General features: G+C 44.6%; 3 protein-coding genes across 5 annotated transcripts; all 3 read right to left on the minus strand.

Annotated features, from left to right (window-relative positions):
* Positions 1-230: 230 nt before the first annotated feature.
* Positions 231-20,247, minus strand: LOC142472178 (ficolin-2-like). Its single transcript, XM_075579038.1, has 7 exons — positions 20,127-20,247; positions 19,080-19,170; positions 18,124-18,159; positions 8,213-8,251; positions 6,727-6,854; positions 1,539-1,626; positions 231-1,141 (listed from the first exon to the last, which is right to left on the minus strand). Exons 5-7 carry the CDS (start codon positions 6,751-6,753, stop codon positions 894-896), a joined length of 363 nt encoding a protein of 120 aa, XP_075435153.1. The 5' UTR covers positions 6,754-6,854; positions 8,213-8,251; positions 18,124-18,159; positions 19,080-19,170; positions 20,127-20,247; the 3' UTR covers positions 231-893.
* A 9,851-nt stretch (positions 20,248-30,098) lies between these two features.
* Positions 30,099-38,794, minus strand: LOC142472179 (ficolin-2-like). Of its 2 annotated transcripts, XM_075579040.1 has the most exons (9): positions 38,664-38,794; positions 38,047-38,160; positions 37,506-37,559; positions 36,508-36,543; positions 34,638-34,682; positions 33,838-33,965; positions 32,468-32,597; positions 31,229-31,363; positions 30,099-30,659 (listed from the first exon to the last, which is right to left on the minus strand). In XM_075579040.1, exons 1-9 carry the CDS (start codon positions 38,743-38,745, stop codon positions 30,412-30,414), a joined length of 972 nt encoding a protein of 323 aa, XP_075435155.1. In that variant the 5' UTR covers positions 38,746-38,794; the 3' UTR covers positions 30,099-30,411. The 2 variants fall into 2 exon arrangements, with proteins under 2 accessions (XP_075435155.1, XP_075435156.1); XM_075579041.1 differs by lacking the exon at positions 36,508-36,543.
* Positions 38,795-43,118: 4,324 nt separating this feature from the next.
* LOC142472180 (ficolin-2-like) lies at positions 43,119-58,080 on the minus strand. 2 transcript variants are annotated; one of them, XM_075579042.1, is made up of 9 exons: positions 57,933-58,079; positions 51,723-51,836; positions 51,182-51,235; positions 50,543-50,578; positions 49,365-49,409; positions 48,245-48,372; positions 47,478-47,607; positions 46,840-46,974; positions 43,119-45,440 (listed from the first exon to the last, which is right to left on the minus strand). In XM_075579042.1, the coding sequence occupies exons 1-9, from the start codon at positions 58,012-58,014 to the stop codon at positions 45,193-45,195; spliced, it is 972 nt and encodes a 323-aa protein (XP_075435157.1). In that variant the 5' UTR covers positions 58,015-58,079; the 3' UTR covers positions 43,119-45,192. The 2 variants fall into 2 exon arrangements, with proteins under 2 accessions (XP_075435157.1, XP_075435158.1); XM_075579043.1 differs by lacking the exon at positions 50,543-50,578 and having other exon boundaries at positions 57,933-58,080.
* Positions 58,081-68,217: the final 10,137 nt, after the last annotated feature.

Here is a 68,217-nt window from a genome sequence, read left to right on the forward strand (position 1 = left end):
GATAGCACCAAAAAAGGTTATAAGTAATTGAATATTTCATGCCCAGGACATATTTGAAAACAAGAGGTAATTCTCAATGTATTATTTCCTGACGAAACACATTATAATAAATAAATAAACATAATAGATTTAAGAATCGTATTAGACCACAATATTACTTGAATAAAGATATTTATTATGCATTACAAAGTTAATGACCAATAAAAGAGTCAAACCATGAACGTGCTCTGAATTATCCACCATTTATTTCTGGATTTGTAAGTACATCATTATAACATACAGTAATTAAAGCACCATTCCTACATTCTCAACAAAGTTTTGTGGCTTAGCGATAAAGATGTGCAAAACCTTCATACACACTGGCAAATCTGCAGAAACGTCACAAAAATAGCAACATTTACTAAAGATCTCGAAGCGTCGCCATCTTTTTCAGCGATCTAACATTCCCATGAAGATGCCATTTGGAAATCGTTTGCATTTTCCTAATTGTGAAAACATTTATGTATTTTTGGTGTAAAAATATGTTTTTACAATTCTGCGAGGATTTAGGAAGGCAAATCTCAATTACCCCGGGCCCCATATTTATCAGGCATCACTAAAAATGACCACCTGTATATGTTACTTTGATTCATTTATGCTTAGAAAGTCTCCAGGGAGTGAAACACTTACATTCAGCCTTTGCGGGAGACTGCGGTTAGTGCACAGCTTGAGTAGGCAGACATTTATCCTATGCCGACAATTTACCTAGGAACTTTCCATTTTGAAGCAAAGCAGCTTTTAATTATAAATGTAATGCCTGTACTATATTGTGATATATTTGGCTTATATTTTGCTTATGGGCATGCAGGTCTCTTTTATTTGTCTGAAACCCGCCCAGATGTTTCCCTGCTGAGTTACACAGGCCTAATCTTCATTTCCGAAAATTTGTAGGAATAATTGTGTCCTTTTCCAGTATACCAGACAATGCCTTCACCAAGGGGGCTTTTATCTCCCAGCAGATACAGTCCATTCAGGTTTGCTTCGTGACATTTATAGTACCACCAGCCTCCCTTGAACAGTACAGCACAGTTCTCTGGATTCCCATCGTTGTCCTGGTCCTTGGTGGTAAACGCCCTGTTGTTGTGATAAGCCAGAGAATCGCCTGAGCCGTAAAAAAAACAAACAAAAAAAACAATAACCGCCAGCAATGTAACCCCTAATCCGAAGGGAGGTGACAACAGTTGGGGCAGATTCAAATATACAGTATAAATGAACCTGTGCGACACTGATGCAAAAAAACACAAACTTCATTCATTAACAAAAAATATGCCAATGAAAGCAATCACATTTTTTTTTATATCGTCAAAAAGTTTAAGTATTTTTTTTTATTGATGAATAATTGTGTTTTGCAGCCAGAAGATTTTGAGAAATGACCAAATTGATTTGGAACTAGAGCTTTACAGGCGGTAACAGCAATAATACTAACTGTTCTCCCCTTACATGCTACAATATATCCCCCATATTACCTGCCTGATTCACACTGTTGTGTCATCTCTCACCTGCATCACCCTCAGTAAAGGCACCGACTAGTAACTTGTACTTCTCCGATTCTCCCAAAACTTTGAAGGATGCGTATTTGGCAAAATACTTTTTGTATTCAAAATCCATGAGATCAATGCGCAGCTCCCAGGTGCCCGTGAGAAAAGAAACATGGATCAGCACCGCCTTTACTAGCTCATAGCTTGTTCTTAAAGGTGCTTTAAAAAAAACCTTAACTTTGCGGTTCCCCCCCAATGTGAGCTCAGTGTGATGCCCTATAAAGCAGATTACCAGCCCTATGTTTACTTATTTTTTTGTTGCAGTTTGTTTTAGTTTTTATTTAAAAAGGCCCAAAGCCCGCAGCCGTGTTCCCGTGGCAACTTCTGCGGTTTATAATAACTTGCTCCATCCCACAGAGCTGGTTTCCACACAGATGTCAAAGGGCCTTATCAGTTAAGATCTCTTATATACGAGCTTCTCTTGACATCTAATAAATCTCTTGGGGGTGATTCGAAAAATCCCAATTGGTTTCAATGGGAATTTAGTTCAGAAAATGGCCGAACATCTGTATAAGGCTACTATAAATAGAATAAGGGTTTAGCAGGCATTTTGATGTGCTTTGTGGCCCACATTTTGGCAACATTTGACACCGCGATGTCACATTGCCATGGCAACGCGATGGGGTTAGGCACCCTGTTGCTGAGGCAACGCGACGCCATGTGACATCGCAGTGTCATTTGACGCTGAATAAGGAGGAGGGCGGCATGAAGGAGAAAGCAAGAACTGTACAGAGGCCGCACGCTCTCCCCGGGCAATCAGTGAGGGCCTCTGTATATGGGGAAAAAAGGGAAATATGCCGCTCTACGCCTGGGCCTATCGGTCCTAATGGGAAATCCGCCACGGATTGTGGGATAATTCTGGGGGGAAGAGATACATAGTTTAAAAATTGAGCAGGGAAAAAAGATTGGTGAAATCAGACATCCTATTCCGTTGTATGGTGAAGAAATCTTTAAAAAAAAGTAATAAATAGTCAGGGTGAACTGCACCCCCTGAAATAGCCCCTCAGCTCTTAAATGAGACATGACTGTCCACCTTCAATTTATATATAGGGTTTTATTGTAACATTTAGATGTACATCTTTTCTCAAGTACTGTATGTTCTGAGAGCCAGAGATGATTTTACACTGGCAAACCATTGCATCCTTATTTACTGTGAGACAGTGCAGTAAACCTGCATTTTGTAACCTTGAGGGAGACCGTGAGGGGGCTGATTTAGTCACTCCAGAAGAGTGTATGGAAAGGAAGAATGGTCTTCGGCTGGGTGATCTTACTATGTGCTGGCCTGGGTTGTACAGGAAAGAGTGGACTGCTGTAGTTACTGTGTAACTAATCCTAGAAGTTTAGACAAGAGAAGGCATCACTTCGGGGGAAATTATTCATCTGTGATAGTGATGAACGGTGCTCGAACATAATATATTGAATATATCCCTAAGGCCCAGATCCCTAAAAGAGTGCTAAAGTTTAGCACACCTTTAGTCCCATTCGGGAGTAAAGGTTTGCTATAACTTTACACCCTCTCGAGGATCTTGGCCTAAAGGCCATATTTATTATGCTGCTTCTAGTTCTTCCCACTGGGGGTTATTCATTATACTGCGATAGTGCCAATTGAGGGACAGAAACTCCTAGTGATTTGACTGGAAGTTTTTCTTGCGATAGTGCTCTGATTGTCACTATCATAGTGTAATACAGTGGTTCGTAAACTGGGGGGCAAGAGAATTTCTTGGGTGGGCGCAGTGGTTACAGAGGCCTCACACTCTTCCACACGGCATTTAAATTAAATTCCGGGGGAGGCGTGAGGCCTCTGTAACTCCCTTACCTGCTCTCAGCCGGGTCTTCGGCAATGCATCGCCATGGCAACGCGCATCAAATGACACTGCGGGGTCACATGACGTCACATGACCCGCGGCGTCATTTGACACTGAGTCCTTGGGGAGGGGGGGTGCAAACGCTGCAGCTGCCGGGAAAGGGGGTGCAGCTCAAGACGTTTGCGCACCCCTGGTGTAATAAATAACCCCACTGTGTGAAAGATGTTGACCTATATCTACTAAGCAATCTTCTGTCATAAGATACCTTCTGGCGCTGGAAGACACCATACAGCCCACTAACTTGAATGGGCGATATAATGTCTTCAAGCCTCAGGAGGTGCACTGTTGAAAGGGTGGACTGTTGAAGGGTGGACTTTTACTATTGGCAAGGATTTATCTTTATTTATGGTCTCATTTGAAATAAATTATCAAAAAATAGATTTCTTGGGTTCAACAAAAACCTTAAACTTTAGAAAGGTAGATTTTAATAAACTGTGGTCTAATCTAGTATTAATACAATGGGATGAGATTTTTGCAGGGAAAAATGTACAAGATACCGTAAATGGGCAGTCTTTAAAACATTGTTAGAAAAGCACACTTATCAGTGTATACCCTTGGGTAATAAGTATAAAAGAAATAAGTCAAAACCAATGTGGCTAAATAAACAGGTAGGGGAGGAAATGGACAAGAAGAGGAAGGCGTTTAGATTCTTTAAGTCAGAAGGGACGGAGACATCGTATCAGAATTATAAGGAATGTAACAAAAATGGCAAAAGGGCAATCAAATTAGCAAAAATGGATAATGAAAAAAGGATTGCAATAGAAAGTAAGGTCAACCCTAAAAAGTTCTTTAAGTACCTTAATAACAAAAAAATGAAAAAAGAAAATATAGGACCCTTTCAGTGTGAGATGGGTAGGCAGATTATTGGAGATAAGGAAAAAGCTGAGGTATTAAACAAATTCTTTGCCTCTGTGTTTACCAGGGAAGAATCAAGTTCAATAGTAGTGCCGCAGGAGGAAGCCACAACCTCCATATTAATGAACAATTGGTTAACTGAGGAAGATGTTCATAAGCGACTTGAAAAAATTAAAGTAAATAAGGCACCTGGCCCTGATTGCATACATCCAAGAGTTCTCAAGGAGTTAAGCTCAGTAATAGCCAAACCATTATATTTAATATTCAAGGACTCCATTTCTACAGGCTCAGTACCACAAGATAGGCGTAAAGCAGATGTGGTGCCTATATTTAAAAAGGGAGCTACAGTAGATCACAACCGGGAAATTATAGACCTGTAAGCCTGACTTCAATAGTAGGGAAACTACTTGAAGGTTTAATACGGGATAATATTCAGGAATACCTAATGGAACACAAAATTATTAGTAATAGTCAGCATGGATTTATGAAGGATAGATCTTGCCAAACGAACCTTATTTGTTTCTTTGAGGAGGTAAGTAGGAATTTAGACCAGGGTAATGCAGTTGATGTGGTCTACTTAGATTTTGCAAAGGCTTTTGATACGGTTTCACACAAGAGGTTGGTGTACAAAATAAAGAAAGTTGGACTCAGTAATAATATATGCACCTGGATTGAAAACTGGTTAAAGGACAGACAACAGGGGGTTGTCATAAATGGAACTTTTTCAGGTTGGGCTAAAGTCATGAGTGGAGTACCTCAGGGATTGGTACTGGGACCCCTGCTTTTTAACTTGTTTATTAATGACCTTGAGGTTGGGATCGAGAGCAAACTCTCCATCTTTGCATATGATACTAAATTTTGTAAGGTAATAGAATCAGAGCAGGATGTAATTTCTCTTCAGAAGGACTTGGAGAGACTGGAAACGTGGGCAGGTAAATGGCAGATGAGGTTTAATACAGATAAATGTAAGTTTTTTTGGGATGCAATAATAAAAAGGCGACTTACAAATTAAATGGAGATATATTGGGGGAATCCTTGATGGAGAAGGATTTAGGAGTGTTTGTAGACTGCAGGCTTAGCAATAGTGCCCAATGTCATACAGTAGCTGCAAAGGCAAACAAGATCTTATCTTGCATCAAACGGGCAATGGGTGGAAGGGAAGTAAACATAATTATGCCCCTTTACAAAGCACTAGTAAGACCACACCTTGAATATGGAGTTCAATTTTGGGCACCAATCCTAACAAAAGACATTATGGAACTAGAGAGAGTGCAGAGAAGAGCCACCAAATTCATAAAGGGGATGGACAACCTAACTTATGAGGAGAGGCTAGCTAAATTAGATTTATTTACATTAGAAAAGAGGCGTCTAAGAGGGGATATGATAACTATATACAAATATATTCGGGGACAATACAAGGAGCTTTCAAAAGAACTAATCATCCCACGGGCAGTACAAAGGACTCGGGGGCCATCCCTTAAGGTTGGAGGAAAGGAAATTTCACCAGTAACAAAGGAAAGGGTTCTTTACAGTAAGGGCAGTTCAAATGTGGAATTCATTACCCATGGAGACTGTGATGGCAGATACAATAGATTTGTTAAAAAAAAGGTTGGACATCTTTTTAGATGGGAAAGGTATACAGGGATATACCAAATAAGTATACATGGGAAGGATGTTGATCCAGGGATTAATCCGATTGCCAATTCTTGGAGTCAGGAAGGAATTAATTTTTCCCCTTAATGGAGTTTTTTGTTTGCCTTCCTCTGGATCAATAAGTAAGTATAGATATAGGATAAAGTATCTGTTGTCTAAATTTAGCATAGGTTGTCTTTTTTCAACCTCATCTACTATGTAACTATGTATGTAACTGTTATATACGCCTATAATACATATGATCTTTAACTGTGCATGCAATGTCTTGTATATAATGCATACCCTTGCTTACTTAATGTAACTATGTATTTGTAACCATGTATCTGTTATTATAACTCTGTGCCCAGGACATACATTGTGAGTATTACTTCCTGGTAAAACATTTTATAAATAAATAAATAATATAATATACCATCAGTAATCTGGGGGACCGGGAGGTGGGAAGAATGCGGCTTTAGTTACAGCATTTATTTTAATACAATGAGCCAGTTTAGGGAAGTATTTCCTACGTGCCATTATCTGGTGGATATAATGTACTATCTGTTATCTCATGAATCGGGAGGAGGGAAGAATGCTCCCTTACAGCATTTCTTTTAATACAATGAGCCAGTTTAGGGAAGTATTTCCTACGTGCCATTATCTGGTGGATTATATACTGTACTATCGGTTATCTTATGAATCGGGAGGTGGGAAGAATGCTCCCTTACAGCATTTCTTTTAATAAAACGTTTAGGTAACTATTGTTATCCAGACGTGCAGCCTTTCTGTTGACTTACGATCCATCCTCCTCCGTCTGTGTGCATGTCACACAGCACCTTGAGAGTTGTTTTGCCATCTGGATAGATCGTGTACCAGTCGCTTAGAAGCGACCCCTGATCCTGCAGCTCCTTACAGTTCCTTGCAGCTAAAGGATAAAGATAAGAAGCATGAAATTTGCGATTCCAGGAGAGCTTTTGTCAAACACATAAACAGAGCGCATCTTGTGCTTCAACTCAGTCTCTGTCTACACGGGCAAACAGGGCTCTGTGCCCCCATGTTCTTTTTACTCTCTTTTGGATGCCAACGTTTTTGTTTCCCTGGAACACATTACTCATGAGTATTTCTGAGAAAAACAGTGTTTATTGAATTAAAGCAGCAATCCCGCCCAAAATTGAACTGGATTTTAACAGGATTAGAACCGGGAGATTCTTCACAGCTATCCCACCCTGTTTTGGTCAGAGAGCCTATACAGGTAAGGGGAGGGGGGACTCTGACTGTACAAGCGCTTGCTGATCACACAGTGACATCCCATAAAAGGGGTCTGCCAGAGGAATTAAAACCCGCCCGTGTCTAACATAAACAAATACATCAAAGTACTTATAGGTGTCAGATTTGAGAAAAAATTTATATCTTACCCAGGTGAGACCCCTTAAACAGGTCACTGGAATTATTTCATTGTGGTCCTAGGAGGAATTGCCCCTTTAACTGAGATAGATATCCAACACACATTGATGGTGGTTTTTATTCTTAATGGTGCAAACCAACTACTGTAGAGCTGTTAGTGGCAAGTTCTTTATTAAACCGATGTGGAAATTCCTTATGTTTAAGTTTGGTTGTAACCAGTTGATATTCCTGTTCTCAGGTCATAACGGGTTAGGTTTTAGGTTTCAGGAATCAGATGTCATCTAGAGCAGGGGTTTACAACCTATTTTTTGGTTAAGGAACCCTACAGTATTTTAAATTCTGCAGAACCCCAACCCTCTCTTATAGTGCATCTGAGATCAGATGCATTGTAAGGAACCTCAAACCTCTCTAATAGTGCATCTGAGATCACATGCATTGTAAGAAACCCCAACCCTCTCTAATAGTGCATCTGAGATCAGATGAATTGTAAGGAACCTCAAACCTCTCTAATAGTGCATCTGAGATCACATGCATTGTAAGAAACCCCAACCCTCTCTAATAGTGCATCTGAGATCAGATGCATTGTAAGGAACCCCAACCCTCTCTAATAGCGTGACTGAGATCAGATGCATTGTAAGGAACCCCAACCCTCTCTAATAGTGCGCCTGAGATCAGATGCATTGTAAGGAACCCCAACCCCCTCTAATAGTGCCTCTGATATCAGATGCATTGTAAATTCTTCCGTATTTAGTACTATTTTCAAGTTACCTGAAAATTGCAGGGAACCTTTTAAGGGTGCCTGGGAAACCCAAGGGTTCCTATGAACCCTGGTGGAACAACACTGAGGATTGATATAGCATATGTAAGGCTTTCACTTACCATACAATATCTCTGGCGTGCCCGTGTCTCCTTTCTCTCCTAGTGGGAAAGCACATATGAGTTCTGCAGACTGTACATTAAGGGGCATATTTACTACGCCTTCTTCTGCCATAAGGTGTCTCCTGACGATGGAAGACAACTTGCAGCTCATTCAATTCAATGTGCTGGAAGATGTCTTATATCAGAAGACTTCTTAGTAAATATGTGACCATGTCTGTATAGCCCTGGTAGGTTTGGGCTATTATTCTGTCCTCCTCCTGTGCAGTAATACCTGGTAAGGGCCAGGTCTGCCAGGAGTAAATATGGGTTTTCCCCACACATTGTAGTTCAGTGGGTCAGAGAAGGTAGTACTCAGGCCTTGTGTCAATCAGAGGCACAGGGGTGGGTCTACTGGATCTGTATTAAACACCTTTGAGAGAGGATAGTCTATTCCAGCAAGCTGCCAGGGCTCTGGTACGCTTGAGGCCCTCCCTCTGGGAGAGGGGAAGAGATATTCCTCTTACTCTACAAGGGAGTAAGAGAAGAGCACGGACAGCTCCTAGGGCCCTGTCTAGGAGTGCTCTCCAGAGACATCCTGAAGGTGACAACCTCTGAGTGCTCTGTGCTGTGACAGAGACTGTGCTGAATCAAGAAGGACCAATAAAGACCATCTACTTTTATCTATACCTCCTGCCCGAGAGTGGAGTATATTGGGAGGAGGGGAATATAACTCTTTTGCAGATACATCACCCCATACTACTGGCGGCTGCACTAGATGGAGGTGCTGCATCAGTAAGAAGAATTCGGGCACAGCCCTAGAAGCCTGTCCTGTTATCCCCCATGTCATCGCGGGAGACCCAGGGCCCCCTGTTACCAGCAGGTATGCACCAACAAGAGCGATGTAAACAGAGGGATATTTCCCTTAGGAGACCCTACGTGAGATTGGGTACGGGAAAGAGGGTTACATCTGTATTGTATTGCACGTTCTGAAATGCTTCATAACTGGTAGCACAGTATCAGAGCTTATTCGCCCTATGTTTACTTTGTAGCTATTATAGCGCATTCACCCCATAAATCAGCAGATTTTGAGCTAGTAGGAGCAGTGCAATAAATCTATAATGGACATTGATAACCCTGTCTGTTACTTCCCTATATGACGCGCCTCTCTGGGGCTCTCTTCATTTTGTCCTTGTTTTCCAGCAGTGCCAAATTCAAATTTGTTTTAAATAAAGTATTTGGATCAACCTCACCAAACTTTTATGGGCCAATAATGCAACAACCCTGCTGGCAATAAGTACTTGAAATGTGCACCACCATGGCTTGGTTTTTCTTTCTTTCCTTCCTTAGGCCCGGCCATGGTGCCCGTCGCCCGCGTGGAGGCTGTGAGAAAGCGGGCGCTTTCCCTGGTCATGGTCGCTTTCCCTGGTCATGGTCGCCAGGCCATGGGGGGGGCGTGCTCTGGGGGCGTGCCTAGGGCGTCACGAAGCTGGTTCGCCCTCATCGGGCGAACTGCTCACGTGACCGGCCTGTCGCGCCAAGAAATCAGTTTGAACTGATTTCTTGCGCAACACGCGCCCCCTCCCGCGCGTTTCCGCACGCCGCATGGACGCCGCATGGACGCGAACACTGCCTTAAGGCAGTCTGTTCGCTCAGCCGCACGGTCTGCGGTACCATGACCCCAGCCTTACACTACATGCACAACTGTCAGCCAAATATATTTATTACCTGGAAGTTTTTTTTTTATTTGCACATAAAAGAAAGAATAATAACAGTGTGGGATAGTTACAGTAGTTTGTCCTCTTCCTTCCACACATCCATGTTTTTATGCACTTACTGTGTTCAGGACCAGTGCAAGGGTATTACTGTACGTGTCCTAGGCAAACCTACAGCTTGCCCCCCCCCCCTTGCATCCCCCCCACCCCCCACCCACCACAATTAACTTTAGAAAATTCTGCATTTATAATTACATCTTTATTTTACATTAAAAAGGAGAATATGATACTGATTGCATATTCTCATTGTACTGGGGAGGGAAGGGTAAAGTTATGTGCCTGGGGGGGAGAGGGGGGAGGTATGGGTCTGGGGGTAAAAGTATGGTCCTGGCCCAAAAGGGGCTAACCCGGCTTCAGGATCTGGAGGGCATCACGTATATACAATCTTTTGACCAAATTAAATCCTCTAAAAACATCCCAAATAGCGAATTCTTTAGGTATCTCCAGATCAGAGATTTCTACAATAAAACACCGATTAGGCCGGCACGTACAAATTTCGAACAGCTGTGTTCCAGAGACACGGACACAAGGGGACTCACATCTAGAATGTACAGGGAAGTGATCTGCCAGAAGACGACCACCGACAATAGACTGAGTTACATGGGACACTGGGAAGCAGACCTCGGGGAGACTCTAGAGGACGACGAGTGGGACAGCATTATACAGGCGGCTGCGAAAAGCTCAATCTGTACCACATTAAAGGAGAACGCATATAAAGTCCTGATGCGGTGGTATTACACCCCAACACGATTAGCTAAATTTGTGAGAGGCTACTCCCCTCTCTGTCCTAAACAGTGTGGGGAGGCAGCAGATCTGCGACACATGCTGTGGTCTTGCCCAAAAGTGGCCCCTATTTGGGAACAGATTAGAGACTGGATTCAGCGGATTCTCGGTTTGGAGATCCCCCTGGACCCGTGGCTGTTCATATTGGGCAGACGGATCTTGGGTATGTCGAATGCAGCGCATAAATTGATCGCGCATTTTGCTACAGCCACGAGATGCGAGATCGCAGCATTATGGAAGCAGCAAGATATACCAATTATCCCAAAGATCAGAAATAGGATTTGGCGTGTTTGCCGGATGGAACAATTAACAAGTTTGGTTAATGACTCCGGCGCAAATTATCTAAAAGTCTGGGCACCATGGTTGGCCCAGGTGGATATCCCGGGGGTTGATGCCACCACGATATTGCATTGATATATACAGGTGCGTTCTCCTTTGAAGGCCAGATAGGTGACAGGACATAGAGACGTACGGTCAGCGGACAACCCCCATGAGTATGCGAGGAAATGGGACAGAAGGGTAGGTTCGCCTAGAGTCAGCAAGGTATGGGTTGACATCTTGAGGCGGTCAAAGATGGTCAAAATAGACGGAATCACTCTCTCTCCCCCCCCCTCCCTCTTCCCTCCCCCCACCCCATTCCCCCCGTCTCGTTAGTCTTGTCGTATATGTGTCTTTGTATGTAGAAGTGCGTTCGTGCTGTTTATAACTGTATTTGCCAGAAAATTGGAAATGACATAATGGGCTGTGACACAATGTTTGCATATGTATCTTCCAATAAAAACTTAAGTTGGAAAAAAAAAAAAAAAAAAAGTATGGTCCTGGGGTGGTATGGAAAGCCAAAACAGAGGGACGGGAGGTTCAGACTGTGTCCTTACCTGCAGCTTTGGATGACAAGACCCACACTAAAGAGGGGCCTGTCAGCTTGCCTGTTAGAGGGGGCCTGCTAGAGGGGTCCCACAGAGGTGTATGTCAGAGGGTGTCCACAGAGGGCCTGTCTGTTCTACCGGCCTCCAGCAGGCCTCCTCTGAGAGGCACCTCTGACCTCTGACACATGTTAGGGTTGCCGGTAGTCCCAGTTGTCCCCCATCCCCGTCGGCAGCCCAACTGCTACATGGAATCGATAATCCAGGAATGGGGAGGGGGAGAAGGGAGGGGTAAGGGATGCTCCCGCATCAGCAGGTGTAGAGTGAATAAAAAATAGTAAGTCAAGCCAAATACCGGTGCAAAAGAGGAAAAGGTATAACTAAAGCAGAAGAGAGAAAATGTTCCTCCTTGAATGCACTCGGATAAGCCAGTGATTGATAGTAATGAGTGTATTTAAAAACCTTTTAATCACAAGAGAAGGTTAAAAAAGAATTGTATAGAGGGGCATGGTATATATAATCCAAGGCCAGCCCCTAGTAGGCAAACCAACAAAATCGTCCTCACTCGTGAGGAGATATAGGTATAACAACACCTTAATGTGGAACTGTGTCGCTCAGATAATCCCCTTTACTATAATACCAGATTAGAGGGCCCATAAACCATATGGAGATCCTTTTGTCAATAATTCAATGAACCTAAAATGGTATAGGTCATTGAAGCTAAGTTTGGAGGGTAATTATCTTACACCGAATGGACAGATGGTGTATATCTGGGTGATGTCCCTAGTCCACTTAAGCGGTGTGTACAATAAATAAACAAAACATGGTGAAAACAATAACAACGCAACAAAGATGATAATCAAAAAAAGAAAACTCAACCACCATGTACATGTAGTAGTGAGATGCGTAGCTGAATAGTGTGTGAGCTCTGCAAAGGGCAAGCACAAAGTGTGCTAACGGAGACGCCCTGAGGCACGGTTCAAGGACCGTATCCAGTTATAGCCTCTATATACTAATTAATGTTTAGTGCAGAGATCAAAATCACAAATGGCCTCTCTAGAGTCCGGTAATTAACACTAATCAGGCCCAATAGTTATAAATGGCTGATAGGTACATGGGGTAAGGAACAAACTGACTCATAAATCATATTGAGTCTCCCTCTCAGCGGGTAAATATAACATATACACAGCTAGGGCTGATAATGGTCAGTGAACAGTACCCCTGGTTACACCCCCCTCTCTCTTATGTGCATATATTATGCTGGTAACCTGAATGGTAGCTATGATAGAATGGAGACATAGCAAACATAACAATGCACAGTAAAATGTCAGGACAAAAAAGTGTCTTAAGTCCTAATAAAGGTGCTACTTAGCTCTTGGGTGCATTCAGAAGCCGTTGCACCATCGTTGGTGGAAGGAAACGGCAGCATGATACCAGGGGAGGGGTGTTCCAGTCTCGAGGCGGCAGCTACAGCCGCGGAGGCGCCATCTTGGGTGCGGTGACGTCACCACGCTCGTAGTCACCTGACGCATGTTTCGTGCGGGATCGCGCTTTCTCAAAGGTATGTGCACGCTCTCAAAGTGCACTTTAAGTAACTAGTGGTTGCCACAGCGACCGCTGGGGGCGTGTCTCCCCTTGGTCGCTTGCTTGCCTGAACTGCTGCACTGTCTGTTTCGCAGCCGGCTCTAATTAGTGAATCATATCATGACCTGCATATATCTGGGGGTATTATTAACCCTAGTAGTTAACCAATGAGCAGTATCATCGTCCATATGCACCCCAGGATATATAAATGCCATGTGTGTCATATGGATACTGCGGATGCAGATAAACAGAAGCCCCAATAAGGTTGTGTCATATTCTCCTAGTGGTTCTCCTTAAAGTGGCAGTATCACATAGATACAGTAGCTATATCCTTGCCCCAATAGAGTGTGATAGAAGGTCCAGTACCCCTGACTATGACACTTTGTGACAGTTTAGGACACGGGGTAAAATAGAAAAAGGGAAGGAAAGGAGGTAGGTGATTCTCCTTAAAGTGACTATGTCACATAGATACAATAGCTACAAGCTTGCCACCGTAGAGTGTTATAGGGGATCCAGTACCCCTAGTTATGACACGTTGTGATGGCTTGGGGTATGTGGTATGGGGTAGAGGAGAAGGAAGAAAAGGAGGTAGGTAACCCCACTCCCATCTGCAGTGGCAGAAAAGTTTCTGCCCGCTGATGGTTATAGTTGGGGTCATGGGCATCATAAGGAGGGTAGATATTAGCAAAAGGGGAAGCGAGAGGTCAAAGTGCGTACAGAGATGCCGTCCGCCTCAGGGGCAGAAACATATGTAGGGTAAGACAGGATACATCGCTGGATGATGTTTAGCACACTCATTGGTGTGTGTGGGATAGGGCAGGGTTGGCAGGTCACAGGGACATCAAATAAACGGGGAAAAGAGAAATTCCTCGTTTAGTCCCCATGGGACTAAAGTGCCCAGAGTGTAAATCCAACGAGATTCCCGTCGTAGAATCTCGTTGTCCCAGTCCCCTCCTCTACTATGATTGGATACGGCCTCAATCCCCACAAATTGAATAACTGAGGATAGTCCTTGATGTTGATTGTGGACGTGGTTAGCAACAGGGGTATCCCGATGGTTACGGATATCCCCTAAATGCTCAAGAACTCTGTGCCTCAACTGTCTTTTTGTTTTTCCAATATATTTTTTCTTGCAGACACAGACAATCTGATAGACCACGCCCACAGTTCTACAATTAATAAACTGACGGATGTTGAAGCTACGTGTGTCATTCCAGTTATTAAAAGTCTTTGTAGAGAGACAAGAGGTGCATGCAGTGCATTTGTGACATTTAAAACAGCCATTCGATCTGTTGGCAAGCCACGTCCCTGTAGATGGTCTCTGATAGTGGCTATGTACCAACAGATCACGTAGACTACTGGCTCTCCTGCTTACAATGGTCGCCCTCTCGTTCAGGACCTCTCTCAGATCCACATCCTCACGTAATACATGCCAGTGTGTGTTCATAATGTTGGTAATTTCTGGCCATTGGTTGTTGAACGTACCAATGAAACGTATCACTTGTTTTTCAATAGGTGATGTGGCTTTGTCATCCAGCAATGTATTCCTGTCAGTGTGCCTAGCTCGTTGATACGCTCTCTTAATGACCCTATTGCTATATCCCCTTTCCATGAATCTTTGTTTCATGGCTGATGACATGTTCGTAACAGCCTCCTCAGAGCAGATAGCCATCACCCAAAACATCTGCTAAGGGGAATACCTACTGGCCAGTTTTTACGCCTGAGGAGGAATTGTTCCTCTAACGAGGACTTTGAAACTCAGTCATCAGCCATGAAACAAAGATTCATGGAAAGGGGATATAGCAATAGGGTCATTAAGAGAGCGTATCAACGAGCTAGGCACACTGACAGGAATACATTGCTGGATGACAAAGCCACATCACCTATTGAAAAACAAGTGATACGTTTCATTGGTACGTTCAACAACCAATGGCCAGAAATTACCAACATTATGAACACACACTGGCATGTATTACGTGAGGATGTGGATCTGAGAGAGGTCCTGAACGAGAGGGCGACCATTGTAAGCAGGAGAGCCAGTAGTCTACGTGATCTGTTGGTACATAGCCACTATCAGAGACCATCTACAGGGACGTGGCTTGCCAACAGATCGAATGGCTTTTTTAAATGTCACAAATGCACTGCATGCACCTCTTGTCTCTCTACAAAGACTTTTAATAACTGGAATGACACACGTAGCTTCAACATCCGTCAGTTTATTAATTGTAGAACTGTGGGCGTGGTCTATCAGATTGTCTGTGTCTGCAAGAAAAAATATATTGGAAAAACAAAAAGACAGTTGAGGCACAGAGTTCTTGAGCATTTAGGGGATATCCGTAACCATCGGGATACCCCTGTTGCTAACCACGTCCACAATCAACATCAAGGACTATCCTCAGTTATTCAATTTGTGGGGATTGAGGCCGTATCCAATCATAGTAGAGGAGGGGACTGGGACAACGAGATTCTACGACGGGAATCTCGTTGGATTTACACTCTGGGCACTTTAGTCCCATGGGGACTAAACGAGGAATTTCTCTTTTCCCCGTTTATTTGATGTCCCTGTGACCTGCCAACCCTGCCCTATCCCACACACACCAATGAGTGTGCTAAACATCATCCAGCGATGTATCCTGTCTTACCCTACATATGTTTCTGCCCCTGAGGCGGACGGCATCTCTGTACGCACTTTGACCTCTCGCTTCCCCTTTTGCTAATATCTACCCTCCTTATGATGCCCATGACCCCAACTATAACCATCAGCGGGCAGAAACTTTTCTGCCACTGCAGATGGGAGTGGGGTTACCTACCTCCTTTTCTTCCTTCTCCTCTACCCCATACCACATACCCCAAGCCATCACAACGTGTCATAACTAGGGGTACTGGATCCCCTATAACACTCTACGGTGGCAAGCTTGTAGCTATTGTATCTATGTGACATAGTCACTTTAAGGAGAATCACCTACCTCCTTTCCTTCCCTTTTTCTATTTTACCCCGTGTCCTAAACTGTCACAAAGTATCATAGTCAGGGGTACTGGACCTTCTATCACACTCTATTGGGGCAAGGATATAGCTACTGTATCTATGTGATACTGCCACTTTAAGGAGAACCACTAGGAGAATATGACACAACCTTATTGGGGCTTCTGTTTATCTGCATCCGCAGTATCCATATGACACACATGGCATTTATATATCCTGGGGTGCATATGGACGATGATACTGCTCATTGGTTAACTACTAGGGTTAATAATACCCCCAGATATATGCAGGTCATGATATGATTCACTAATTAGAGCCGGCTGCGAAACAGACAGTGCAGCAGTTCAGGCAAGCAAGCGACCAAGGGGAGACACGCCCCCAGCGGTCGCTGTGGCAACCACTAGTTACTTAAAGTGCACTTTGAGAGCGTGCACATACCTTTGAGAAAGCGCGATCCCGCGCGAAACGTGCGTCAGGTGACTACGAGCGTGGTGACGTCACCGCACCCAAGATGGCGCCTCCGCGGCTGTAGCTGCCGCCTCGAGACTGGAACACCCCTCCCCTGGTATCATGCTGCCGTTTCCTTCCACCAACGATGGTGCAACGGCTTCTGAATGCACCCAAGAGCTAAGTAGCACCTTTATTAGGACTTAAGACACTTTTTTGTCCTGACATTTTACTGTGCATTGTTATGTTTGCTATGTCTCCATTCTATCATAGCTACCATTCAGGTTACCAGCATAATATATGCACATAAGAGAGAGGGGGGTGTAACCAGGGGTACTGTTCACTGACCATTATCAGCCCTAGCTGTGTATATATTATATTTACCCGCTGAGAGACTCAATATGATTTATGAGTCAGTTTGTTCCTTACCCCATGTACCTATCAGCCATTTATAACTATTGGGCCTGATTAGTGTTAATTACCGGACTCTAGAGAGGCCATTTGTGATTTTGATCTCTGCACTAAACATTAATTAGTATATAGAGGCTATAACTGGATACGGTCCTTGAACCGTGCCTCAGGGCGTCTCCGTTAGCACACTTTGTGCTTGCCCTTTGCAGAGCTCACACACTATTCAACTACGTATCTCACTACTACATGTACATGGTGGTTGAGTTTTCTTTTTTTGATTATCATCTTTGTTGCGTTGTTATTGTTTTCACCATGTTTTGTTTATTTATTGTACACACCGCTTAAGTGGACTAGGGACATCACCCAGATATACACCATCTGTCCATTCGGTGTAAGATAATTACCCTCCAGACTTAGCTTCAATGACCTATACCATTTTAGGTTCATTGAATTATTGACAAAAGGATCTCCATATGGTTTATGGGCCCTCTAATCTGGTATTATAGTAAAGGGGATTATCTGAGCGACACAGTTCCACATTAAGGTGTTGTTATACCTATATCTCCTCACGAGTGAGGACGATTTTGTTGGTTTGCCTACTAGGGGCTGGCCTTGGATTATATATACCATGCCCCTCTATACAATTCTTTTTAAACCTTCTCTTGTGATTAAAAGGTTTTTAAATACACTCATTACTATCAATCACTGGCTTATCCGAGTGCATTCAAGGAGGAACTTTTTCTCTCTTCTGCTTTTGCTACATGGAATCCCCAGTTTTTTGCCGCCCCCCACATTTTTCTGCTCTAAGCAACCGCTCAGTTTGCCTAGGGGTTAAACCAGCCCGGGCTGTGTTACAGTCTCCTCTCTGCTGCTCTCTCACTCTATTTGTTTTTATTCCATCAACTGCCCATCTCCCCATTGAAATTCCAATTGTAACTTTGTGCTGCTAACTGCCTCCCATAGATCCCCTCGCTGGCGGCTCCTCTGCAAATTTCCCGGGCAGCAGCTCAGCTCTTATAATCCCTGAATCTTGAAAGGGTGTCAGTTTGACTCCCTTACATCTGTGTGGACTGTGACTTTGTCACCAACCTTTTGGCTCATGTGGTTCAGCCTTCCCTGCAGGTCCTGAAAAACAATAGAATACTTTTATAAAATATTTATCAAATCCATGACTCATATCAGCAGTAGCAGAGGTTGGGGAGCGCAGTTTTCACCAATTATGAAAAACTTAAAAATACAGCGCAGTGCAATATGCTCCAGCAACCATAACCACCCCAAAACTCTTGTACATCAAACATCCATCAATGAATGTGAGCAGTGTATTTATAATACGTTATACTTTTATGGAACGCTGATCACTTACAATCCCCACAAAATCCCTTTCGAGTTTGTTCATCTGTTTACTGGTGCTTTTTTTTACCCTGCACCCCACATCTGTAGGACATAATTGCAGTAATTTATTGTGTGTGCCAACAGTTTGTATATTTTTGTCAGTTTCCTTATATAGCATCTGTTGTACGCCTAGAATGAGATGCTTTGAACAAGGACTCGATTTGTATTTGATGAAGCTAGTTCATGGGAGGAAACATTACTATGAGAAAAGTAACACTTTTGGTGCAATTTTAAACGATTGTGTTTAAAAATGTAGAGCTTTTTTATTTATTACATTTGTTTTATTTTGCACATAGAAAATGCTAAATTGGGAATGTATACATTTACAGTATAAAACGTAATTTTTGTTATTAAATGTTTACTAAGTTACATCATAATATAAAGATGATGCTGTGGAGTTCGGAATTCAGGATAATCGGAGAAGTGTTCAACATGTTTTGTTTGAGGTCTTTCAAATGTACATTCTGGATCATGTTCTAGTCCTGGAGACGTGTAGTTTCATTGTAGTTTCTATACATACTAATATAATAGTGTGTATAGAGGTTTGAACATTTCACAGGTCCCTTCTTCTGGTCTACAGATTCTTGTCGGCCCCTTTAGAGGTAAAACAGCCTGTGAGGATTCCACATGTCTTGTGTGGGAGACACACTCACCGTTCTCTCCTGGTGATCCAGGTTCTCCTTTTTGACCTGGAGATCCCAGGGCGTCCTCTCAAGATGGTCTACCTGTCGCCACTCTCCACTTCTGTGGGCAGATACAAGAAGGGTAAAAAGATAGAAGAGGGAGTTATCGAAAAAGATGATAGATAAAAAGGAAGAAGTAGAAAAGTAATGGCAGAAATACAGGAGGCACGCAGAAGAAAAGGGAAGAATGGTCGATACAGAAGTTTGCAATGTTCCCATCAGGAACAAGACCCACTAAACATTTTCCTGATGATCTTTAGTTAAATGATCACTTTACCTGCCCACAATTGTAACTGTGCTCAGAAATCTTCCACGTGGCCTCTTCTAATCCCGAATAGTCGTGTAAAGGATTCTGCATTGTTCACTGTGACTGACATTCGCTATGGGTGTAGGTGGCACTGTGTGCTCATTTGCATGTCATTTCCCAGAATCCCTTGCTGCAGTGGAAGTGCTGAGTGATATTGGTGAAAGGCGGGGTTGCAGACCTGTCTAAGACATGCAAATGAGCATACAGTAATATTTCCATTTGCTATATGCTTTACGGTGGATGGTTTTTGTCACCTTTTTTACCCACCATAACTTAATTGTGTGTATGTGTGTGTGTGTGTGTGTGTGTATATATATGTATATATATATATATATATATATATATTTTATACGTTAATACACTAGGTGTGCGCCTGTTTGTTTTTTATATATATATATATATATATATATATATATATATATATATATATATAATATTTATTTCCCCTCCCACCCTGTAGTGCCACCGTAGAGAACCCTTACAACTGTTTTTCCCCTATGAGCCCTTCATTCCCCAGTTTGACTCTATATATTGTTGCTAATTTACAATCAAACTTTTTGCTGTAAAAACATACAGGGTAAATTAGGCGACCGCTGCTCGAGGAACTAACATGTTAGGTTAAAGAATCCCGAAATCAGATCTTTGTTCACAATCTAGTGGAAGAGTCATTATAATCCTAAATATTGTGTATGTGTTTATCAGGGACTTACCTGGGCCTGCACCCTCAGCATCACAGAGTGTGGTCACCAGCAAGAATACTGTGATTGCTGAAGTCCACATGATAGTTGTCGGTTGTTTGGACCCTTCTTTCCTTCAGCACGTTCACTGGATTGTTGTTTGAGCAGAGGACAGACAGGCTTATAAAGAAATGTTGATAGCGCCTCCTTATCTAAACACCTCCCCTTTATTTCATATTTATGAAGACTCTCAGACAGCAACGTCCATGTGACTGTACAGAGTCGCGAGTTTTGAACTGACACTACACCGCCCGGTTATACATAAACACAAATACAACCCAGTTTATTACAAGAGTCAAAGTGACACACGATGCTGAACGTGGGGTTGCATTTAATCCGTTTTACTTTCGCTACTGCATATAGCCTGTGAATATATCCGCAAACGAAGTGAGATAAACGGAGGGCTCAATCTATTACCATCACTATTGATTTTCAAGAATCCCGCCGGCAAGCATTAAAGTGGCACCAGCGCAACAACGTATGCATTGTTACTATTGCATACGAATACCACACACCCGCTGGTATTTCCATCTGCTTTAGTGTGTGATTACTAGCAGCCAACAGAGGCTCACAATACAATGCGTCTCAGGGATTCTATATGCAGAGCAAAATAAGCTCATTATGTAATGCAACCCCAATGGACCTAAAACATATAGACAATTAAGTCTTCAACTGTAGCATCTATACTGACAATGCATTAAACAACGAAACACAGTGTTAAATCACGAAACAATCATTGACCATTGGCAGTGATTAAGAATGTTACTCTATATACTCACCTGTACATAACCAAGGTATTTTGACAACACGCCATCACGCAGTCAATCTACCAAGGAACAATCTCGGCAGCACCTATAAAGTCAATTATTAGGGCTACTATATATCTTCGCTCTGTGAGATACACTAGCAGCCAACAGGGTCTTACAACACTATATGCCTCAAGGATTCTGGATGCAGAACAAAATAAGCTCATTATATAATGTCATCACAACGGACCTAAAACATATAGACAATCAAGTCTTCGGCAGTATCATCTATACTGACAAGGGGTATGTGCACAACCTGTGTACTCAACAACAAAATACAGAGATATACAGTATAAACTACGAAACAACCATTGACCATAAGTAGTGACTAAGTATGCCACTCTATATATTCACTTGTATATAACCGAGGTATTTTGGCAGTACGCCATTACGCAGTCACTCTACTGAGGAACACTTTCAGCCGCACCCACAAAGTTAATTATTAGGGCTACTATACATCTTCGCTCTGTGAGATACAATATACAAGAGTGAATAGGGTAAACATATTACCCCGGAAATACGGAGTCACCAAACGATATCTATAGTGACCATACACACCACCTTAGATGGAAATAGACGTCAGAGGTCTAATATTGAGAGAATCACTCTATCCATCTAAGGCTATTACCCGTATACATGTATAGCAATATAGGAAATACACCACAAGAATAAGTTACTAGTCGTGCTATATATCTTTGACACTCAGTACTATTCCTATTAAGACTAGTCATTCTAGGTACCCGATTTTAGACACACCTCCTCTTATCAATTCAGGGTCAAACTAAAGGTATATTAATACCATACCCATTGGTTCTTTCAAGAGGAGCTGTCTCCGGGAAGAGCAGAATGAACTATAGCCATTTAACTTTCAGGTATATTTCTTCCTTGGAAAAACATCTCTTGAGCTAGTCTCTAGCATCATAGAGGCATTAGGAGTTTCATATTTTTAAGTAAGTCATTTAGTAATTTAGACAATTATGTCATAATAAAGTTTTATATGTTGTATGTTTTGCGTACTATAAGACCAAGATTTAATACAACTCAGGTCTGTGGTGCGCCCTAGTGGGGATCTTTTGGTGTGCTCTTCACACTTACATCCCTTTTGTCTATTGCACAATTTCTACAGAAATGTTTTCCTGTTCCTCTTCTCATTAATATAACTTTTTCATAGCTTCCCACCTTTTAAAAACACCTCAGACTGGTACTGTATTTATCGTTCTGGTTTGTTACCGTCTTGCCACAAGTGATGCCAAGTCGCAGGGAGTTGGTGGAATTTTGGTCAGCTATTAATAATGAAGGGTTAAGAATTAAACACAAAATGTTGGATGAAAGGTAAATACATTACTAGTGGTTACATGCATCTTGTTCTATAAGCAAAAATTTTTTAAGAAAATTGATGTGGCAATGTTCTGACAAGAAAATTACTTGTTCAAGAGATTGATTCGGGTTGTCGATCTCAGCCACGAGTGCGCACATGAATAACACCAACACCAGTTGTTATGGGTAAATATAATTTATTGTGTACTTAGCTTTGGATATATTTCATCATTCTATGGCATTCGGGATACCACTCATGATGTCATCAACAACCAGGGGACTCCCATCATCATCGGTTAAGATGAACTGCCTGGTCAATAGTTGTTATTTTGTGATCCCTTTGTACTGGGCACAGTCCTGAGTATACTATCAGCCTTGCCACAGTTGAGTCTGGCACATTTCTGTGCTGTCCAAATGTATCAGAGAACACATCCAGGCATTCAGCCAACATCCCAGTTAGGGAGGCAAGAGGGGAGGCCCCGCTCCCAGGGGACCCCCGCTCCCAGGGGACCCCCGCTCCCAGGGGACTCCTGCTCCCAGGGGACTCCCGCTCCCAGGGGACTCCCGCTCCCAGGGGACTCCCCCACATCTCTGGAGAGTTTCTCATAAAGGTAACTTTCCACTATGAATCCTGTTAACAGCAAAACTAACTACATTTGAGCATATCTGTAAGAGACTAAAGTTAACCCATCATGCACCTTGGCCCTCAAAAACACAATAAACTCCATTCCCATTACATTCCACCTGTTTCTGAGGCCTAGGCTCAACTAAAAAACAAAAACTTTGACTAAATATTTGCAAGCATGAACCATCAGAGACTGAAACAGACTTAATTTCTGTTACATTCCACAGTCTGTGAGGGTTAATTCAGCCTATCCCTATACGGTCTGGTCTGGTTACAGTGGGTTAGCAAGCCATTTTCAATTTAGTATACATAATAAAACTCCTCAGACAAAAAAAAACAAAAACAGGGTGCAAAAGGAACAACAAAAGGCAAAATTAGTAAAGCTATTCGACCACTCAAAATCAGGACCTGCGAACATATCAATGGAATTTAAAATGCCCCCCAAAAATCGGGATAAAGGCAAACAAATACACAATCTGGCACAGCATATTTTTTAACCCACCGTGGGGGTAATACTGATGGTTTACATTTTAGAGGGATAGAAATTGTTCTTAGAGATCCAGAAGAGGTGACAGGGAGAATGTACTTCTCCAAAGAGAACACTTTTGGATTTACACTTTGGATAGTAAGTCACCATGGAGTCTGAACCAACAAATAGAGTTATGCCCTTTCCTCAAATAGGTACCATTTTGCCTTTTGGGAATTATGTTCTGGTGAATCTTGTTTTATTGTCTGTATCATCTGTTGTTCAATTTAAATTGAGTTGATGATGTCTTTCTCTAGCATCATTATTTCATTCAAATAATTTCTTTTCATAGATAAATTATGATTTGTGTATCTTGTACTATCAATTTAGGTTTACGGGGCAAGTAAACAATTCCCTTCTCCTTCCCTTTTTTTAGGTTCAAATGAAATGCTCTGTTATTATGTTCCAGTATGTTTACCAATGTAGGTGTGTTTTTTTTGTTGTATTTTTTGCATTCATCATATGGTTATTTGTGTGAGATTATTATGTTCGTTTTATGCATTAGTTGTAGTTTATTTCAGTTCTATGTACTGTTCATGTTTATTTAGCATTATTTGTCATTGGCTCTATGGGTGTATTAGGTTCAGTGCTGCATGTCATTATACAGTAGCTATGTCTGTTTCACTGCTTCAGTCTTGTCGGTTTTATGTAATTGAATATTTAGTCAATTATATTTGTATTAGTTTTATGGTCATTTTCATTAGTGTTTCATGTGATCATCATTATGTTCGCTGTTTTTTTTTAGCTATGTTAGTCTTATGTGATTGTATTAGCCAATTAGTATATTACGTGCACTGATTGGAGGATTTAGATTATACGATCATGGTGTCCCAATACGCTTCCGTGTACCATTTATGGTTCAAGTACTTAAACAACACCATGGGACCATGAAGACCAAAACCCCAGATGAAGTGTCATTATGACACGAAACGCATTGCGGCGAGTCATTCCGCAGCTACGCTACTCCGTGACGACGGAGACCCAGATGCTGCGAGCCATGCGCACGCACGAGGAAGCCGATTCTGTGCTGTCTCTTTTCCCCGCTTTTAACCCTCTGCGGGTTAGACAGCACAATCCCCTTTACCATCTGGGACTTTCTATCGCTGGGTCCTGGTTCTGCGAGACCTGACCCTCGGTTGATGAGCAGATGCTTTGGATCTACATGATCTGTTTTATTGTAAGTTGTATGTTTTTTTTTAAATATATACATTTTACTGAAGCTTTACTAATTTTGCCTCTATTTGTTTTTTTGTCTGTTGAATTTGCCCCACTGATCACTGGAGAATTAGGAGCAGCAGGGGGACAACTATCCGTGGAGAAGAGAGAAAATCTTGTGGGACTACTGTATGCACACTATATTGCCTTAAACTATAATAAAACTCCTAACACTATCATGATAAGGATTTGCAGGCTTCTATATACTGTCTCCCCCAACCAAACAAACCACCCGCCTTATCTTCTTCCCGCAATTTCTGTATCATTAAAGCATTAAGCCCCTTTGCTGGGTATATTTATCAATGCAAGGCATCTAGGTGTCATTGATTACAGTAACATTAGTCCACAATGTAGTTCTGCATAGATTCTGAAATATGTATAAATTGGGAGGTGGTTCATTTATAGGTTGATTTAAGATCTTTTGCTTTATTTTTGGTTGCTTTAGTTTAATCACATCTCCATGAAAGCTTAAATCTCAAAAGTGTAAGTGAAGTTATAGGAACAATATTGAGTTGTAGCCGCACTAAATGGACCTCCAAACATGGCCGCTGAGGCAGGACATCTGCCTCTACCAACATGGCCGCTGAGGCAGGAAGTCAGCATTTTTATGATCCTATTGCCTGCACCTGCCGGCTCCCTTTATAAGGCTGCATTCCCCCCCCCCCCCCCCTTCTTCCTTGTCTGTGCCAGGTTTTGATTTGATGGGCTCCTGCTATAGCCTTATCCTGCCTGACTTGTTCCTCCTTGTTGCCAATCCCAGCCTGTGACCATGACCAACCTTCTTTCTGCAGCCCTGATCTCGGAACTGTGACCCCTACTGCTCTGACTTCTCCAGCCCTGACCCCGGAACAGTCATCACGTTCATGCTACCTTCTCCTGCCCTGACCTCGAACCCAGAGCCGCAGACAGATTTCCCAGCACTAGAGTTACGACTGGGGATCCCCCATGTTGGCGATCTTGCGAGCCCCCCCATTTCATGAGCCCCCTCTATTTCTCCCACTCTTCCTATGTATTTTTCTACCCTCCGTCTCACTGCCTCCCTTCCACACTCACATCCTCTCTCCTCTTACTCTCCCCTCTCCATTAATTACCCCACTCTCACTCAATCTCCCCTCACACTCATTCCCTCCCCCCTCACACTCATTTCCTCCCCCCCTCACACTCATTCCCTCCCCCCCTCCCTGACAGACAATCCACCCACAACATACCTGTCACAATAGCTTACAGGGTTATAATATACACCAAATAACTGGGTTGAATTGAATGCGACTGTGATATGATAAAGAAAGTTTATTCCTTAGAAGTAATATGAACACACGATATTGAACAAATAACACACAGAATATAGACACTTACGAGGGAAGGGGGTCAATGAAGTAATCAGGATTCGGATTAGCAATTCATTCAGCAATCAGGTATCAGTCAGATGTAATGACGAAGAACACTGGGCATAGAGCTTACACTTGTTATTATGGGATTTAAGCCCTATACCCTAACATTGGGCATCAGGAATTGGTTAACAATTACCTGTACCCAATTACCTTTTGCCAGCTAACGTGGGAAACACTTTGGTACCTGCCCCCAGGTAGCTGGCACATGCGCACATCACTCTGGCCAGAAACCCATTTTCAGTACCCCACACTAATAAGTTGGCGACTTAAAGTCTACCTTTTGGGGCTTACAGAGGTGTGAAGTATGGCACTTGCTACAAGAACCCATGTCCTGCTCTTCTCCGCCCTAGAATACTTAATCAGGGTGGGGGAGCCTTTGATCAGGGGACTTGGTGTAGACATAATGTCGTCCCCTGACCATTAACATACTGTATGGGCCATCAGCTTTCGCGGGCTTTATACTAGGCATAAAATACAGTACATTTAAATAATACATATATATTAAAATATTCAGTTCGACTGGGCTGAGCGGGCTAAAACTTGCCAGACCCTCAGGCCGTAGGGGACTCTACATGGTGGCCATGTTTCTGCTTGCTGGGACCCCCCGAACCGGAGATATAATAATGCTCTTTAAAACCGCATGGTGACACAGGTTGCATTACTCCGCCATTGAAGTGAATGGCAGAAACACAATTTTAACAATTAACCTTACTCCGTTCGGTTGATAGGAGAGGGCTGGAAATTGCCATGCAATCATGCCGGAGCGGCGACTGCCTGGTGGCCAAATCCCAGCCCTCTAGTCATTACCGAACCAGAGATATGGGTTCACAGTTTATGCAGTTTCTTACTTAGGTTTTTACCGCCTCTCGGCTTTCCTCCACCATTGTGGTCAATGGCGTGACCCCTGTGGCGAGTGTGACCCTTTCCCGGGGCCATTGACTGTCGGACTCAGTTGGGGTCGAGTGAGGGGTTCCCCTTAAGCTAGGGGTAAAAAGAATTATCCCGCTACCTGCCCTAGGACCGGAGCTACAATTTTAATAAGTTTGAACTTGGCCGTGACCAAGTCCCCTTGGCACTTGAGTGATCAAAGGCCCTTTCATAGAAATTGTATCCGCTTTCGGGGTTTGCGGTTTGGCTGGCAGCCAACTCGTTCTTGAAGAGCAGACTTGAGGAATCCCCATTGAAATACATTACGCCATTCATTTTCAATGGAGAAGCTCCGCTCCTCCTCTCGGGCGCCACCTGCTGGTCTTCTTCGATATTAGGCCAAAACCCTTGAAATCTCCATAGGGTTTCATGGAGCTCCAATGGCGACCTATGGGGCCGGCTGCAAATGGGGATTGAAAAGGCGGGAATGGGAACAAAGGGCCATAAATATGTAAAAACAATTAACCCTTTCCCTCCCGACCTGATCCCAGTGTATGTGGTTGGTGCATACACTGTAACGGGAGAAATACACATGTAATTGGGGACATACATTTTGTACTGAGGCAGGAGCATAAACACAGAAATAAACATTATTCCCGTTAACCCCTCGCCCCCCATACGATGGTAGGGGTGGCCAGCTGGGGTGCAACCCTTTTATTACCGGGCCAGCTCTCCTTCCATCGCTACTATACCCCAAAAAAACACACCCCAAATGTATATAAAAGAACTCCGAGACCCAAAATACATATAAAAGAACCTCCCCAACCCCCAAATACATATAAAAGAACCTCCCCACCCCACCCCCAAATACATATAAAATAACCCCCCCAAATGAAACAAAAACAAACCACCCCCCCAAATACATAGAAAAGAACCCCCACCAAAATGCATAGAAAACCCCCCATTTCCAATGCATATATATATATATTTTTTTAAACACCACCTTAAGTACATAGAAAAGTCCCCCAGCCCCAAATACATATTTAAAAAATAAAAATACCCCATAAATACATAGAAAAGCACCCCAATCACCAAATACATAGAAAAAAAACCTCCCCACAAATACATAAAAAATACCCCACATCCCAAACACATAGAAAAGCCCTCTCCTCTCAAATAAATAGAAAATAACTCCCCACCCCAAATGCATATTAAAAGCACCCCCCAAATACATAGAAAAGAACATCCCTGCCCCCTCCCCTAGTACATAGAAAAGCCCCCACCTCCCAAATACATAGAAAATTACCCCGCACCCCCCAAATAAATATTAAAAAAAACACCTCCCCAATACATTTATCTACCTTGGACCAGGCCAGACCCAGTGTCTGTGGGGCCCCCGACTCTCCGAAGCAGCAGGCATCTCCCTCACTCTGTCCCACACCGAGCTTCGTGATATCAGCGCGTGCCGAGCCCCCATCAGCGTACACCGGGAGCTGAGGCCCAGCTTACTTCCGGCGCGCTGACTTCAGAGAGGCCCGTCGCTCGTTGACGTCACGAAGCTCAGTGTGGGAAAGAGTGCGGGAGATGCCTGCAGCTGATAGAGACCCGGAGCCCGGCGGCGAGAGGACCGGCAGCTGGGCCTAGCCAGAAGTCGGGCCCAACTTGCAGCGCTGGTCGGGCCCCCCCACAGACAACGGGCCTGGGACACCTGACGGCAGCCCAGCTTGGACCCTTACGATTCTTCTCTCCAGGATTCGGATGCCAGGTACAGGTCAGTCTCTAATTTCCACCTCTGCCTAGCGGGTCTGTCTTCTGGACAGAATACAACTATAGAGGGAAGTGCACGCACTCGGACACACTGGTAAATGTGGGGTACTTGGCTGCCGGTGCACTTGTTCTAGGGAGCTCCTGACGTCCCAAAGTAGTCCAGTAGGTAATGAAGAAACAGGCACACGGTCTTAATCAGCAGCAAGAAGGTTTAATGTGCCATGAAAACCATGGCACATTAAACCTTCTTGTTGCTGATTAAGACCGTGTGCCTGTTTCTTCATTACCTTCTGGACAGAATACAACAACTTACGTGACTGTAACATACACTAACTAGAATTTCAGGGAGGGAGGGAGAGGGTGTGGGAGGAGGGCGAGTGAGAGAGGAAGAGTGAGAGACAGAGGGGGGAGGGAAATCCACAGCGAGAGGTGCGAATAGAGAGGGGTGAGCAAGGAGGTGTGAAAGAGAGGGGGCTCGCAAGGTCTCCGACGCAGGGGTGAAGCCCGGCGGAAACTAATCCTGGACCCTGGGAAAACTGTAAAATTAAAAGACGTGTGATGTTTATTATCTACTGTACCACATCAGAACAAAGGGGTATGCTGCCCACAAGTTGGGCTGTGTGTAACACCAGCAAGGTCGTAGTACACTCAATGGAAATCCGGAAAACAGAGTGGGGTAGAGTAGGGGAGCGCAATCCTTTTTCCCCTGCGCTCCCCTGCCGGCTGCCCTGCCCTCCATGCGCCCCCTCCCTCCTCCTTACCGTGGTTCTGGGCGTCATGACGTCACGTTGCCGTAGCAACGTCACATGACTCACGCCGTCATATGACGCCGCGTTGCCATGGCGATGCGTTTCCAGATACCGGCTGAACCACGGTAAAGTTTACATAGGCCTTTGCCGCTTCCCCGGCACTTAATTTAAGTGCCTTTGGGAAGCGCACGGGGCCTCTTTTAAACCCTGCACCCCCCACAGTTAATCTCGCGCCCCCCCGGTTGCGCACCGCCGGGGTAGAGCACAAAATAGTCCCAAGAATCGATAGCATTTGCCTTTTCAGCATTATCGAAGATATGCTTGCAATATAAGGCTGGTTTTTATTCACGGCCTCGGGAGCTTAAACAGACGGTGGCCATTTTGCCTGGTCGACTACCAGAAGTCCTCAAGTGGTTAAAGACAATGTTGTCGCAAAGTCATTACTCCATTGCATCTCACACTGATATAACTGTATATCTGAGCCAGGCAGCATCTATGTAGTAATCTTAGTTGCGCCATTTTTGGGCCTCGTCTGTCTGTGACCTCTGACTGGGCCCAACTTCCAGCGCTGGCCGTCTGGGCCCCCGGCAGCCTCCGGGCTCTCTCTCCCTCCCCCTCCCGTCAGTGGCCCTGGTCCCAACTTCAACTACTTGTTTCAGCCAGAAATCTAAGCACAAATAAATAGCTTGCTCAATGTAAATTTTAATTAAATTGGGTTGATAAACACATTTCTACATAGAGGACAGCATTAAAATGCAGTGTGTACAGGATTGCTTCCGCAATGAGATGAGCGCGACAGCTGGTGTTTAACCCTTTCCCTGCAATGTATTGCCTGTCCGGGGAGCAAATGGGTTTAATGAGCAGCATTATAATGGCTGTTTTTGCTTGTGCCATCTTATTAACTTTGAGCACAGAGTTTGGGATTTCTGCATGGATGGTTTTAGCACAGTTTAGATAATATGGGCCGCTTTTTCTTTCCTCTTAGAGGTACTGAATCACACAGATCTAATCTTCATTTCAGAGAATTTGTAGGAGTAATTGTACCCCTTGCCATCCCTCCAGTTGATACCAATGGCGTGGGTAGTATGTTCTCCCTGAATATACAGTCCATTCAGGTTTGAGTAGTGGCAATCATTGTACCACCAGGCTCCCTTATAATGTATGGCACAGTTTCCTGCATTGGGATCATTGTCCTGATCTTTGGTGGTGAATGCCTGGTCATTGTGATTGGTCAGGGAATCACCTGAGGAGGTTACATAAAGAAGAAGAACAAAAGAAACAATTGTGAGAATGTATCACAACACACTTGGTCCACTGCATTTTAACTCACTGACAGCTATGGAGGTGAAAACACCTACCCATTGTCAATACTGTCTATAACATAAAATGTAGAAATATCCAACTAATACCCTCCCTATCCACCTTTAAGACCCATCTTAAAACACACCTCCTTAACGAAGCATATGAGTAGCTCCGTCACTGATACTATACATCTCATACATTGACCGTGGCCCCTTGCAGACGCACTTACCGGAACACCTTCCTCCTGTCTCTGTAAGTCTCTTCCTACGCACCACTTAGATTGTAAGCTCTTCGGGGCAGGGACTCCTTCTCTTAATGTTACTTTTATGTCTGAAGCGCGTCTTCCCATTATGTGTTATATTATTATTAAGTGTATTACTGCTGTGAAGCGCTATATACATATATGGCACTACAGTATGCGAATAAAGGTAAACATACATACAATTCAACAACTGTCTTCCCATTACATGTTGCAATAGATTCCGCATACACTGCTATTTCATCTCTTACCTGCGGTACCCTCCTTAAAGGCCCCCAGTAATAACTTGTATTTGTCTGATTCTCCCAATATTTTAAAGGACGCATATTTGGCAAAATGCTGGGTGTTCTGGAAATCTTGCAGATCAATACGCAGTTCCCAGGTGCCTGAGAAGAGACACACACTGTGTGTAAGATGGTTTTGCCGTTTGGTAACAGGAAACTATAATATGCGGCCGCAGGCTGTAAATGCGCATTAGGCTGCGGCCACGCTGCCGCTGAGCGCGCTCATGCTTGAGAGCGGTGACGTCACCAATTCTCCAAGCATGAGCTGTCATGAAATAATTTGAAAGCAGGAGCGGGGGGGGGGGGGGAGGGGGCATGGCTCTAAAGGTAGGGGGTGTCATTGGCTGGATCGGGGCTGTGTGTGTCTGTGTCTCTGTCTGTGTGTGTCTGTGTCTGTCCCTCCATTCTCTCCCTCCCCCTTCCCTCCGTTCTCTCCTTCCCAACCTTCCCACCTCCCTCCCATCCCACCTCTCTCTCTCCCCCATCCCACCTCTCTCCCTTCCCCCTTCCCACCTCTGTCCCTCCCCCCTTCCCACCCCTCTCTCTCCCTCCCCCCTTCCCACCTCTCTCTCTCCCTCCCACCTCTCTCTCTCCCCCCATCCCACCTCTCTCCCTTCCCCCTTCCCACCTCTGTCCCTCCCCCCTCCCACCCCTCTCTCTCCCTCCCCCCTTCCCACCTCTCTCTCTCCCTCCCACCTCTCTCACTCCCTCCCCCTTGCCACCTCTCTCCCTCCCTCCCCCCTTCCCACCTCTCTCCCTCCCTCCCCCTTCCCATCTCTCTCCCCCTTCACATCTCCCTCCCCCTTCCCACCTCTCTCTCTCCCTCCCACCTCTCTCAATCCCTCCCCCTTGCCACCTCTCTCCCTCCCTCCCCCCTTCCCACCTCTCTCCCTCCCTCCCCCTTCCCATCTCTCTCCCCCTTCACATCTCCCTCCCCTTCCCACCTCTCTCTCTCCCTCCCCACCTCTCTCACTCCCTCCCCCTTGCCACCTCTCTCCCTATTATGTACAGTACCTATATGTTGTTGTGTTCTAGCAGGTGAATGAAGGAAGAGTGAAAGTTACCGGGATTGTTAGGATAGATCATAGTCCATAAGAGTGATTAGAACAGGGATTTTTTTTTAACTTGAACATTTAGACGGACGAAGAGTCTACATCCTCAACATTCCTCCAAACAGAAACTAAACGATGCTCTTGTGAACATTACCCGATGAAGTTAACTTATGAAGATTATCATTCCCCAACCAAAACTCATTCAGGCGGCTGCCGAAACCTCTCTTGTAGGAATCCCAGTCACGGAAGAAGTCCACTGAGCCATCCCAACGTCTCTGGAAAACCTACAGGGAGAGAAAAAAGCCCCAGAGGAAATACAGAGTCCATATAATACGCTGAAACTACTTCTGCTGGCTACAAAATGAAAGAGAATATTGTAGTAGAAAATACTACATGAGGAGAGATTCAGGTATATGAAAAAAAATGGTGCTCAATATCAGTGTGTGCACTGTAGATGTATAATCATAGTCCATAAGAGAGTAGAAACACTGTGATTCTTCCATAAAAAAACAGTCCATAAGTATATTTAGGGGGGCAAACACAGATCTAGCGGTCAGTCTGCCAGACTACCGCATAAATAGGTCAGTGATGCACACCCTCTTGACATATAAACATCCCCAATAAAAAGGGTCAAAGGTATAATTATAAGGGCTATAGCCCCTTACCTGCCCTTGGGGGTATCTTGATGATCCATTGTGAAATAGTGGTCCACGGTGTGCAGTCCTGAAATGGAAGTAACTGGTAGTAGATGTAGCAAAGGAGAACAGCCACCAACGAAGGTCCTGATACGAAAATAATTCACGTGCAACTCCAGAATAAAAGTAAGGTTGAGAAAGTCCCACGGGACGAAACGCGTTGGTGCGTTTGTGTTTTTCATCTTCCTGTGCATCTTTATATTAAAACTACACTTACTTTTATTCTGGAGTTGCTCATTAATTTTTTTCCTATCAGGACCTTTGTTGGTGGCTGTGCTCCTTTGCTACATCTACTACCAGTTACAGTGAGGAGAGGAAAGACTAGGATATTGGTTCTGGGTTAAATCAATGTGTTATATGCTTGAAGTTAGAGCTGCTAGGCAGTCTCAACTGTGACGCATAGTAATGAGAGTATTTGCTACTAAAAAGTGGTATTTAGTGGCCCCAGTGTTTTTGATAAATGATTAATTGAGAAAGGGAAGCGACACGAAAATGACAACAAATGTGGCCTTGATTTTAGCCAAAGCATCTTATCAATGCCGATGCTCTGAAAGAACCACAGTATCTGTAGTAGCAATAGAGATTCTGGAAATATTAGCATTTGGGTCTAGTACATGGAGAAAGTATATATCCAAATGGGACTTGGGTGCGTTGCCGCAGCCTGGCATAATAAGATCTTATCGCTTTTTTTTGCTCCAAACAGATATTTGGACGTTTTGAATTTGTTCCATGGAGCCAATTTTGCGGCATTGAGAAGGTAGAATAAAAAATGGGAACTTTCGCTAAAGGAGATGCAGTTAAAGAAGATGATAGTATTCTCCTTACTTACAATCCATCCTCCTCCATCAGTATGCATGTCACACAGAACCTTCATGGGCTCCTTGCCATCTGGGTATATTGTGTACCAGTCACTGAGAATTGATCCCTGGTCCAGTAGCTCCTTACAGTTCCTGGCCGCTGAGGGAAGATAGGATGTAGAAACAGCACTGTGTGCTCATTTGCATGTCATTTCCCAGAATCCCTTGCTACAGTGGAAGCACTGTGTGCTGGGTGATAAGGGTGAAAGGCAGGGTGCAGACCTGTCTAAGACATGCAAATGAGTATACAGTAATATTTCCATTTGCTATATGCTTTACTGTGGTGGGTTTTTGTCACTTTTTTTAGCCACCCTAAATTAAGTTTGTTGAAACCAATCTCTTGCTTCATTTTGCAGAGACAGTATAATCAACCTCACACTGATGAGACCCATTAAGGTCGAAACAGCTGTCTGGGTGGGTTTACTAGCTATGCATCTTAACCCAGGCTGTGCTCTAAAGCTGTGACATGCAGAAAGCATAAGCTTATAGGGGACCATGTATATGGTTTTGAAGCAAAAGGTGGCACTGTGTGCTGATTTGCATGTCATTTCCTAGAATCCCTTGCTGCAGTGGAAGCACTGGGTGATAATGGTCCAAGGCAGGGTTGCAGGATTGAGATATATATATATCACTCCTTAATGTGGTTACAGCCAAGGTGTCACGGATGTGAAAATGTGTACATCAGTGCAGAAGGAAGATCCAGCACACTCTGAGTTTTCAGCAACAAGCTTTTATTACATAGTTGCAACGATGCGTTTATAAAAACACTCACCATAGTGATCCTTAATCTCCTGTGTGCCTGAGTCTCCTTTCTCTCCTAAAAGGAAAAACCTATCAGAATTAGTGTGAGATCTTTGTAACTTCCCGGGGCCAACACAGAATGAAGCTCCAACTATATCTTATCGAAGTGGTTCAACAAATCACAACAGAAACGAGGGTAACGCTGGTGTAACACCCCAAGCACATGATGGTACCAATGTATCAAAACACAGAAAAACATATTTTGACGTACTGCACGATGTTTTGCTACAAATTGTGTCATGAGTCAAGCTTGTTGCTCCAGATTCTTACATCAGGTGCAGATTTCTAAACAAGGAAGTTAACGCCACCTCAGACCCAGGGAAAAGTTAGACTAGTGGTTTCCAACCTTTTTTTAGTTAAGGAACCCTATGTAAAATTCTGAGGAACCGAAACCCTCACACGTCTGTGATGAGATGCATTGTAAATTCTTCTGTATTTGATACGATTTTCAAATGACCAGATAATTGCTTGGAACCCTTTAGGGGATGCTTGGGGAACCCAAGGATTCTGAGGAACCCCGGTGGAAAAACATTTGAACACAGATTGAAAGGAGGAAAAGTGACACACAGTTGTACCATTATAATCTGCTTTCTCTCCTCCAACTCCCTGATTAACTCTTTACAATCTGGTTTCTGCCCTCTACACTTCACTGAGAAAGTACCAAAAAAGGGACCAATGACCTACTCACAGCTAAATTGAAGGGTCCTTTCTCCATACTAATTCTCCTGGAATTCTCTGCTGCTTTTCACACTGTCGATCACCCCCTTCTTCTTAATATTCTCCACTCCATTGGCCTAAGTGACGCAGCCTTCTCTTGGCTCAATCAAACCGCTTCTTCAGTGTATCTTCTCTGGTGTCTCCTCCTCCTCACTCTCTCTTTTTATTGGAATCCCATGATCTCAGCCCTCATCCAAAAATACATACAAGCACGCCCCCTATATTCTGCCCATGACATCCATCTTTCCTTCCATCATACTACCTCCTCTCACTGCCTCCTGCAATACTTCTCCCATGCTGCCCCGTCTCTCTGAAATTCCCGACCACGTACCATCAGACTCTCCCACAGCTTTCAGATGTTTAAAAACTCCCAGAAAACTCACCTTTTCAATGAAGCATACATGCCATACCTCTAAAATCCAACTCTCCTCCACTCCAATCCCATTAGGACCAGCTGCGTAAAAATTCCCCCCACCCTACATAATATTCCCCCCAACCCCCAAACCTTAATGGCTTCAGATATCAGACTGGGCCATATTCTAAGCTGAGCCGCACCTTATTCTACAATGAGTAGCCACCTTTCCTTCTTGTTTCAACAATGTCCCACATTCCCTCTAGATTTTGAACTGTCACGAGCAGGACACTCCTTACTTATTTGTATCTGTTTGTACATGTTTATCCTCACCTGTGTGTAACTATTTATGTTTTGGTAATATACATAACTCTATACCCCATTGTACTGCACTATGGAATATGGTGGCGCTTCACAAATAAACTATAATAATAATAATAATAATAATCTGCATGTCATGTAACTCCTCCCTAACTCGTCCTTTTAACACTTCCTTCACTTACAAGCTAATGCACATAGCACAGAAACTAGAGAAAAGTCAGTTATATATTGATGCTAAACACAAAAATTATGCACTTTGCTCCACTTTCATTCCAAAATTGTACATCGACTCTGATGTGTGATATTATGCTTTAATATGATTGACCAGACACCCATTGCACCAAGAACTAATGACCCCATTCCTGCAGAATTTTTATAACTGTAATATCACAAGTAGTCCTGTAATACTAGTCTGACTTCACATCATGATGTCCTTGTCTGTGGATCTCACCTTTTGGTCCAGGTTCTCCTGCAGATCCAACTGCTCCTGTTACCAATGAATAAATAACAAGAAAGTAATTAAGACCACCCCGTGGATCCCAGAGGAGACGACAAAGGCTGGAACAGGTGAACCTTCCACATCTCACTCAAAATAATACAGAATAGAGAACAGATTTCCCAACATCATGCTTTTACCCACTTGAAGTTATTCTTTCCTCTATGACATAGAGCCAATGTAAAGTTTACTAATCTCTGGGAAACATAGCAGTTTTAGACATTAAAGAGAAATTGTTAATTAGTTACTTTGATCATCTCTCTCATTGGGGGCTAAATTTTATATAAATTACTTTATTTTAATTTTTATATCAGATGCAGGTCAGTGGTAGTACTGGCCTGCGCTAAAAGTAGATAACATGTATGTTGACCGTCACTCACTCCCCATATCAGAAGGGCTTGAGAGTATGAAAATATAGTGAAGTCCAGAATTAATTACAAGGCACAATTAGCTCAGGGACCATCTGATTAGACAATAGTGTTGCTGGGGAGCCTACTGTGTGCTAGTACAGGTACCTAGCTGTGTTGCTGATAAAGTCATCTGTCCTGACTTATGAACCATAACCTTCTGACCACTTAAAGCTTTAGTTCAAGCAATATCCTGCATGTGTGTTTTTTAAATAAATCAGTTCTGTAGTAAGAAAAATTACTTTTAGCATTTTCTGTTTTAAAAAACAACAACTTTGAAAGACCAAATTTTCTTGTATTCTATTTTGTTACTATAGCAACCATTTACATTCCCCGTATTTAAAGATGTCGCCAAACTTTGCCGATCAATAGACAGAGAACGAATTGACCGGCAGCTATGCAGTTCTTTAGGTAAGTAAAGATTGCCCACATGAAGCTATTTAAGTAAAAAAAAAAAAAAAACAGGAGCTTGAACTGCAGCTTTAAGTGGTCAGAAGAACCTTATGACCACTTACATATTCTTATGATATACTGACTGTGACCTACCTCTGTCCCCAGGTGGTCCTGCTTTCCCCGGAGCACCCGCGTACCCTTTTCCCCCTGAAAACAGTCATATAAATAATAAGCATTCATTTTACATCCTTAGAAGCTTTCTGTCAACCGCAAACAACAGAACAGAACATCTCTTGTATATACTATACAGCATGACGTCACATAACATATTTCTACGTCAATTTTGATCTTTTTGACTTAGACTGTGCGTGGTCTAATTCACTTATTAAGAAACGACTTTCTGTACTGCTGACATTAAACATAAGTTTTCTAAGCCTTTGATATCTTACAGTTAGAATCTACCTATAAAATAGTGTACAACACTCCAACAGAACAGTACGACACAGGGAGGTAAAACCGAATGATAACATGCAGAAGGTAGGAAATAGCAGTGATGGAGTATGTGGCGTTATTAAATATGTTTTTGTGTGCAGATGTGCTAAACGCAAGATAGGAACTGGTGGGGTTAAACATATTTTTCTGTTGTGTTTTTGCCTTGAATCTCTTCTATGTGTGCTGGTGGAAACATAATTACCCTTCTCTCCTGTTGATCCAGCTTCTCCTTTCAGGCCAGGAGCCCCAGGGATTCCAGGACATCCTCTGAGGATGGTCAATCTGTCAGAGTCTCCAACCCCCACAACCTTCACATCTTCAGCACAGACAAGCGAGCAAAGAGATGGAGGGGAGCAGGGACGGTGGAGAAGAGGGAAAGAGGAAGTTAGAGGGGAATACATTAAAGATAAATGAAAAAAAATAAATGAAAGGGAAAAAACGCAATGTTTATACTGCACGTATGTATATTTAGTGTACTTGTCAGGCAGAGAGATCCACTGATACAATCTCACATTGGTTCAGATGTTCCCAAACACTGACAGTGAAACAGCAGCTGTATTCTGAATCGGTCCATGAAAATATTCACACCAATGATACTATTAAATATAGCTGCCAGTGTTTATAACCCATATAAGGTAAAACAATACTGTTATAATGGTTTCTGTACTGTTAAAAATAAATTATTTTACCTAATTTTGCCACAAGGAAAAAGTTTATCCCAGAGTCACTGGGTTTTAAGCTCAGATCTCCCTTGTCAGTGTTTAGAAGCAGAAACACCAAAGTCATGAGCCCATCCCACCCCTCAGCATTGTGACATACCTGGGCAGGCATCTTCAGCATTACAAAGCGTGATTATCAGCCAGAGCGCTGTGAGTACAACATGCAGTGCTGAGGTCCTCATGTCTGCTGAAGGGATCTTGCTGCCTTGGTCCCCTCAGCTTCTTCTCTTTTTTTTTTTTCTGGGAAGAGTATGGATATTAGTTTGATTGCTCCGCCCACATCCGAAAACCGTCCCATTTCTTCTTGACATGTTTACAACTTCCATTCTACATTAACACTCGCCCACCCCACCCTTTAAATTATCTACTTCTCACCCATCCTTTATTTCCACGTCTAATTCCCCCACTGAAGGAATTCCTCTTTTACATCATGGCAATTTTTAGTTGTAGAACAAAACGCCTTGATGGACAACCTCAGGACTGCAAATAGGATAATTTGTTGCAAAATTAGAAAGTAGACATGACAACTCTCACTAATTGTCTGTGGCCGACAATGATTTTGAGTTAAGCTCACTATTTTTTGGCTACATGGCACATAAAAATAGACTTTTTCCTTTCTTGTTCTAGTCGCATCATTGCATGTTTTCTTTAAAGCATTTAAACCACTAGGAGGAAGAAAAACACCAAATCTGCATTTTCTATTGGTCATATTTAATATGGCGCCCTCCGTTGCGCTTTCCTTTTCTCTATCAGAAGCACCCACATGATAGCATAGCACGTCCCATACAGTTGTAATGCCATAGAGGAGGCAAAGACTTTGCAAGAGCGTAGCTGCTGTTCATGCAGCCTTCGGGGGGAGCCACCAGCGCAGGGTTCTAGGTATGACCTTGGGAATTTGGTTGGGGAGAAAGTTGAAAAAGGTGGTCGGTGCTGTGAGAGCAGCGCTGGAAAGGCAGAGCCCTCTGAAGAGGGAAAAGTAGAGTTAAAAAGAAGAATAGAGTGCTGCGTCTGTACAGGTTCTGGCAGCAATGACAGTGAGATTGCTGGGGAAGAGATAGACAGCCTGAGAGCGAGAACCTCACTAGAAATGCAATGTCGTGCGCGCCGAAAACAAAAGGCCTTACCGTAATGAGGATGGCCACAGTGCGTGCGTCAGTCTGCGCGATGATGCTGATTTTTTTTTCGCGCAACAAAATAATTCGATTTTGTCGTGCGACGGCGGGGTCACGTGAGTGGTTCAGCCAATGAGAGCGAACCAGCTCCGTGATGTCACGGACAAGCCTCGGCCACGCCAACCGTTCGCGCCTCTCCCATGGTCAGAAAATCGCCTCTGCGGCAGGCGGGTGCGATGCGGCAGGCGGGCGCGATGCCGCACGCTCCGTCGCGCGCGCGCGCTTAGCATGGCCTCAGCCACAGGAGGTGAGGAAGGCAACTTATTTAGCTGCATTAAAAAAACACCTCAGTCTGCAGATTGTGTGACAATACATGGACACAGCAACTAAAGAAACAAGACAAGGAACTTTACAAAGAAAAATACATGTATTTACATTTCCAAGAACAGTAAATTATTGAATCGAGCTCTCCAAAGATAATGCATATAACTCTCACAAAGGATTAAATAAATGTTGCTAGCGTAGACAGCTGCTAATAAATGAATACATTCTAGTCAGGTCCTAGTCAGGTACATTACAGAATGGACTCCAGAAATATTTGCTAATTAACTGCTTCCTGGATTATTTACTCATTTGTTCCGTCATGAACATGTGTTCTTAAAGAGTTATATATGTGTATATATATATATATATATATATATATATATATATATATATATATGCAAATATAGCTGTATGCTATATATGTATATATATATTTAGTTATTTAACAAACAATCTAGTGTCTGTAGATATCGGAAATATTGCTCTTTTATGTGATCATCTGTACTATTTTTCCCAGTTAATACATTGGTTCACTGTGCAAACATTTGTGGGTTATTGACTCCTGCCTCTCGGCAGATTGTGGGTTGGCTATACTCACTGCTCCAGCAGTAAGTAAGGGGAGCAGCTGCTTTTTTTCAGCCACCATCCAGTTTACACCATTGAGTTTGCTGCTATTACACACTCATGTTTGTGCAGAGGAACACTCATCAGAACACAGATGAGAAAAAAAGAAATAAAAATGTGGGTAGTGTCAGAGCAAACATAGGGGGTTATTGTTTTTTACGGCAATAGTGCTGATCGAGGCCATAGTGCCCGGATCAGCACTATCACAGTTTCATGAAGAACCCCTATAGAGTTTAGAGCATTAACAATTGTAGATGGCAATGTATTGTAATGAAGCTAAACATGCATTATTGTTGGCGAGGGTAGCAGATTGTTAACTCTTGGAATCTATTGGGATTTAAGGGGTTACATCCGTTTCTTGGGACAGTTGCCAGGGGAATGTGTGTAAGAACTAAAGGTTTTGCAACATTATAATAAACATGTTGTCTTGGCAATCCTGTAGGCCCTTAGACAGGAGTTTCTGGTATGTTCTGGAACCCTCTAGGGAGGTGTCATAAATAAGGGTATTGAGCTTGGCCAAGTTAGTTCTAAGTTCAGTTCAGAGTTACAAATTATTAGTCATTGCAGTTCCAGTTAACCATGTGGGGCAGGGGTGGGCAAAGTACAGCCCCAAGGGCCACATCCAGCCCATGGGATGGTTGCCTGAGACTCACCACCAGTAGGGACCCTGATCGCCAGCCCCTACCTGTAACGCAGATGGTGGAGGAAGCAGCAGAGTAGGCAGTAGCATGGCGGGAGCCCACTCAGGAGGTCCTAACATGGTAGTTAGGAGTCGGACCGACCGCAAGTCGGACCCAACTTCCGTATTCACCGCTTGGGTGGGTGTGAGGATTCCACAGGATCTGTGTCTGGTTCTGAACTCTGATCCATTTTTTTTTTGGAGCTTGCTCACTTGGCTGTTGTGGCCATGTGGGTTCCTGGCAGCCTCCTATATAAGGCTGCACTTCCTGCGGGAAGTTTGGCCCTCCAGCCAAAATAATTGCCCACCCCTGATGTAGGGCTAAAATAGCACAGGGGTGCAGCTGCATCCCTGCTCTTTGACACCAGCTGGAGGCAAGGGAAAGTTGGAGTAGGTTCTCAACATTCATCTAAGTGGAGGTAGAAGAATGAGTTTCTGGCTACATTGCTAGACTTCCATCCGAAGGATGTGTTTCTGGCTAAAACGCTAGACTTCCTTCGAAACGGAGACCTGTCATAATTCCTGCAACAAGCCTACACCATGCTGTGTCCAGTGCCCACTAAATGAAGTGCCTTGGGTACTGGGTGGTGCAGGCAACCCACTCCAGGTGACTTGTTGCTGTAATTCATTTCTAAATAAAGGATCCCTATTTTACAAGGAAAGTATGTGTGTCCCTGAAGATACCAGCAGCTGAGAGGAAAGCTCGGTTACTGTACAGCTTCATGCCAATTAATGCAACATTTTGAATAAGAGATAACACAATTAGGCACTGGTCCAAAAAATGCTCACAATCTCATTTGGACAGATACATTATCTTGGCCTTCATGACAGACAGTCAATATGGAACCAAGACCACAGGCTTACCCAACTAACAGGGAATCCCTGTGCCTTTATATTCCATATACAGTGCTAATATATAGCTCTTTCTTGGGCTATATACATGTAATAATATAAGTACTGTATAGCTTCTAGTTATCTAATCAGAATGAAGTATAGAGAACAAATAGTAATAACTATTAGGTTGGCGATTGAGCCTCACTCACCCGTCCAATAGTGCAGATATCTCCTGAATTTCTCAAGAACTATGAAACCATTGTCATTAAACCAATGGACCACCTAAGAAAGTAACCCGTAATAAAAGTGGTGTCGGATGCATGAAATTACCATTCAGCAGAGGAGGTTGGAGCAAATGCAGCAACTGAATGGAAAATTCCATGAGTTAAGTGGACAATGGCCAAGAGGCCCTTATCTGCCGCCAGCTTCTATGTTTCTGTGTTCTCATCTTACTTGCCCATGCCTTTTACAATTCATTATGTCCTTTGGTTTGTTGAGACTTATGTTCATCCCACAAATTAGAAGACTCACAAAGTAGAATACCTATTCCCAGTGGCTGTTGCCATATCTTGTGCATTGACTCTTCAGAAAGGGTGGTCCTGCTAAAACCTTTACTGGAGGGACATGCAACAGAAACCCCACCAGCGGTAGAAGGCTTGTAGTTATGGCATATTTTGGGAATACATAGAATAAAATGCAGTAGACATTAGTATTAGAATGCTGGCACCAAGGATATGGTGTGAAAAAGTCATGCTATACTTGTGCAGATAAGAGGCATGTCCAGCGGGTTGGGCGCGGGCCTGGTGGTAAACGTGCATCATTTGGCCTTATTGTAAGATCACAATTCAGATCCAGGTCCAAAAACAACTTTATCTCCCTGTGTATCAGGCTTAAATTATATTGCATGCTCTTTATCACAGTGATTATCTGAGCCTTTAACTGCATTGTAAAGGGACATGTACACAGTCAGCTCAGCTCTATATAGAAAGATAAAGGATCATTTATTAATATTAAATAATATGCAAGAAAATACAGAACAGTACAGAGCAACTACATACATAGCCCAATAGGATCATTTGATATGAAAATGTCAGTGTCTTAAATACCAAACAGCCATACTGAACCACATTGCTAAAACAATATTTCCCCGATGGCTCATGCTGAGAGTGTCCAATCCGTTTATTGAGCTTGTCTATTAGAGGAATCATTGAGCTAGATTTTTACAAATATAGATCCCCTCAACTACAGTAGTATCCTTGCCAGCTAATGTTTTGAGTACAAGGAGTGATCACAATGTTACATGGGTTTTCATGGTAACCCAATGCCTAGTTGGCTATTGTAAGTCATATTTCATGTGACACAGAGTTGATGACATCATGGTATTTTATTCTTGCCCTTCGGTTGCGTTTTATTAAGTTTAGAAAAAATAATGAGTGATGCTAACATGGATTTTAACCATATCCCATGGATGGGATTTTCCTAACCATTGACTGTGGCAGATTAACTGACCAAAATAATGTTCTGTTTCTTGGTGTGATTAAGAGGCAGACTGCAAGCTGATGTGAACCTGTGTGATCTAAGCAGAGAGTATTAAAAACCAACTGGTATAAACCCATTGGAGAGAGATTCCCTTTTTCTAATAACTTTTCTCTTATATATTGCTGACCAGACAATTTCTTATTCTCTCCTGCTGTTTCTCCTCTCTCCTATTGGGGACTGTATCCAGAATGGCATAAATACATGCTTGGTAAAAGACACCAACATGTAACATAATTATACTGCAGACCTTGTTTGAATGAAGTAATATCCTTCTCTTACCTAAAGCAGCCTGTTTCTCTCCGTTGTGCCTGTGTGTTTGACATACTTGACTATGAGAATGCAGGTAAGGGGAGAGTAGCGTGAAGAATGATACAGGATGTAATCATTTTGTATTGCAGTGAACACAGTTATATTTTTATATTATATGTATTCTCTTGTTGTACTGTATTTGAAGTATTATATTTTTATTTATGTTTACAAATATTTGAATTATATGTAAACATGGTAAAAATAAGACTAATTGATTTCCCTCAATACAGAGTGTGGGGGTGGGGCTTATTGGAAGGTATAAAAAGCTAGCACAAGCACCACTAGTTAGTCAAGTCCTGAGTCTTGACGTGTACAGACCCAGCTGTACCAAGCTGCCTGCGGTTGAAGATGTTGTTTTGTTTGTTGTTATCCTTTGTGCTACATGAAGAAGAATACATTGTCTTTATTTCATTTAATATGAAAGAAAAGTCTATGCCTGTCTACTGAACCCTCCCGTATTGCAAAGGATTGGGGCACTTGTGCTAATGAGAGGATATCCTTAACACCTGCACTGTTAGTGGCCATTGAGGACTGGAGTTGGGAACCACTGATATAGTTGAATAGACACTTGCAATATAAGGCGATTAACACTGGTTTTTATCCTCCCCTCTGGAGCTGAAACAGTCAGTGGCCATCATGCCCAGTTGTCCACCGAAACCTCCTCAAATGGTACAAGAAAATGTTGGTGCAAAGTTGTTATTTTGTTGCAAATCTCCATTTTCGGGAATGTCTTCCTCTGTCTGTGACGAGATGAGGGATTTATGGAGAAAGTGGTAGGTGTTAGGGCAGAGTTACATTTACATATGGGTGCAGGTCTATGTATTAATAAATGTGCGGCTTGCGCTTCTTTTCTTGATGGTTTTCTTGGTCATCTTAAACGGGGTGTAGATCTTTTTTAGTGCAGAATACTATTGCAACCAAATTCGAAAACAGAAGAAATACATTCCATAAATACGTAGTTTCAGACAGAAAAAATGCTATTTTTTTACACAGCTGCGGCAGCGCACACAAACGGCAATGAGATGAGCGCTATAGGTGGAGCTTAACACTCTCTGCAATGCATTGCACATCCAGCAGCAAAATAGTTTAACAAGCAGCGTCATAATGGCTGTTTTTGCATCGTAGTAACTTTGAGCACAGAGTTTGTGATTTCTGCACACAGCATGGAGGGTTTTTGCACAGTTTATTTAATGTGTAGAGGTACTGAATCACACAGATCTAATCTTCATTTCAGAGAATTTATAGGAGTAATAGTACCCCTTGCCATCTTTCCAGTTAATACCATTGCCATAGGAAGTATGTTCTCCCTGCAGATACAGTCCATTCAGGTTTACGTAGTGGCAGTCATTGTACCACCAGGCTCCCTTATAATGTAAAGCACAGTTTTCTGCATTGGGATCATTGTCCTGATCTTTGGTGGTGAATGCCTTGTTATTGTGAAAGGTCAGGGAATCACCTGAGGAGGTTACATAAAAAAAAGAAAAACAATTGTGAACATGTATCACAATCACAACACACTTAGACCACACCATGTTAAAGCCCCAACAGCTCGAAGGTTGAAACACCTACCCATTGTCTATTCTATCTATAACATAAATGTATGTATAGCCTGGCCTTCGGCAGCTATGTATTCTTCTGGGCCTTTCCTCTGTCAGTCCTGTTAGAACAGGCAGTGGAAAGGTTAATTCCTTCAGTTGGCCTGTTTTGCATTTCAGCTCTGAGTATGTAGCAATATTCAGGGGCGGGCCTAAGCAACGTTTGAATGTGTTCATCCAAAGGGTGGATATGGGTTGGAACACCCCCTGATGTGTGTGTGAGCAAATTGGTATCCAGCTTTGAGTTGTAATGATTCAAAGCTAGAGACACTCCCTGAGGATATTCAAATTGAGGCATGTTTCCTAAATTTAGTGTGTCAGTTAGAGAGATCTGTGTGCAGTCTGAGAGGAGATCTTGCAGTGAGAGCACTGAGAACCGGTCTCCCCCTTTTGCCCCACCTGGGCACGGAGGGGGGGAATTTAAGCTGCCATGAGCAGAGAGCAGAGATTACTCCATGCCTGTGATATCATGCTGTATGCTGTATGCACACCTATGCTGAATAAAGACCAAGAGAAAAGAGGCTGCTGTGTGTGTCCCTGTTCCTGTGTCTGGAGAATGGAGTGTCAGTGGGGGTCTATCCTCTGGAGACTCCAGGGGATCCATGCTGGCTGGAGGCACTGTGCACCCTGAGAGAACAAGGTAACCTGTCCCACACCACACCTCCAGTCCCTGTCCTGGGTTCTCCCCACAACACAGCGGAGCCCTCAGCCCTCCTGTTTATCAGCAGGTCACAGCACCCAGACCACTCAGAGTGACCAGAAGGAGTTTACCCCCCAATCTCATGTCGGGTGGGGTACCATAGAAAGATTACATATGTATGTTGCAATAGATTCCGCATACACTGCTATTCCATCTCTTACCTGCGTTACCCTCCTTAAAGCCCCCCAGTAATAACTTGTATTTGTCTGATTCTCCCAATACATCATTTGATACTATACATCTCATACATTGACCGTGGCCCCTTGCAGACGCACTTACCGGAACGCCCTCCTACTGTCTCTGTAAGTCTCTTCCTACGCACCACTTAGATTGTAAGCTCTTCGGGGCAGGGACTCCTTCTCCTAATGTTACTTTTATGTCTGAAGCGCGTCTTCCCATTATGTGTTATATTATTATTATGTGTATTACTGCTGTGAAGCGCTATATACATATATGGCACTACAGTATGCGAATAAAGGTAAACATACATACAATTCAACAACTGTCTTCCCATTACATGTTGCAATAGATTCCGCATACACTGCTATTTCATCTCTTACCTGCGTTACCCTCCTTAAAGGCCCCCAGTAATAACTTGTATTTGTCTGATTCTCCCAATATTTTAAAGGATGCATATTTGGCAAAATGCTGGGTGCTCTGGAAATCTTGCAGATCAATACGCAGTTCCCAGGTGCCTGAGAAGAGACACACACTGTGTGTAAGATGGTTTTGCCGTTTGATAACAGGAAATCATAAGATGCGGCCGCAGGCTGTAAATGCGCATTAGTTCGATGGCTAGTTCTAAGGATCACTTCCGGTATGGTCATAAATGTGATGTTACAGTATGTGTGTAAAAACTTTTATATTGTCCTTTGCTGGTTTAGGGTTTTTTCTCCACAGGTTTTAATATGTAGCAAGATTATTACTCAGTAACCTCAGGGGAAACTGGGCAGTGGTGTGATTGATCATGTTGCACATACTGGATATGTTACCATTGGTGATTATGTACCTATATGTTGTTGTGTTCTAGCAGGTGCATGAAGGAAGAGTGAAAGTTACCGGGATTGTAAGGATAGATCATAGTCCATAAGAGTGATTGGAACAGGGATTTTTTAACTTGAACATTTAGACGGACGAAGAGTCTACATCCTCAACATTCCTCCAAACAGAAACTAAACGATGCTCTTGTGAACATTACCCGATGAAGTTAACTTATGAAGATTATCATTCCCCAACCAAAACTCATTCAGGCGGCTGCCGAAACCTCTCTTGTAGGAATTCCAGTCACGGAAGAAGTCCACTGAGCCATCCCAACGTCTCTGGAAAACCTACAGGGAGAGAGAAAAGCCCCAGAGGAAATACAGAGTCCATATAATACGCTGAAACGACTTCTGCTGGCTACAAAATGAAAGAGAATATTGTACTAGAAAAGCCTGCAGTGAGGAGAGGAAAGACTAGGATATTGGTTCTGGGTTAAATCAATGTGTTATATGCTTGAAGTTAGAGCTGCTAGGCAGTCTAAACAGTGACGCATAGTAATGAGAGTATTTGCTACTAAAAAGTGGTATTTAGTTGCCCCAGTGTTTTTGATAAATGGTTAATTGAGAAAGGGAAGCGACAGGTAACGAAAATGACAACAAATGTGGCCTTGATTTTAGCCAAAGCATATTATCAATGCCGATGCTCTGAAAGAACCACAGTATCTGTAATAGCAATAGAGATTCTGAAAATATTAGCATTTGGGTCTAGTACATGGAGTAAGTATATATCCAAATGGGACTTGGGTGCGTCGCCACAGCCTGGCATAAAAAGATCTTATCGTTTTTTTGCTCCAAACAGATATTTGGACGTTTTGTATTTGTTCCATGGAGCCAATTTTGCGGCATTGAGAAGGTAGAATAAAAAATGGGAACTTTCGCTAAGGGAGATGCAGTTAAAGAAGATGATAGTATTCTCCTTACTTACAATCCATCCTCCTCCGTCAGTATGCATGTCACACAGAACCTTCATGGGCTCCTTGCCATCTGGGTATATTGTGTACCAGTCACTGAGAATTGATCCCTGGTCCAGCAGCTCCTTACAGTTCCTGGCCACTGAGAGAACATAGGAGGCAGAAATATATATATATCACTCCTTAATGTGGTTACAGCCAAGGTGTGACGGATGTGAAAGTCTGTACAGCAATGCCGAAGGAAGATACAACACACTTTGAGTTTTCAGCAACAAGCTTTTATTACAGGGATCACTGTAATAAAGGCACGTTACTGAAAACTCCAAGTGTGCTGGATCTTCCGTCCACATTGATAAATACATTAAAAAAAAAAGACCTCAAAGACACTTATGTAAGTGCATTACTTTGTGTTTTTTAATAATTAAACCAATCTTCACTATATTGCTCTGTTTTGACATTTGTTTTTGTTTGTATATGTTGCTTTTGGCGAATTGAGGTCCCCAAGGTTCCTGTTGCACCCTGCATTGCTACTTACCATTATCTAATTGAGTGCTGACTATCATTTTTTTGTTTGACATCTTGTAGCAAAGTATTACAGCTGGTATATGGTTCTGATTGCAATCACATTAAATTCCTGGTAGGATACATATGACTAATACAAAGCATAAAAACTATAATGAGAGAAGAGATCCACTCCGAGAGAAATCAGGAAATGACGTCTTGTTTTCGCTTCACTTCGGGGTGGGCTATGTAGTTTTGGCCATGTTGTCCGCAACAACCCAAAAAGCACGTGGTCACGAAAACCAAGATTTGGGGATACGGTTCATTCAAATGTTCGCAGGTGTCGGATTTTAGACCCCCAAACTTGCCCAATCCTCAATATTTATAACAGAAGAATCAACAATTCAGTTATTAATGTGATCATTTGTAATTTCAGGGGAGGATAACACCTTAGAATCCCCTCCTTTTATGTACATACTTCTATGGATGTGTGTTCCTATAGTATTGGGCTGGGCTCCCCCACAACTTCTAGTGATAGACATGACAGACGAGAGTTGGCTTGTAAAATCCATTAGAACAAGGTAAGAGTGGTAAAATCCATTGTTGCCACAATGCGTTTATAAAAACACTCACCATAGTGATCCTTAGTCTCCTGTGTGCCTGAGTCTCCTTTCTCTCCTAAAATGAAAAACATATCAGAATTAGTGTGAGATCTTTGTAACTTCCCGGGGCCAACACAGAATGAAGCTCCAACTATATCTTATCTAAGTGATTCAACAAATCACAACAGAAACGAGGGTAACGCTGGTGTAACACCCCGGGCACATGATGGTGTCTATGTATCAAAACACAGAAAATATATTTTGACGTACTGGGCGATGTTTTGCTCCAAATTGTGTCATGAGTCAAGCTTGTTACTCAAGATTCTTACATCAGATGCAGATTTCTAAACATGGAAGTTAACGCCACCTCAGACCCGGGGAATAGTTAGATCAGTGGTTTCCAACCTTTTTTTTAGTTAAGGAACCCTAAGTAAAATTCTGAGGAACCCCAACCCACTCTAATAGCGCGTCTGTGATGAGATGCTTTGTAAACAAGGAAACATACTCGCCATATATCTAAAATCAAACTCCCCCTCCAACCCCATTAGGACCAACTGTGTATAATTCCTCCCACCCTACACAATATTCCCCCCCTCAACCCCCAACCTTAATGGCTTCAGATATCAGACTGGGCCATATACTAAGCTGAGCCACACCTTATTCTACAATGAGCAGCCACCTTACCTTCTTGTTCCAACATTGTCCCTCATTCCCTCTAATTGTAAACTGTCACGAGCACAGCCCTCCTTACAGTACCTCTCTGTACCTGTTTGTGCATGTTTATCCTCACCTGTATCCAACTATTTATGTTTTGGTAATATACATAACTCTATACCCCATTGTACTGCACTATGGAATATGGTGGCGCTTCACAAATAAACTATAATAAACTGCATGTCATGTAACTCCTCCCTGACTCATCCTTTTAACACTCCCTTCACTTACAAGCTAATGCACATAGCACAGCAACAAGAGAAAAGTCTGTTATAAATTGATACTACAATATGATGCACTTTGCTCCACTTTCATTCCAAAATTGTACATCGACTCTGATGTGTGATATTATGCTTTAATATGATTGACCAGACATCCATTGCATCAGGAGCTCATGACCCCATTCCTGCAGTATTTTTATAACCGTGATATCACAAGCAGTCCTGTAATATTCGTCTGACTTCACATCATTATGTCCCTGTCTGTGGATCTCACCTTTTGGTCCTGGTTCTCCTGCAGATCCGACTGCTCCTATTACCAAAAGAATAAATAATAAGAAAGTAATAAAGACCACCCCCGTGGATCCCAGAGGAGACAACAAAGGCTGGAACAGGTGAACCTCCCACATCTCACTCAAAATAATACAGAATATAGAACAGATTTCCGAACATCATGCTTTTTACCCACTTGAAGTTATTCTTTCCTCTATGACATGGAGCAAATATAAAGATTACTAATCTCTGGGCAATATGGCAGTTTTAGACATTAAAGAAAAATTGTTAATTATTTACTTTGATCACCTCTCTCATTTGGGGCTACATGTTATGTTAATAACTATTTAAATTTTTTATATCAGATGCAGGTCAGTGGTAGTACTGGCCTGTGCTGCAAGTAGGTAACATGTATGTTGACCGTCTCTCACTCCCCATATCGGAAGGGCTTGAGAGGATGAAAATATAGCAAAATCCAGGATTATTCACAAGGCACAATTAGCTCAGGGACCTTCTGATTAGAGGATAGTGTTGCTGTGTGCTAGTACAGGTACCTAGCTGTGTTGCTGATAAAGTCATCTGTCCGGACTTGTGGTTCTTCTGACCACTTACATATTCTTATGATGTATTGACTGTGACCTACCTCTGTCCCCAGGTGGTCCTGCTTTCCCCGGAGCACCCGCGTACCCTTTTCCCCCTGAAAACAGTCATATAAATAATAGGCATTCATTTTACATCCTTAGAATCTTTCTGTCAACCTCAAACAATGTGAACGAGTAGAGCCTCTCTTGTATATACTACATAGAATGACGTCACATAACATATGTTTTATTTCTACGTCTATTTCTATCTTTTTTTACTTGGACCGTGCATGGTCTATTTCTCTTTCTAAGACGGGCCTGGTGCTGACATTATACAGAATGTTAATATCTTACAGTTAGAATCTACCTGTGAAATACTGTACAACACTCCAACAGAACAGTACGACACAGGGAGGTAAAACCGAATGATAACATGCAGAAGGAAGGAAATGGCAGTCAGTATGGGGCATTATTAAAGACGTTTTTGTGTTCATTTGTGCCGAAGGCAAGATAGGAACTGGTGGGGTTAAACATACAGTATTTTTGTGTGGACGTGTTTTTGCCTTGAATCTCTTCTACGTGTTATAGTAGAGACATAATTACCCTTCTCTCCTGTTGATCCAGCTTCTCCTTTCAGGCCAGGAGCCCCAGGGATTCCAGGACATCCTCTGAGGATGGTCAATCTGTCAGAGTCTCCAACACCCACAACCTTCACATCTTCAGCACAGACAAGCGAGCGAAGAGATGGAGGGGAGCAGGGACGGTGGAGAAGAGGGAAAGAGGAAGTTAGAGGGGAATTAATTAAAGATAAATGGAAGAAATAAATGAAAGTAAATAAAATACAATGTACATTGTGACAGAGTCACTGTCCATGTAGGCTAGAGTGAGGTGCAGAATGTGTTATTTCCAGCATACAGGTGGTTAAACTCCTCTGTAGAAGCCAGCTGCAGGTACAGCTGCCAGAAGAGAGACTTTCCCCAATCAGGAAGGACACTGGTTGGTATGGATCTCCAGGCCTGCTGGACTCAGGGCATGCTGGGACCCACACCTACGTAGGAACAGGACCCGTCACACCCTGCTGAGGGAGCAGAACTGTCCGGTCTGAAGCTGTTACAGTCCTGAGAGATTTCCTGGAGCTTCCTGGGATGGATTCCCAGCACCACAGCTAAGGACAATTTATTCTTTATACCGTATTCTACAGGCTGTAGGATTTGGGATTGGAACTAACCTAGCCAGCCAGTCAGTTAGACTATCTTGTGTAGTTAGCCTCCCTACTATAGGCTTTTATTTTATTGTTTATGTTCGCCTTAAAGGGACTGTGCACATAACTGTTGTGATGTGGAAAATAAACCCCTGAAGGGTTGTTAAAGCCTTAAATATATAGTTTGGACTCTTACTCATCCTACCTCAAGGCCGTCCTGTCACAACATACTATACATATTGTGACATAGTCCAAAGATGTTATGCAGCTTTCTGCCCCGTTTTAGGTCAGAAAGAGCAGGAATAGTTAAAAATGATCCGTTCCACAGCTTCCCATTAACTCAGGCAGCTGGATGGAAAATCCAGATCACAGATTACAATGGGTCTAGTTCTCCCTCACCTGCTCTTCTAATCACATGCACAGGTATTTAGAGCAGAGAGGTTTTGCATTTCACTCTCTCTCCTTAGAGCCTGGAGGCTGGGGGTATCGCTGCTCCCCTGTTTCCAGTTTTGGGGTGGACGGCCCCTCCAAGTATCACAGTACCAGAGGATTTGCCTGGACACTTGGGACCGTGTTCCCACCACGAACAGATAAGACAAAACAAAACAAATGGTTATTGCTGTTGCTAAAAGACTGTGCTGTATCTAGTGACCCTAAATGAGAGGGCATTGTTTTAAGGTGGGGAAGCAGGTTAGTTGGCCCAGTTAGTTCGCAGTTAGAGGCTGATTCTGATGTGTAGTTAGTTCCCTGAAAGGGATAGGATTTCTTAATATGATTTGGTTTTTATTTCTTAAAAGTGACACTGTGTGAAATGCTATGACACTGATATAAGTGAACTGCTGAATGAAAATGTCTGAGTGCCTCTAACCTACACATGTTAAAGCTGCAGTACCTTACTTGGATGAAAATAAAGCAGGCAGAAGCCTGACTTAAGCAATATAATACTTTGCATGATCCTGTTTGTTGTATAATTAACCCTAGAAGACTGTGTTGGGAAGAACCCAGACAGACGTCAGCACTACAAAAGAGGGGCGTTTGTCACAATATGTATATTTGATGTTAGAGAGAGAGATCAACTGATAAAATCACACCTGAGTTCAGATGTTCCCCAACACTGAACACTGAAAATCTTTGCGCCGATTCCCTCATTTTGTAGTGAGAGTCTATGTCGCACACGTCATAAATGCAGTTTTATATAAATTAATATTCTCAGTCTTTCTTTTATTAGAACATGGGTCGATGCACTACCTTTCTGGGGACTAGCCCCCTTTTCAGGTGCAGAGTAGAGAAGGGAGAGGGAAAACTGGACATGACGGAAATATATCAAGGGTTTCAACGAAATACAGGAGTGGCGGAAAAAAAATGAGTGCTGGAACAAGAGGCAATTCTCTGAAGCTGGAGGCTCATGGGAAATGTAAGGAAGTTGTTATTCACGGAACGATTGGAGTTCTCGTGGAATCGCCTACCCACAGTGGTGGTAGATGCGAATTCGGTAAGGGAATCCATAATGGCTTGGGACACACATAAAGCTATCCTAAATATTAAATAATGTGAGGGATAAAATAGGGTTTAAGGAAAATGGTCAGACACGTGTGTCAAGAGGCTCTTATCTGCCATCAAATGCTATATTTCTTTAATCCTGAAGTACTTGCATAACCTTTTTTACTGCTGTATGTACCAGTATTATTGACGATGATTAAGATAGAGTAGGGGAATAATTTTCAAGTCGAAATTATGAAGCATCCTGGTAAATCGTTGATTTTTTAACCTTAATTTTTCCACAGTGCCTTCGTGCTCTTAAGCCTTCCCATGGTCACTTTCTTCTTACGACTGCTTTGAAGTGGACTCTCGACTCCTCTAAATAAAGACACTATGTTAAATAGCATTGTGGCTAACATAAATAATAACGGTCTTATGATGGTTATGTGAGCATGTGGCTGATGCCCGTCTTGTGACCACCCTGTATGTTATAGATGAGACATTGTTTCCACATGATCCCGGCTGCTCCTGGAATCCCACTGCCAAAATAGTCATCTGACCCTTTCTACATCAGTCCTTTTGTTACTAGAGATTTTCCTTGTTGCATTTTCAGCTGACATGAAATATCTCGGAAGGTGAATTAGCCTATGGGAGAATGTTATTTTCCACGTGTTATTTTCATTTTACCAATATATCAAACAAACTTATTTCTTTGTTGTTCTCACTTTAATGTAGCAAGGTTATTTGAAGAAAACTCAACGTTAACCTTAAATAACATGATATTCACCCTGCGCCAATTAACTCAAGTACAGTCTTTATTTTCTCTTAGCGTTACCTTAGTAAGTAAGGCATTAACTCAAAGGAAAGAATGCCCACTCCAGTTTCAGGTGACGTCCAGCTATTTGCCCTGATTTAATAGAGATTAATTTCTTTTGGAAGGTTTTTGAATAAAATCGTCTTACTGCCAGCAGTCTTTTTGAAGTGAAACTTCTTTAGTGGCACCTATTCTCATGGGGCAAAACTGGAGCGAAGGAGACGAAAATGAAACGGAAGTGACGTGACTCCCCCTCCCCCCCCCACGCCTGCTGTGACATGCGGCGGCGGCGATAGCCGCCGGCGCCGCTCCTAACGGCGGCCACAACCCCCCCCTCCCCCCCAACACCCACCCCCCCACCCGCTGTGACAAGTGCGGCGGTGGCGATAGCCGCCGGCGCCGCTCCTAACGGCCGCCGTTACCCCTAGACGTGCGCAGAGCTTCCGGTACTGTGGGTGTACCAAGATGGCTGAAGCCCCGCAAGTCCTCCGGCTGTGAGGAGGAGCCGCTGCTCAGCCTCTCTCCTCCCTCTTGATTCCCCTTCCCCGAGTCCCGCTGACTGAGTGCCGCCGGTGCTGGAGGAGGAGAGGAACCCCAGGATCATGACGGCCGCTGCGCTGTCAGCATGTGTCGCGCATGCGCGCACAGACGTTATCGTGCGCTCCTGGCTCCTGCTCGGGTAACGTGGGAAGCGGGGGGGTTTGAGTGCGCCGCTTCCCACGCATACGGCGGGCCCGGTGCGGCCGCATCTCAACCTTCCCCCACCCCTCTCCCCCCAATTACCCCCTCTATTCCTCCCCCCACACCCCCCCACCGGCATCATGGTATTCTTCCCCGGGGGGGGGCCGTCACACTCACATGGGCCTCCTCGCCGTATGTGCCGTCCTCCCTGCCCTGATCCCCGGCACTGCGGGGCAACCCATCCCTCCTCCTACCACACTGCTCTGCCGCCGTGCTCGCAGGTGCAGGGGGTGATCGGAGGTGCAGGGGGTGAGGGGAGGTGCAGGTGAGGAGGTGAAGGGGGGTGATGTGAGGAGGTGAAGGGGGGTGATGTGAGGAGGTGAAGGGGGGTGATGTGAGGAGGTGAAGGGGGGTGATGTGAGGAGGTGAAGGGGGGTGATGTGAGGAGGTGAAGGGGGGTGATGTGAGATGCAGGGGGGGTGATGTGAGGTGCAGGGGGGGTGATGTGAGGTGGAGGGGGGTGATGTGAGGTGCAGGGAGGTGATGTGAGGTGCAGGGGGGTGATGTAAGGTGCAGGGAGGTGATGTGAGGTGCAGGGGGGTGATGTGAGGTGCAGGGGGGTGATGTGAGGTGCAGGGAGATGATGTAAGGTGCAGGGAGGTGCAGGGAGGTGATGTGAGGTGCAGGGGGGTGATGTGAGGTGCAGGGAGATGATGTGAGGTGCAGGGGGTTGATGCGAGGTGCAGGGGGTTGATGCGAGGTGCAGGGGGTGATGCGAGGTGCAGGGGGGTGATGCGAGGTGCAGGAGGGTGATGCGAGGTGCAGGGGGGTGATGTGAGGTGCAGGGGGGGATGCGAGTTGCAGGGGGGTGATGCGAGGTGCAGGGGGTGATGCGAGGTGCAGGGGCATATGCGAGGTGCAGGGGCATATGCGAGGTGCAGGATGGGTGCGCATACATCACACACGCACACACACAGTCACACGCACACACACAGTCACACGCACACACACACACAGTCACACGCACACACACACAGTCACACGCACACACACACAGTTACACGCACACACACACACACACAGTCACACGCACACACACACACAGTCACGCGCACACACACACAGTCACGCGCATACACACACAGTCACACGCGCACACACACACAGTCACACGCGCACAGTCACACGCACACATACACAGTCACACGCACACACACACACAGTCACACGCACACACACACAGTCACACGCACACACAGTCACACGCACGAGGAATTCACGCTTAGTGCAAATAGCTAATACAGGGGATGTGTGCCGAGCACGCACATTCTAAGTCCAAATTTATTTGCGTTTTGTCAAAGAAATTGTATTTTGATTTTTAATTAAAACATCACAAACACAATTTCTGTGACAAAAGTCAAAGAAGTTTCACTTACTATGCGCGTGCACAGCACACACAGCTTTTTGCTATTTACGCTCAGTGACGACCAGTTGTTCTGTGTGTCACCAGGACCGACATCATCTATCCTAATATTACCAACCACATCTCATCTGCTAAACTGAAGGCAACTGTTCTCAGGTTAGATGCAATTCAGGTGATGATAACCTTTGCTTCAGCAATACGCTTAGGAAGTACTGTGTATATATATATATATATATATATATATATATATATATATATTTTTTTTTATATATATATATTTTTTTTTCACTTTGTTTAGATTTGTTTCACTATTTCTTAAGGCACCTCTGTTTTTTTTTCCGTTTTTAAACCCTTTCAAGCGGCACTGTACGGTAACTCCCACATAGCGTTCACCTAAATAACCCCTTTAGGCACTGCATACATGTGACGCCCCCCGTACTATTGATTATATCCCTGTTTGTTTTCCCCTTTTCTCTAAGCAGTGGAGGAAATACAATGGACACAGTATAACATTGGTAACGTTGGAACCTGCGGAGAGGGTTTACCTTAATAAGGCTGCCGGCTTAGTACTATATGTTTTGGCCAAAAGATTGAACCAAAATGACCCTTACGTAGGAGAAGAAAAAACATATCAAAATGAATCAGATAACTTGTCTCGTTGGATGTGCATTGGGGCGTCTTTGATTACTGTTGTACATTTCAGGTCACATCCCAGTAGCGCTCAGGTTGGCATAATTAAATATATAATAAGATGGGACTGGGTTTTGAGCTTTCTAAGATTGTGTATATCTAACAAGTGAAGACATATTTTTCCTATTCCTTTTCTGAACTGAATGCACTGTACTTCGAAACATTAATAATGTATGTCCTTAAAATAGCTGAAAAATAGAATTACTTAATAAGCCTCACTGATATCTTTGGTTGCTGTCATGACAATCTGTATTCCAACAGACAGAGTGAGACATCTTTATTGCACCCCCTATCAATTTACTAAATTCACACGGAAAAGGGAGCAACTCAATACGGAATGTACACGTCTTACTTAGCCATTTTACAATATAGCTGCCAGTGTGTAAAACCCATCTAAGGTTAAACAATATTGTTACAATAGTTTCTGGACAGCAAAAAAAAATTACCTTAAAAATACTATTCAGTGTTCACAAGCAGAAACACCAAAATCATGAGCCCATCCCACCCCTCAGCGTTGTGACATACCTGGGCAGGCATCTTCAGCATTACAGAGCGTGATTATCAGCCCGAGCGCTGTGAGTACAACATGCAGTGCTGAGGTCCTCATGTCTGCTGAAGGGATCTTGCTGCCTTGGTCCCCTCAGCTTCTTCTCTTGTTTTTTTCTGGGAAGAGTATGGATATTAATTTGATTGCTCCGCCCACATCCGAAAACCGTCCCATTACTTCTTGACATGTTTGCAACATCCATTCTACATTACCGCTCACCCACACCCCCTTCCTATTATCTACTTCTCACCCATCCTTTATTTCCACATCTAATTTCCCCACTGAAGGAATTCCTCTTTTACAACATGGCAATTGATGGTTGTAGAACAAAACAAATGTATAACACTGTTCACTTAATGCAACTATGTATTGGTTACCATGTATTTGTCATCATAACAACACAACAATGGACAGGACATGCCTGAAAACGAGAGGTAACTCTCAATGTGTTACTTCCTGGTAAAATATTTTATAAATAAATAAATATTTATTTTGGCTACCTGACACAAATATAGAAGCCATTGTAAATGTTAATGAACTTTTTCCTTCATTGTTCGCTTCTCTTAAAACATTATGTAATCTCAGCCATTGTTACATTTTCATAAACATCAGTCCCACCTCACTGCCATACTATAGTTGTGTTACTATAAGAAGAAGCAACAAGTTGGGGCTAAAATGTTCCACACCAGGTATGGTCTGCTCCGTTCCTCTTCAGTTCTCTTGGCAGATTGTGAATTTTTCTGATATCTGATTTTGTCATCTGCTTACACACTTTGTTACTTAAATTTGTTATGAAGTTGTGTGTGGATCGTTGCAGGTACTTAGCTGTAGTTAGGATTGGAGAGGTGCGGATCGTTGGGGTACTTTGCCGAGGTCGGGGTTGGATGGTCGTGGTAAGCCGGGGTCAGGAGAGCGGAGTCCAGATGAGAGCCAAGGTCAGATCAGAGGATAGCTAGGAAACAAAGTACAAGACATGACAGGGAGGCAGGAATCGCAGTAAGCACTTCGCACAAGGCAGCAGAGGGCAGGCTGAGCATATATATGGAGCAAGGTCCAATGAGGAATAGGCTGAAGAGACAAGACATTAAGCCTGACTGTGATTGGCTGTCCGGATGTAAGAGGCAGGTGATTAGAGTATTCTCCTCTTCAGTTCTCTTGGCAGATTGTGAATTTTTCTGGTATCTGATTTTGTCATCTGTTTACAACCTTTTTTACTTAAAATTATTATGACGTTTTTCAAATGTAATAAGAAGAAATAAGCATACTTTAATGAATACCAAAAACATCACGGGCCACATTTACTGTACTGCTCAGCAAACATAGATCTTTCAGCCCATTCAAATGAAAGGGCTGTAAGGGGTCTTCCAATGCAGAAGGTATTTTAAGGAGTCGCACATCTTAGCATGGACAGCACCCAGGTTTTTCCCATGTCTTCTTGGAAACGTGCCCAACAGCAGAGGGAGCTCCAAGACCCTGTCCTCCCTCCCTACAGTGGTTCATTGCTCAATGAGGCAGAGAAAATTAAAGTGATAAAACAAACAAGTAGAGCTCATTACACCAGTCAAGGTTTCAGCCTGCTGGGAAACTAGTGAATAAAGTGTATCTTCAGCCAATGATTATATCAGGGAGCTTTTATTAGCTTAACAAGACTGATAGGGTACTTATCAAATAAGTTGTTTTCCTATTTTATCTGGGACGGCACATGTAAAATGACCCATAAGAATATCCATTCACACTACCAACCCTCACTCATTCAACTGTGCATTCCGGTCATACTGGAATCCAAAGCCACAAACAAGGGTGTCTGGATTCCCCAAATCGCTTTCCTAGTTCATAGTCCATGTTGGTCCTGGAGAAGTGTATATTTATTGTAGATTCTGGTACCTTTTCATGAACTAACACGAGAGTTCTTCATAGGTTAAACATTTCCATCATATATGGGATGGCACCTTCAAATGGAAAATGGGGGAATAAGATGAGTTTTGATTTACAAAATGTAATACGGTGGATTAAAACAGCCCTGATATGTCCCTACTGGCAGTAAAGGGACACGTTTGAGTAGGAGACAGCTGGTTCTGGAATGGTTCAAGTAGGAACACCGCTATTTGAGTAATTTGGTGCTAAACATAAGGGTTCAGACACAGAGATTACATTTTACTGTACAGTCTTTGATGTACAAATGGATATATTCATGAATGTTCCAGTATATATTCTCTCTGAGACACTAGTCAAATCAAAGGGTTCAGTGTATACCTATGGAAATAATTAAGGGTTATAGCTAATGATCAATATCTGAGCCTCCCGCTCGAAGGGCATCTGAGAAGTATACGTCTTAGTGCTCTAAGAAATTTCAATACAAGGCATTTTAGTCCCAGTTGTAGACACCAATGTATATCTCTGTAATTGTGTGCAGCTCATACAGCCCCCTACTCAATATGCTGTAAAGATGTATTCCCCTTACTGCAGAATATTTTAGTCCCATTCATTTAAATCCCCCTTCAAAGTCCAACAGTTCTCCTCATCGTGGTGTTGGGGGTGGCAACCGTATACTGTAAGTATGCTGGCTAAACGGCTCTGGCCTGGGGAAAGACCTGGCAACCTACCCCAGTATAATATTTGTTAAAAAAATATTACTACACAATAGAACCCCCCCCCCCCCCATTTTCTTATATAGGGCTGGCAGTGTACACAGTGCTGTACATAGAGTTCTTAAAAGAAAAATATAACCTAATTTTGGTGTCTGTGGCACCGGGAGATAAGGTGACTTCACCTTATTAGTAGGCATTTAACCTACTATTCTTGCTCAGCATTGTATAGAACATAGACATCCCATTTCTGCGTTAAGGATTATGGGCATAGAGACAGTGCCACCTAGACGTGGGACCATGGATAGGAACACAGCTTTCCTCAGAAGAGAGGCTTATTGGATCCACACACTACAGACAAGCAATGGTGGGGGACTTAATGAGCAACTACATTTAAAATGCTTTCCTGATAGGAGATAATTTCTTCTCCTTTCAGCATTGGGTTCTTGCCATCTCCGAGGACACTATCCTTAATTTGGATAAAATATTGTGGACTCCAAGTAACATTTATTGTTATTTTACTAGTATTCTCTGTACGAAGTCCAGACATCCTTGATGCTTATATGTGGTTTTTAACCTTTATCTGTAGGTTAGGCGTTATTTCCCCTGTGGGGATTTACCTCCTCCTACTTCTTGTACATTCACTTTGGTTCTTCCTGGCGTAATAAATTATTTTTGCAAGTCCATGTGCCTCCATCACCCCTAGCGCTACTGTTGATTTCTCTGGGACTTCAGGATATCTTCTTCATATTGAGCACCGGCTAATAAGTATCATGACCTTTCTTTACAGAGTGCCCGCATTACCCTTGTGATGTGTATAATTAACAGAGAACAATATTTACATAGTTAAAACGTGTATATATATATAGAAAGAACAGAACAATCACATAAAACATTTAATGTATTCTACTAAACACATAGAAAAGGGTGTATACCATGAAAGAACATACAAATGTATTTGGGGGGAAAGTATGAATAATAATAAAATGTGTAAAATGGTACACAATATATGAACCTCTAATAAAAAAATATGAAATATAATTTTTATGATACAAAAATCATTTTGGTGTAAAAATATGTATTTTCACTGGTTATTTTATGAATATTATGTGAAGAGAAGAAAAAGAGAAAAGGAGAGAGAGATACTGAAAACCTGAGGACAAGTTAGACCATTGTACTAGTGTCAAAAACATATTTAATCCTCTCTGTGCTAGAGTGCCCAAGCGATATATCCAATAGGATTCATTTTTTTCACAAGGATTTAAATCTATCTCCCCCAATAGAGTGTGAGTGGGGGGGGGGGGGGATGTGTTTTTTTCACCTATAAAGCACTGCACAGGATTTCACTTTTTAAACTTATTTGCGCCTTCATTTTTTTTACGTTACTCTGCACACGGTACTGGATACAGTTTTTGTAAGCTGCACTACATTTTTTGAAGACTTTGTTCCGTTTGCGGGTCTTATTTTTCCAATCGATGATTGCTATGCGCATCAATATAGCTGTTGGTGGCCACTGGCTTGAAATTAGTGCTTGTTTGGATGAAACAATCATTGTTGGCGGTCAATTCGATTAAATACAAGAATATGAATTTAGTGGAACTAATAGGAAAAGTGAATTCTAAACCTATAATATAGGTCCTATATCATTGTGATTAAATGTAGCATGGATGTCCCTGAACTCATCCTCCTCGCCCACCCAAATAAACATCAGATCGTCAACATAGTGGCCATAGTAGACCAGGCCCACCCCCAGTCTGGTGTTTTCCCAAACATGCAGCTCTGCCCAAAATCCCATAAAAAGATTGCCATAGCTGGGGGCGAATCTGGTCACCCATGGCTGTCCCACACGGCTGAAGATAAAGCATCCTCAAACAAAAAATAGATTTCACTGGGATATGGAACACTATTTTGGATACTTGTTCTATTTCGTTAATGAAGCTGCTAATAAGTTTTATGGGAGAAAAATTAAAGGGGTTAGAGAATCTATCCACAATAAACATAAACTCTTTACAGAGAACCTTGATTGAAAACATTTTGACGAATTAGTTAATAAAAAAGTTGACACTTCCAAAAAAGATCTTATTGACAGGAGTAAATTAAATAGAGACAAGGATGATTATGCAAGTTACAAAATCATAAATTGGAAACCCAGATGTCAGAATGGGGCGACTGATGCCCAGCAGGGATTTAAGTCGTCTTATCATAAATATAGGTTTGGATCATTCCCGTGATACCCGTGAACAACATTGAAAAGAAATGGAGGATCAAAACATTACTGTTTCAGTACAAGAATTTGACTTACGTGGAGCTGAGCAGAGAAACATTTCTCCACATTGGTAAATGAGTAAGCTAATAAGGAAGCAAATTCCACCTTCTGTCTCATTGTCTGACATTAGTTACCAGGGCTGTTTATCCGAATGTGTTGTATTAAACGTGGTTAAAAGAGCAACCCTAACAGCGATGACATAGGCCCATATTTACCAGGCAGTTCTATTCTACGAGACACCTTACGGCCAATATAAGTTAGCAGGTGTCTTCTTGCACTGGAAGGGGTCTTGTGCAATAGCACCGCTTAGCTAACGTTGGCCATAGTGCTGCAGTGAACTAAAACAAAAAAAAATAAAACAAAAAAAACAAAAATAAAACCATGGATTACAGAAGAAGACATAACAAGTTGGTAGATTAGCAGATCAACATGAAGTTACAATATTGCCCCCCTGGCTATGTTCAATATGGGTCTGAAATGCTGACTTTAGTAAACTCATGTTTATGAAAGTGTTCATAAGGTTTTCACAAAGGTGTTATATGGGGCCAGTGGTTTCCAAACCAAAACTTTAAGGAAAACCTAATGAATACCTTGTTACAAACACTCCCATAGGAATATGCACATTCCTATTATATGAATGGGATACGCAGCAGTTATATAATTACACAAAAGGATTGTCACAATTACAAAGCGGAAGTTGTGTTTGGCAAATCCAAAAGAACACACTAATATCGCAAAGAGAAAAATGTATATTGTGCACCTGTATCCTGCAAGAGGCAAATATGTGCAGAATGTATAGAAATAAAGAAGACATTTTCAAATAGGCAATGTGACCATTGTCTTTCATCAGTGCTGATATTAGCCTGACATTTTGTAATGTTTATAGGGGTTCACGGCTGCCGACAGAGGGGGGAGAGCCAGGACGTGTCCTGGGCCCTGTGGCTGCAGGGGGCCCGACCGTCGCTGGAAGTTGGGCCTGGCCATAGCTCTTCCCAGCTGCTGCGGGCCTCTGCGCCCTGCCTCTCCCCTGCCGGTGCCATGCCGGGAATCTGAGCCCGACGTCCAGCCAAGCGCAGCTTTTTAGGAAGAACGATAAATGTAAAAAAAAAACAATAAATATGAAATAAAAATTTAAAACTACTGCGTAAAAAAAATCTATTAGCGAAAAAGAAAAAAAAGATAAAATCATGAAGGAATTGGATCTAGTGGATGAAAAACAGAGAAACCAACGCATCACAAAATTCTAAGTATATTAGTGACATATGGATAGAGATAGATGCAGGTATCAAAAATGTGTAATATTTTATTTATTTTAAATGAAAGCAGCTAGATCTATATCGGCATTAAGACCATGTGGGGATATGGTTTGGCATTTATGAATCCACTAGCTGAGAGACCCGGCGTTGCCCGGGATGTAAATGCGTAATAGGTGGTATTATTTATAAATTGTGGAACAATAGGTGACTGTTTGTTGTAAAGGTTGGATAATAATATTGAAAGAAAGATGGAAGAAAATGTAATACGATGTTGTATAAAAATGGTTTATTGTAACCACACCACAGTACAATGTATATTTTGGTGCCATAAGTGATATAAAAATGTGAGTCGTGTGTCCTGCTAGGGTGTGAGGCGGCGGGTGGCGCGTGGGTTGTGAGTGCTGTCTGCGAGTGGGGGTCCTGCTAGGGTGTGAGGCGGCGGGTGGTGCGTGGGTTGTGAGTGCTGTCTGTGAGTGTGGGTCCTGCTAGGGTGTGAGGCGGCGGGTGGCGCGTGGGTTGTGAGTGCTGTCTGTGAGTGGGGGTCCTGCTAGGGTGTGAGGCGGTGGGTCAGTGATGTCGGTGCGTAGGGGCGGGAGGCAGAAGGTGTGTGTGGCGGCAGGTATGTGTCGAGTGTGGCGGGTGTCTGTTGAGTGCGTGCAGCGGCTGTGAGGCGGTGGGTGAAAGGCAGAGGCGGCCGGAGTAAGGGCGGGTGAAAGGCAGAGGCGGGGGTGGGGAGGCGGTAAGGCGGGCAGGAAGGCGAAGGGCGGCGGGAAGGGGAGGAGGGGGTGGTGGAGGGGGGCAAGGGGTGGAGGAGGGGGGCAAGGGGTGGAGGAGGGGGGCAAGGGGTGGAGGAGGGGGGAAGGGTTAGAGGAGGGGGGAAGGGTTAGAGGAGGGGGGGGGAAGGGTTAGAGGAGGGGGGGGGGAAGGGTTAGAGGAGCGGGGGGGGGGAAGGGTTAGAGTAGGGGGGGAAGGGGTGGAAGTGTGGGAGGGGAAAGGGGTGGAGGGGAGGGGGGTGGAGGGGAGGGGGGTGCAGGGGTGGAGGGAAGGGGAGGGGGGGGTGGAGGGGAGGGGAGGGGGGGTTGAGGGGAGTGGAGGGGGGGTGGAGGGGAGCGGAGGGGGGGGGAAAGGGGAGCGGAGGGGGGGGAAAGGGGAGCGGAGGGGGGGGAAAGGGGAGCGGAGGGGGGGGAAAGGGGAGCGGAGGGGGGGGGGAAAGGGGAGCGGAGGGGGGGGGAAAGGGGAGCGGAGGGGGGGGGGGAAAGGGGAGCGGAGGGGGGGGGAAAGGGGAGCGGAGGGGGGGGAAAGGGGAGCGGAGGGGGGGGTGGAAAGGGGAGCGGAGGGGAGCGGAGGGGGGGGGAAGGGGGGGGGAAGGGGGAGGAAGGGGGAGGCGGTGGGAAGGGGAGGCGGTGGGAAGGGGGAGGGGAGGCGGTGGGAAGGGGGGGGCGGTGGGAAGGGGGAGGGGAGGCGGTGGGAAGGGGGGGAGGCGGTGGGAAGGGGGGGGGGAGGCGGTGGGAAGGGGGGGGGAGGCGGTGGGAAGGGGGGGGGAGGCGGTGGGAAGGGGGGGGGAGGCGGTGGGAAGGGGGGGGAGGCGGTGGGAAGGAGGGGGGAGGCGGTGGGAAGGGGGGGGAGGCGGTGGGAAGGGGGGGGGGAGGCGGTGGGAATGGGGGGGAGGTGGTGGGAAGGGGGGGGAGGCGGTGGGAAGGGGGTAGGAAGGGGGGGGAGGCGGTGGGAAGGGGGTGGGAAGTTGGGAGGGGAGGCGGTGGGAAGGGAGGCGGTGGGAAGGGAGGCGGTGGGAAGGGGGGGGGGGCGGTGGGAAGGGGGGAGGGGAGGCGGTGGGAAGGGGGGGGAGGCGGTGGGAAGGGGGAGGGGAGGCGGTGGGAAGGGGGGCAGTGGACAGGAGGGGGGGCAGTGGACAGGAGGGGGGCAGTGGACAGGAGGGGGGGCAGTGGACAGGAGGGGGGGAAAGTGGACAGGAGGGGGGGGAAAGTGGAAAGGAGGGGGGGGCAGTGGACAGGAGGGGGGGGCAGTGGACAGGAGGGGGGGCAGTGGACAGGAGGGGGGGGCAGTGGACAGGAGGGGGGGCAGTGGACAGGAGGGGGAGCAGTGGACAGGAGGGGGGGCAGTGGACAGGAGGGGGGGGGCAGTGGACAGGAGGGGGGGGGCAGTGGACAGGAGGGGGGGGCAGTGGACAGGAGGGGGGGGGCAGTTGGGAGGGAATGGGGGGGAGGCGGTGGGAAGGGGGGGGAGGCGGTGGGAAGGGGGTAGGAAGGGGGGGGAGGCGGTGGGAAGGGGGTGGGAAGTTGGGAGGGGAGGCGGTGGGAAGGGAGGCGGTGGAAAGGGGGGGGGGGCGGTGGGAAGGGGGGAGGGGAGGCGGTGGGAAGGGGGGGGGAGGCGGTGGGAAGGGGGAGGGGAGGCGGTGGGAAGGGGGGCAGTGGACAGGAGGGGGGGCAGTGGACAGGAGGGGGGCAGTGGACAGGAGGGGGGGCAGTGGACAGGAGGGGGGGAAAGTGGACAGGAGGGGGGGGAAAGTGGAAAGGAGGGGGGGGCAGTGGACAGGAGGGGGGGGCAGTGGACAGGAGGGGGGGCAGTGGACAGGAGGGGGGGGCAGTGGACAGGAGGGGGGGCAGTGGACAGGAGGGGGAGCAGTGGACAGGAGGGGGGGCAGTGGACAGGAGGGGGGGGGCAGTGGACAGGAGGGGGGGGGCAGTGGACAGGAGGGGGGGGGCAGTGGACAGGAGGGGGGGGGCAGTGGACAGGAGGGGGGGGGCAGTGGACAGGAGGGTGGGGGGCAATGGACAGGAGGGGGGGGCAGTGGACAGGAGGGGGGGGGCAGTGGACAGGAGGGGGGGGGGCAGTGGACAGGAGGGGGGGCAGTGGACAGGAGGGGGGGGCAGTAGACAGGAGGGGGGGGCAGTGGACAGGAGGGGGGGGGGCAGTGGACAGGAGGGGTGGGCAGTGGACAGGAGGGGGGGCCAGTGGACAGGAGGGGGGGGGGGCAGTGGACAGGAGGGGGGGGGCAGTGGACAGGAGGGGGGGGCAGTGGACAGGAGGGGGGGGGCAGTGGACAGGAGGGGGGGGCAGTGGACAGGAGGGGGGGGCAGTGGACAGGAGGGGGGGCAGTGGACAGGAGGGGGGGGCAGTGGACAGGAGGGGGGGGGCAGTGGACAGGAGGGGGGACGGGGGGCAGTGGACAGGAGGGGGGGGGCAGTGGACAGGAGAGGGGGGGCAGTGGACAGGAGAGGGGGGGCAGTGGACAGGAGAGGGGGGGCAGTGGACAGGAGGGGGGGGCAGTGGACAGGAGGGGGGGGGCAGTGGACAGGAGGGGGGGCAGTGGACAGGAGGGGGGGGCAGTGGACAGGAGGGGGGGGGCAGTGGACAGGAGGGGGGGCAGTGGACAGGAGGGGGGGGCAGTGGACAGGAGGGGAGGGCAGTGGACAGGAGGGGGGGCAGTGGACAGGAGGGGGGGCAGTGTCACACACACACACACACACACACACACACACACACACACACACACACACACACACACACACACGCGTCTCAGTCCCGTGATGCGCCCTTTCTCAGTTCTGTGCGGCGGCGCCGCAGGTGGGGGGGAGGTGGGGGAGCAACACACGCGACACCTACCTGTACTTCCGGCCGCCGCCATCTTCTCACTCGGCGCCGCGAGGGAGGAAGGGGGTCCGCCATCTTACGCGCCGCGTGGCAGCCTGTTCCCACGCCGGGGAGGGAGCGGGAGGGAGCGGGAGGGAGGTGAGTGGAGCGGGAGGGAATGGAGCGGGAGGGAATGGAGCGGGAGGGAATGGAGCGGGAGGGAGGTGAGTGGAGCGGGAGGGAATGGAGCGGGAGGGAATGGAGCGGGAGGGAATGGAGCGGGAGGGAGGTGAGTGGAGCGGGAGGGAATGGAGCGCGAGGGAAGAAAGGGGTCCGCCATCTTACGCGCCGCATGGCAGCCTATTCCCCCGCCGGGGAGGGAGGTGAGTGTAGCGGGAGGGAGTGGTGTGTAGCGGGAGGGAGTGGTGTGTAGCGGGAGGGAGAGGTGAGTGGAGCGCGAGGGAATGGAGCGGGAGGGTTGTGAGTGGAGCGGGAGGGAATGGAGCGCGAGGGAGGAAGGGGGTCCGCCATCTTAGGCGCCGCGTGGCAGCCTGCCTGTTCCCCC

This window comes from Ascaphus truei, chromosome 21 (assembly GCF_040206685.1).
Source record: "Ascaphus truei isolate aAscTru1 chromosome 21, aAscTru1.hap1, whole genome shotgun sequence".
Taxonomy (NCBI): domain Eukaryota; kingdom Metazoa; phylum Chordata; class Amphibia; order Anura; family Ascaphidae; genus Ascaphus; species Ascaphus truei.

Excerpts from the sequence above, each read along its gene's own strand:
- LOC142472178 (XM_075579038.1), bottom strand. The coding sequence starts at position 6,753 with ATGCACACAGACGGAGGAGGATGGATC. Across the intron at positions 1,627-6,726 it reads CAGACGGAGGAGGATGGATC|TATTTTGCCAAATACGCATC; the intron begins GTAAGTCAACAG and ends GAATACAAAAAG. Across the intron at positions 1,142-1,538 it reads CTTTACTGAGGGTGATGCAG|GCGATTCTCTGGCTTATCAC; the intron begins GTGAGAGATGAC and ends TTTACGGCTCAG.
- LOC142472179 (XM_075579040.1), bottom strand. The coding sequence starts at position 38,745 with ATGAGGACCTCAGCACTGCATGTTGTACTCACAGCGCTCTGGCTGATA. Across the intron at positions 38,161-38,663 it reads TGCTGAAGATGCCTGCCCAG|ATGTGAAGGTTGTGGGGGTT; the intron begins GTATGTCACAAT and ends TCTGTGCTGAAG. Across the intron at positions 32,598-33,837 it reads CTGATGGAGGAGGATGGATT|GTTTTCCAGAGACGTTGGGA; the intron begins GTAAGTAAGGAG and ends CTCTCCCTGTAG.
- LOC142472180 (XM_075579042.1), bottom strand. The coding sequence starts at position 58,014 with ATGAGGACCTCAGCACTGCATGTTGTACTCACAGCGCTCGGGCTGATA. Across the intron at positions 50,579-51,181 it reads AGGACCACCTGGGGACAGAG|GAGCAGTCGGATCTGCAGGA; the intron begins GTAGGTCACAGT and ends TTTTGGTAATAG. Across the intron at positions 48,373-49,364 it reads GGAGACTAAGGATCACTATG|TGGCCAGGAACTGTAAGGAG; the intron begins GTGAGTGTTTTT and ends ATGTTCTCTCAG.